This window comes from Lutjanus erythropterus, chromosome 3 (genome assembly GCF_056507025.1).
Source record: "Lutjanus erythropterus isolate fLutEry1 chromosome 3, fLutEry1.hap2, whole genome shotgun sequence".
Taxonomy (NCBI): Eukaryota; Metazoa; Chordata; class Actinopteri; order Lutjaniformes; family Lutjanidae; genus Lutjanus; species Lutjanus erythropterus.
In genome coordinates this window covers 2,646,269-2,707,558 of record NC_139319.1, presented here as the reverse complement: position 1 = coordinate 2,707,558, position 61,290 = coordinate 2,646,269, and the positions used below count along the sequence as shown (strand labels likewise).

The window sequence follows — 61,290 nt, the reverse complement described above, 5'->3', positions numbered from 1 at the left end:
AATTCAGCTCTGCCCTCGTTGAAGAAAAGGTTTAAACAGTTTGCAGCAGGGATTTCTGGATTATCCAATGGAGCAAAACAGAAAGAAAACTATTAAATAAAAACACTGCAGTGTAATGTGAATTTCAAGGCAAACCTCCTTCATCAGTCTGTAAGACGCAGGAACTTTATAACACCAGTCCCAATTAAATCGTAAAACTTAATGTGTAAAAGGAGCCTGGACCCCAGGATGGGACCAGTGATATTAAATATCTGCAGAAGCGGCTGTGAATGAATGTGTTCCAAGGACTTAATTTCACAGATAGTTTATGTTATCAAAATATATTTAATGTAAAAAATGACATGGACACTCAGCTGTTTTCATTTCTCCGTCGTCGTCGTCGCCGTAGGATGTGACCGTTGATCTTTGTGGTACTCGTCCCGCCCGTCCTCTGCTGGCGTCGGGTGGCCGGAGATAAAGTGAGAGTGATGAGCACAGCGTTTCACACAAAGCTTTTTTCAGTTCTCGACCAGAAGAAAATGAGCTCAGTGCAGAATAAACGCTCACCGGCCTTCGTTTAAATAATTTTTCAGTGGCTGTGTTCAGAGAGGCGGCCTGATCTGGTATCTGACAGGCAATAAAAGGCTCAAAGTGATGAATCGATGAAGTTTGAACCATGTAAACCTGCTTCAGATTCCAGTTCTGCTAAATAAAAAGCTCTTACTCACAGATTTTGTGCCAATTAAGATTAAAAGTAAAAAGAAAAGTTGTGATGAAAAGTTTGCCTTGATTTTTTTTTTTTTTATTCTGTTCTCTCTGTTGTCTTAAATACTGAAACAGATCAGCTGTGTTGTTTGACGGTTGTAAATGTAACAGTAATCTGAAGATCCACCCTGTAATATAAACAGGAGGTGTGGGTGTGAACAGGGTGTGGACTGATCATCTACGTTTCTACACGATAAGAACTCAAACTGTTCTCGTCTTTGTCATCGCTGTTTTGTAATAAACCTTCAGTGGAGACTTTGAATTGCATGTTGGAACATTTCATCACCTTCACTAATCAGATTGTATGAAGTCTGAGCGTCATGTCTGCTCACAGCTGATTGGTCCGATCAGGCCGGTGATGGTTCATGGGTGGAAGAAAAAACAATATCCCCATGACATTTTGACTTTTTATCTCGTAATTATGACATATCTCTTAATTCAAACTTTTTATCTCATACATATAACTTTTACCTCAGAAATTTTACAATTCAGCTCATAATTGTGGCTTTTTATCTCATATTTTAAACTTTTTATCTCAATTATGAATTTTTAGCTCATAATTGAAACTTTCCATCTCATAATTATGACTTTTTAACTTATTTTGACTTTTTATCTTATAGTTTTTAATTTTTTAATCTGATAATTATTACTTTTAATGCCATAATTCTGACTTTTTTTTTCTCCATAATTTCAATTTTTGTGGCTTTTTATTTTGTTTTTGACCTTTTAGTTAAAAATTATGGGTTTTATTGTGTAATTATGACTTTTATCTCACAATTTTGACAATTTATCTCATAATCATGGCTTTTTATCTTCTAATTTCAATTTATAACTCAAATTTTTTAGCTCATTATTACTTTTTATCTCAACTATAAGACATTTTATCTCAGAATTTCTTTAATCTCATAATTATGACTTTTTATCTAATATGAATTTTTGTCTCATAAATTTGAATCTTTAATCTCATAATTTCGATTTTTTTTATCCCATCTCAATTTTTAATCTCATAATTATGACCTTTTTATCTCATGTTTAGGGCCTGAGCACCTAATGATGCGAGGACCATTTGCTTGGATTATTATTATTTTTCTTCTTCTTCCGCTCTTGAGCCGCATTTCTGAGGGTTTTAAACGTGTTTGATGGCGCATGAAACTTGGCACAAAATTCAGTTGTGGTGAAAATTTCTGTGTGATACGGTTTTCAGGGATGAGTGTAGCAAAATGAATTGGCCACGCCCCTGAAAAGCAGCAGTTTGTTTCACAGACATGTACAAAACTTGGTATGCACATGCATCATGGCCAGATGCAAAAAGGTCTCCTGTAGCCATCGCCTAAACCCAACAGGAAGTCGGCCATTTTGAATTTAATGGTCATTTTTTGGTGAGTTCCAGGCGTTGTACTTGAGCAAATTCCTCCTAGAGGATAATCCAGTCAACTTCAAAATCGGTGTGTGACATCTAGACTTCTCGTTGAAGGGCGTGGCCATGGTGTGGCAGCGAGTTTTGATGTCTCGCCATGAAACAGGAAATCACTCTAACTTTATTGTAAATGGTCCAATCTGCACCAAACATCACGTTTGAGAAGAGTCCCGCCCTGAAAACATCCACATCACAATACCCTGTGACAGTTATAGAGCCACCTACTGGCAACAGGAAGTAAGCCACCTGTGACAATCATTCGATTTACATTAAAGGAGAAATCTAAAAAGTTGTCACACTCATCCATAAATATTATAATTTAAATATAATAATACATTTTTCAACACATTTTTCCTGACATGGCTGTAAATATCATACAAGAAGAATAAATCTTCGGTAACAAAGTGGAGTGAAGATACAAAGTATACGATACAGATACAACAGAAAGTCAAACAGATGCACCAAACATTTGATTAAATGAGATAAAAACAGTTTGTTGACATCACACAGAGCTCAAACCCAGCCGAGCTGAAACAGCAGCGATAATCTGGCGTCACGCCGTCATCGCTGCCCACCATTGACCGGATTTCACCGAGTTATTTTTAGCATGAATCAGAGAGTTTGAGATCAGGGGAAGTCTGCGGGGTCAGAGATGGAAACATCCACCAGGTGAATCGATGTTGTGTTCCTGATGTCACTGCTCACTGACAGGTGGCGGCTTCAGTGTGGACACACTGTCACGCTGTCATGCCAGTTTTTAAACATATGATTATCATGACCAAAAGACATCACCGGTATCATCTTAATATCTATAAAAACTGAAAAATGCCATCAGTCAAATTCATCATTTACATGTTTATTGTATATTTTATTTCAAAATACAAGTGAAGTGAGGTGGAGAGCATCTGAAACCAGAACTACAATATCTACAAAAAATACTATTACATTTACACCAGGTTGCACCAACAAAGATTCATTTATAGATAAAGATAAATTCTTATCAGAGTCTGGAAAAAAATAGGTTTAAAGTAAGTAAATCCAAGCTAAAACTTATCTTAGTAAAACCAAAATTAGCAATGTAGTTAAACTGAAATTAAATAATAATCATTATGGTGCTTGCTGCTTGTTCGCTCACTCAAGTTAAAATAAATAAATAAATGACTGATTCATGTGCTGTTGGGACCCAGTAAGAAGGAGGGAAAAATGTTCCCTAGTCTGTAACAAAACAGTGCATTGTTTGTACTCTAGCTAAAATGTTTTTAATCCCAAAGTTTGCTAGCTAGCCAATAAGTCTTTTTTAAAAGTTATTTTGTGAGCTAGTTAAAAAAAACATTGTATTGTTTGTTAGCTAGGTATAAAGTAAAATAAAAAAATGTCATGCTTTTTGCTAACTAGCTAAAAACAACAAAAATGTTGTATTGTTTGCAGGCTAGGTAAAAAGTTGGTTAGAAAAGAAATGAAAATGAAAACAACAAGATGAAAAAATCTAACTAGACGAAAAACTTAACAAGATGACTACTGTGTAACACGATGAAAACAACATCACGACAAAAAAAGATTAAGCTAGTCCAAAAACAGCCTAACAATATGAATACAACATAAGACAAAAATGACGCAACAAAACAAAAAACGACGTAACAAGATGAAAAACATTTAAAAAAAAAAACTACACAAAATGAAAACAGTGCAACAAGACAAAAGTGACGTAACAAGATAAAATGATGTATCAAGACGGAAAATGTAATTAGAGGAAAAACAAACTAACAAGCTGAAACAGACAGAGACTAGACTCAAGAGAAAAGGTGAGCTTCAGTTGTCTTTGCACAGAAACAGTAGAAATGTCCTTCAGAGGGCGACTTTTTATTTTTATACTTTGAGGACATTTCAGAGCCTGAACTTTTTCACTTTTACTGCAGTAAAGAAGTTGAATCAGTTAGTTTTACACATCATTTCTTCTTGAGTACAGAATGTGTGTACTTTTGCCACCTCTGCTGATTAATACTCAGTTCGGTGGCTGATGTGTGCAGACTGTTTCTGTTCCAACTCAAGCTGAGACTGAACTTTGCCTCATTGACTTCCTCTCATCTCTGCAGCAGTTCAACACTGCAGCTCAGACATAAAGATCTTTCATGACAGACCAAGGAAAGGCGGCTGCGCTGCCCAGGACCCCAAAATCTGGAAACTCCCCTGTGAAAATCCCAACATGAGTTCAGTGTGAGAGCTGCGGTCAACCTGAGGGAGGAGGAGGAGGAGGAGGAGGAGGGGGAGGAGTCAGTGCGCGCGCAGCACACAGGAGAGACGCACACCTTTCTACCTTTCTCCTCTCAGTGAACACGCAGCGGGACTTTTCTGCTCATGTCTGGAATCTGAGGATCGACGAGGAGTCCCGGCTTTGACAGAGTTCACATTTTAAAGAAGATCAGACCTCAAACACACACACACACACACACACTCACACACACACTGAGGGATCGATCAGGTGCGCGAGCTGCAGCCTGTTGATCAGCGCTGGACTTCCCTTTTTATTTCACAACGAGGACGATCAGACTGGAGCCGAGCTGACAGGTCAGTTTGTCTCAGAATAAAGCGACTCTTTCAGCTTTAAACGGCTGGTTTTATGTGAAGATGAAGGAAATAACAGAAAAACCCAAAGAGTTTAATTCCTGATAGATCTGACAAGACTAAACAGAAAGTGCGCTTTGACTTTGTGCGTCTCCACCCGGGGACACTGGGACCTGGAGGACATGCGCACGTTGGTGAGTTGAATGGATCAAACGTTTATTCCCATTTATTCTATTAAATAGATAAATAAATAGATAGACATCAGAGGAATGTATCATGAAGAAGGATTAACCTGCATCATTCATAAAAAATATTAACATCATGTGATGATGATGTCAGTATAAATAAAGCTTTAATGGAAGTTAAAAAGAGACTGAATTAAATATCTCCTTACTTAATTTACCACATAATTAAATCACACTTGTGCAAATATAGATAATATAAATCTTGCATTTGTTAAAAAGTGAATTGACAAGTTCAACTGAGCTGAAATACTTTAACTTCGTCCAATTAAACAACTTAAAGGGGCAGTTCACCCCAAGATCAAAAATATATATTTTTTCGTCTGGCCTGTAGTACTTTTTATTCATCTAGATTTTCTTGGTGTGAGTTGCAGAGTTTTGGAGATATCAGCTGGAGAGACATCTGACTTCTCTCCAGTATAACGGAGCTAGATGGCACTCAGGTTGTGGTGCTTAAAGATCCAACAAATACATCTGAAAAATTCAAAATCGGCGTCTTTTGGTGACTCGGTATAATCCACAGTCCTTGTTGTGAACAGTTTCATGCGGGAACTACTTTGTTTCTGCAGTAGAATCTACCAGAACTACTTTGTTTCTACGAGGAAGAAAGTAGTTCCTGCTTGAAACTGCTCACAACAAGCTCTGTGGATTATTTGGACCAACAAAAGAGACTCCATCTATTTCTGTTATACTGGAGAGACGGCGCCTCGACACCTCTTTGGTCGAAATCTCCAAAAGTCAATACAGGGAAGAGGAAAATTCTGTATTTTTGAGACAGATAGCGTGAACTGTCCCTTTAATTTTCTGCTCACACATGTTTCATAATGACTTTAGTCTGACAGGATCAGACTTGATTTCATGTTGGAGCAGAGTGCGCTCCACCTGCCCCGAGGCCCCAAAATTCAGGTCGCACTCAGAGGTTTGTGGTTTGCGTTAATTTAAATGAAAATTTATTATGTATATTTCAGGAAAAAGCTCGACTAATCACCAGATATGATGGTGCCTTCAGTGGAATGTAATTAAAGTCCACCTGCAGTCATGTTTTAAACAATGTAAAATGCTCTGCAAGAAGGAAGAAATTGTTTGAAATATTTTTATAAAACTTCAAAAAACTTGTTAAAATGTCTTACATTTACAATTAAGAAAACCACTTATCAGTGAGGATAATTGGGGGAAAAAAAGTCTTCAGTTTGTTAGGGAGCATAAAGGGAGTCCAGATTTACCCTGTTCCACAGTGATGGGGGCATCAGGGTAAGATGAGAGGTGGATGAAGTGATGCTCCCATCATGCCTAGCGCCTCCAGTACCAGCCTGTGGTGGCAGTGTTATGATCTGGGGTTGCTTCGGTTGCTCAGGTCGAGGTTCAGCAACGTTATGAGTCCAAAAAATTAATCTGAATATACTGAATGAGCAGGTTTTTTCCATCAGTGGATTTCCTCCCTGATGACACGGACATATTCCAAGATGACGATGTCAGGATTCATCAGGCTTAAATAGTGAAAGAGAGGTTCAGGGAGCATGAGACATCATTTTCACACATGGACTGTCCACCACAGAGTCCAGACTTTAACCCCACTGAGAGTCTTTGGGATGTGCTGGAGAAGACTTTACGCAACGGTCCGACTCTCCCATCATCAATACAAGATCTGGATGAAAAATTAATGCAACTCTGGACAGAAATAAATGTTGTGACACTGTACAAGCTTATTAAAACGATGCCGTGGTGAATGCGTGCCGTAATCAAAGTTAAAGGCGGTCCAACGAAATATTCTAGTGTGACTTTTTCTTGGCCAGGAGGTGTAGTTTAAAATGAGCTCCACCTCGACCAACTACAACAGTAAAATCCCGCTTTTGCATGAGTCATAATCATAAAATGTAATGAGATTAAAAACATTTTCCCGACTATACACAAGTTTACTGAAGTAATATCCACAGGTATTAGTACTCTTGTGGAGAAGGACTGATTAACTTTCAGCGTGTAACTGAGTACTGCACATGGTGCTGTACAGAGAGCGGGGAGGTGGGAGGGGTTAATAGCAGCACAGCAGCCAACACAAAAGCAATTAAAAGGGAATCAGTGAACAGGAAAGGATTTGTCCATTTTCTCTGGTGTATATCTGACTAATTACTGCAGAGAGCAGGTTCAGTGTTGGTTTCAGACTCTTACAAAACTCCGACTATCTGACACCTGAAAGAAGCTTTTGACTGTTATCAGACCAACAGCGTGTAAAGTTTACGTTACTGAGTATCGAACTGGCATCATCTGACAGTGTGATTCGGTTGAAGTGCTCCTGATTAAATGTTACCATGGTAACAGTAGCACATGCGGATGCAGCATCCCTTAAATTGCGCCACATTTTAGTTTTAATTTGTTGTTTTTTGACTTTTATATTGAAGCACGTTCTGTCGTGTGTGTGTGTGTGTGTGTGTGTGTGTGTGTGTGTGTGTGTGTGTGTGTGTGTGTGTCAAAAATGGACTACAAATGTAAATTTTGCTGCACAGCCTTGTGTTGTAAAATGACCATTAAATAAAAGTAAACCAATGCAGGTGTGACAACCGGGTCAACAATGTACAGTGTTCTCTGCAACAATTAGTCAATTATAAATTGATTATTAAATTAATCAGCAGCTATTTACTGGTTTCCTTACTCCTTTATGACAGTAAACTGAATATCTTTGGGTTGTGGACAAAACAAGACATTTGAGGACGTCATCTTGGGCTTGATCAACACTGATAAATCATTTTTTCACCATTTAATAGACCCAACAACTAATTGATTAATTGAGAAAATAATCTGCAGATTAAATGACAATGAAAATAATCATTAGTTGCAGCCCTAACGTGCTCTAACTAAATATGTACTGCATTTTTCAAGTATTTGGACATAGAGAAGACATGAAGATCTGCTTCCAAGCCGTGTTTTGCCTCTAAAAGTTTGTCAGAATAATGCCACACCTCTCCTATATGTAAATATTTCAAGAAAACATCAGACACAAAGATCAGACAGGGACATCAAGGCAATGTATTGTGTTGCAGAGGTATCTACTGAAGTTAGCATGCTAACAGCTCAGTCTCTCAGATAACAGTCTGATATAGTCTGTCCTGAACCCTGCGTGTCTTCACTGTCGCTGGGGTCGGGCTGCTGAGCCCGGTTCTTCTGGATCTTTATCTGGTACCATTTCTGGCACCACTCCCCACTGCCCCCCCACCCCCGGCTTGAAAACATCCTCATCCCCAGTCCCAGCAGACAAGGCTAATAGGGTCCCTAATAGCTGCTCGGCTAACTGAGCTAACTTGCTAATGGTTGGTACAATTAGCAGCAGTTAGTGTTGTAAATATGCACATATGGTTTGTTCTTTTGAGTTTTTACTTAAATAGAGAGAGAAGCAGTAATCTACCAATGTACACAGATTAAAGATAAGCAGTTAATGGACTGGTTGCACAACAGACATTTTATGTGTCATACTGGAAAACTCTCAGGTGTATTTATGACGGCTGCATTCCAGCTCCTTATATTGTGCATGCTGTGTTTGTCCTGGTCTAACAAGTCAAAATGTCAGCGGTGCAACCAGTCCATTGGTATTTCCTCCCACGTTTCACTTCAAGGAGAAATCTATAATATATGTAGGGTAATAAATCTTAAAGTGAGCGAGATAAGTCATCAGAGCCACGACACGGCGTCCTCCTTTTGTCTGGTGAATGAGTCCTAAGAAATCATTAATGATCCCGTAGAAGGAGATTATAACGGTTAAATTGAGCAAAATGTTAAAGGGGTTTGGCAGCAGTGAGACAGACAGCCACTGACCTCCAACTCCAGAGTGTGCATTTTCAGAGCAGTCGGCTTTTATTTTCTTGACAGAGTTATAAACAGCTGACCGTCATACAGTAGAGGACTCCTCTTCACGGGGCGGGGGGGGGGGGGGGGGGGGGGACCCCTTCGCCTCCACCATGGATTGTTTATTAAATAGGATTTTCTGATCCATCAAGAGGACGGTGATCACTACAAACAACAGGAGCCACTGTGTCTCTCAGCAGGAAACCTTTGGTAGTGTTGGGACAGACAGTCTGAGTAAGAAAGGCATCATTCAGTAAAACTGTGAACATGAAACCGTGACTTCCCCTTTACATACTGAACGAGCAGCTTAGTTTGAATAACAGTCCTGCAGATCACAGCCTGACCTGACAGAAGTTGTTATAGAAGCCATAAATTCACTATCAGTCTGTACACAGGGTCAGGTTTTATGACAGGCGGTAAATTAGATTAACCAGTAAATGATCTTTTATTACCCTCTGACATGTTGCAGGTGTTAATCAGTTCACGTTAGTGGATCAGCTGACATTTTTGTAGCCTCGCAAAAACAAATAATCAGAACGTGTTGCCCAAAACGACTAATCCCAGCTCGTGTTTGAGATCATGTGTGTTCTGTTACAGTTACAGATAAAAAAGATTACAGATACATTTAGTAAAAATAGGCGTTATTGGTGAAGGATGGAACAGGACAAACCAACAATGAACATAAAATACTTAGAGTTGCAATGTTATCAGTTGACTATTAAATTAATATGCATATATTTTGATAATTAATTAATTGTTTTGAGTCATTTTTTTAATAAAAAAAATCTCTGATTTCAGCTTCATAGTAGGGCTGAATGTTTTTGAAAAAATATCTAATTGTGATTATTTTTTACTGCAATTGCGATATGATCTGCGATATGATCTGCGATATTAGAGGCAACAATAATTTTTACATCATTATTCTCTTTTTCATTGAAAAACATATTAAAGGTCTAATTTTTTTGCGGTTGTCTGTACCAAACGGTGCAGAACGACAATGATTTGCTGATTAATCAATTAGTTGTCAACTATTAAATTACGTGGCAATTATTATGTTGATAATCAATTAATCTGCTTTTTTCCAACAGAAAATTCTCCAAATTCTCTGATTTCAGCTCCTCAAATGTGAATATTTTCTGTTTTCTCTACTTCTCTCTGACATTAAACTGAATATTTTTGAGTTGTGGACAAAAAAAATCTGAGGCATCATCCTGAACTTTGAGAACCACTGATCAATATTTTTCACCTTTTTTTTTTTTACCATTTTATGGGTCAAGCAACTAATTGATAAATGGAGAAAATGATCGACAGATAAATCGATAATGAAAATAATCGATACAAGACGGAGAACCAAACATGTGGAGCTCACGTATGTCTGTGTGCTTTTAATTGTTTTAAGTTTTTTTTTAAAATAAAAAAGTAAACATTTTCTTATTTCAGCTTCTTAAATGTGAATATTTTCTGGTTTCTTTACTCCTCTCTGACAGTGAACTGAATATTTTTGAATTGTGGACAAATCTTGAGCTTTGATCAACATCTTTCACCATTTTCTGACATTTCATGGACAAACAACTAATCGATTGATTGAGAAAATTATTGGCCGATTATTCCATGATGAAAACAATCATTAGTTGCAGCCCTAGAAACACTACATTAGGCTAAACAATTTCACCATATTTTATACTGAGGAAATCCAAAAGTAATGCAAAGTAATCAAGTTACTCTTTATCACTGTAATATTGTGATGCTTGGATTACATTACTGACTACATTTTTAACAGGTAATCAGTAACTGTATCAGACTACATTTTTAAAGTAACCCTCCCAACCCTGCATGTCTTTGTGTTAAACTCCAGATGGCTCCACAAACATCAGCCTGGTTCTCCTTGGAGGCGTCACTCTCCACCCTGCAGGTCGCCCAGGAAGGAGGAGAGGTCTGGGTCTCCACCAGACTCAACTGACCAATCATCTCCGCGCCAGTCACAGGCGGAGGCGGCCGGAAATCAAGGAAATGTACTGAGGTATGACACCAGTTAGCGTCGCGCGTTAAAGAGAACTTGCTCATGTTTTTGGTGAACTGAACAAATCAGGTTGCAGTTAATGAACGTGAGCGTGAGCGTCGTTCACTCCTGAGAAATTATTTAGTATTTCAGAATATTGGCAGTATGTCTCAGAATAATGAGAAACGTTCGTAAAATGACTGACATACTTTGTCATTACTTGTTGTATTTTTAGATAGGGGAGACCGGGGGCAGTTGTAACATTTTTAAACAATTTTCCTTTATCACTCACAGACTACTTGAAATATACTAGTTGTCTTCTGATATGAGAAGTATTTATATGTGAACTTATTCTTCCTGATACTGACTGAACTTTGCTGGCTCTGTTTTATTTGGCTTTTCACGTCTTTTTCTTGATTTTTTTTTGTCTGACATTCAATAGTGGAACGGGCTTCCTGCTCACAGTGGTTGTGACTGGTGTTGCTTCCTTCTTCTGTGAGGCAGTTGGCGTTTTTTGGCAGTTAAAGGAGAAATCTGTAATATAGTTGCATCAATGACCATGATATGTTATCAGAGATTAGTTAAACATTATAAGTTGATAGAAATACTTTGTATTCTGGGCCAGAAAAAAAGTTTACGTTTGTCCATTTCATGTTAATTAGAGTTCAAATTAATGCTGAATATTTGCTGAATGAGTAAGAGTCTGTTTATGAGTTGTAACAAATCATAAATAATCGTTTTGAATAAAGTAAATGTTTATAAAGGGTAAATTGAGCAAAATATTAATGGAGTTTGGCAAACAGTAATTAAACTCCAACTCCTGAGTGTGTATTTTCAGAGCAGTGAGCTTTTGCGTGCGTAATGTTCTGTGTTCAGTTTGGTTTAACGGGTTTGACTTTACACTGACAGACAGTTACAAACAGCTGATCAACTTACACTCGTTATTGATAGTTTACAGTGTTGCACTCGTCCTGTACTCCTACTGTTCCTGCCTGAGCTTCCTTGAGTCTGGGGAGGAGGGGGCACTTTAACCATACAGTGTATATTAAATAGTCAACCTATTTATTACACGATCTATGGCTCCAACTCGTTATTTGGACTGTTGACTGCAGACGTTTTGACTTGTCACCATAGGAAAAAAATTACGGCTCAGTTCCATTAAGTGTAACAGTGACAGTGAATCAGCATGTGCAATAGAAGGACCTCCCCTAAGTGGAATGCAGCCATCTTTAATACACCTGTAGTTTTTCTGGTACAGATTGTAAAATGTGGGCTGTGCAAACAGTTCATTGAACTGAATAATATACTGACTAATTATTTTAAACTGATTTTTTTTTATTAGCGTGTTAAAAACCTCTCACATACTCTGCAGTTCTCCAAAGTACCCCGAGGGCCACCAGTACCCCCATTTCAGTAACAGAATCATAAATGGAGGATTAACTGTTGAATCATTGTTACTCCAGGACTGTTGGATTAGACTGTATTACTTTGAGCTCATAACCATTGTAATGTTTACCTTCAGTTTATCAGCTTATCGGCCTGCAGTACCTTCATTGTTGTGGGAGTTTTGTTACATAACTACTATATCAACATAACTTATAAAAGAATATTCAACCTGGGTTTATATGTCTCATAGTTTCTTATGTACTGTCAGAACTGGCCTGTTCTAAATGCTGATCAGTTGTACAGGACCAATCCTTTTTTATTTTTTTATAAAGAAAGTTGCAGGGAGACATAAAGCCAGTGTGTGTGAGAGTTAGCAGTGTTCTCTCAAAACCAGTTCTACTGTAAACTGATGCAATGGTTCCCAAACTGGGGGGCGGGTACTCCTGGAAGGGGGGCACAGAGCCGCTCCAGGGGAGGTGCGAAAGACCAGGTGAGAAATAAAGAGTGAAAAAAAAGTTGAATGAATATGATCTATGTAGGGGAAATAAACAAGCAACCTTTATTTCAGTAAAATTCAACTTTGAATTCTTTTTCAATCCCCAGTTATTGTTTATGATTGCTTAAAAAATTGTGGGGTGGTGGGGGTGCAAACTTTTTCCGGCTTCTGAAAAGGGGAGGAACAGGATCAACGGCCGGTCGTGGATGATTTTGTGTCTTTGTGCGATGAGTCTTTCATCCGTCTAAATGTGTCTATAGAGAAAAACACGATCATTGACTTCAAGAAATCATCAACAAGACTTTTTAATGCCATGCTAGCTTTACATCCAACAAGGAAAAAGAACTCCTTTAATGTTTCCACTGAGATGATGATGTTGTTTCATTGAGTCTGTTTTAACTTTCTGTATTTTTGCTTTTTTTGGAAACCTTAATCTGGCCTGTTAAAACTCCCAGGGAGGCGTAAGATCGAGCTGTTGGTCATTTATAACAGATTTAAGAGGGCTCATACTGGTCACCCAGGACCACCCACTGCAGAGGGAGTTCGAGCTCCTGCCCTGTTCGGAGGACTAAAAGACTCCATGTTTCTTTCATTTAAAGTGTTATAGATATGCTCAATAGCAACTAGCACCCTGACTGCAGTCCTTGCACTTTGCTGGTGCATTTTGCACACCTGCACTTTCATATTTGTATTTGATAGGAAGTCATTGTAGTCTTCTGTGCTTTTCTAAACTTGAGGGCGTTGACCGCCATCTACCATTTGTAATACACAGACTATCGATAAGTACCTCATATAACCACTACATCAAATAATCCAAACTATCCCTTTAATTAAAGCTAAGTGAAAAACTGTTTTGCATTGCTGTATCATTAAACTCATGTTGAACAAGGTTATCTGTGTGTGTGTGTGTGTGTGTGTGTGTGTGTGTGTGTGTGTGTGTGTGTGTGTGTGTGTGTGTGTGTGAGTGCAGTCAGCACACAATGACAGAGACTGCTGCCAGTAAACTGGGGTCATGTGCACGGTTGAATTGGAAACGTGTGATTCCTGTCTGTCGCTGCTGAAGGAAGAGGAGGAGGGAGTGAGGAGGAAAAATGTTCCTGGGCCTGTTCTTGCAGGATTAGAGATGAAAAATGCGGCCTTGTGTGCAGCCGGTTTGAGCTCTGAAACCAAACGGAGGGAAATCCAGCTTCCCATTAAACTGCTGCTCCAGATTCTTCCAGTCTTTTTCTGTCTAAAGGCTTCAGGGTGGACCTAGCTGTCTCCATGTTTCCAAATGTCCCTTTATATCCTGGTTTTGTTGTAAGTTTCCCTGTTGAGGCTGTGATGCTGCAGATTTTAGCATGTTTGTTGTTGATTTTTATTGATTTTCTTTGTCTGTTGTCCTTTGTGTAGATGCAGAGGGGAGGCAACATGCCTGTGGCACGCAGAAAGGTGAGCGTGCTCTGTGTGGTGATGATGCTCAATGTCTTCATCTGCGTTCTGATGGTCATGTCGTGGAACCTCAGGCACAACAAAAGCAGCCGCCCGAAGGTTCTGATCCCATCCGAGAGGTTTTGGCACCCACAGGTAACCAGCAAATCCTTCTGGAACAAGGAGCAGCAGCGCCTGGACTTCATTTACAACCCCGTCGTCAACGCCATGCTCTCCAGTGGCTCTCTGATTGAGCTTCCTGATTGGCTTAACGACACCGGGCCAGCCAAACCCTGTGAGCCAGACTACAGAGTACGCACGCAAATAATGGACTACAACTCCCTGCCACAGCGCTTCCGGGATTTTCTTTTGTACATGCGCTGCAGGACATACCCCATGCTGATAAACCAGCCTCATATCTGTGATGAGAAACCCTTCCTGCTGCTGGTCATCAAGTCAATCATCCCACATTTCGACCGCCGGCAGGCCATTCGTGAAACATGGGGACGGGCGGGCGTCTTCAGCAATCGGACCGTGGCGACCGTGTTCCTCTTAGGCAGCACCTCGCCAGTTGACCACTTCCCAGACCTGCTGGGGATGGTGAGCCACGAGGCGGAGCTTCACAAAGACCTCCTCATATGGGACTACAGGGACACCTTCTTCAACCTCACCCTGAAGGAGGTCCTCTTCCTGGAGTGGTTCAGCCAAAACTGCCCCCACGCCAATTACATCCTCAAGGGTGACGATGATGTCTTCGTCAACACCTTAAGAATCATTGAATTCCTGGAAGGCCTGTCGGAGAACGAGGGCAAAGACTTGTTTGTAGGTGATGTGATCAGCAACGCTGGTCCACACCGAGACAAGAAACTCAAGTACTTTATCCCAGAGAGCGTGTTTGAGGGGCAGTACCCGTCTTACGCAGGAGGCGGAGGGTATCTGTACTCGGGGGAGGTGGCGCTTGGACTTCACAACATATCTCGACAGGTGGTCTTGTATCCCATCGACGATGTCTACACAGGGATGTGTCTGAAAAAGCTGGGCCTGGCTCCTGAGAAGCACAGCGGCTTCAAGACTTTTGACATTGAGGTGAAGGACAGGTCCAACCCCTGCATCTACAGGAGCCTGATGCTGGTTCACAGCCGGACGCCACAGGACATGTTGTCCATCTGGCCGTGGATTATCCACCCTCAGCTGGACTGCCAGTGAACACCTGCAGTCACCTTTGTTCGACGTTTGTTTGCACTGTTGACTTTTTCAGAACCTTTTCATTATGTTTAAAAGTCAAGTCCAAGCAAAACCACTGTGTTAGTACTTTAAATGTCCAGTATGTAAGACTTCAAGGAGATTTATTGGCAGAATTGAAATATTCATAAATATGTTGAAAATGACAATCGATGTGTTTTTGTTACCTTAGAATGAGCCGTTTATATCTACAGAGGCAGCAGCTTCTCTTCCATTGATGCCGCCATGTTGCACCGCCATGTTTCCACAGTAGCTGAGAACGAACAAACCAACCATTGGCTCTTGTTTTTGCAGACATAGGTCCTCTAACCACGATCGCATTATTGGGGGAAAGTTAGGAGGATTCTAAGGTCTGTTGATTAGAATATTAGGGTTTTTTTTTCAATTCTAAGCTTTCAAACATCAAAAGAGAACATAAAATGCCTCCATACTGCTTGTCTGGTGTGATCCAGGTCTCCTAAAGCCCCTTTGAATGTTTGCAAACTGGTCACCACTCACTTAAATTGTTTGGGAGATTCTGCAACACTGTTTTCCCGTGAAACTCCAGCAGAGTTTTGTGGACTAAAAAAAACTAAACCCGGCCTTGAATAGACATGAGGGTGAGTGGATAACGACCAAATTTTCATTTTTGGGTGAAGTGTCCCTTTAAACACTCACTCAGAAACTAAAGATATTCAGTTTACTGTCACAGAGGAATGAAGAAACCAAAAAAGAAATATCCACATTTAAGCAGCTGAAATCAGAGTTTGTTTTTTTTATTTTTTATTTTTTGGCCTCGTTCTCAGATTAATCAATTATCAAAACTGTCAATCTAATAATAATAATAATTTTAATTAATAATAATAGCTGCAGCTCTAAAAATGAGCTCAACCCCATTGGTCATAACTCTGATTTCACAGTTAATGTGAACTGTATTTACATGTTGTAAACTGGCAATTATATATACACACACAGTCTTAGGTATACCAGCGTGTTACCATGCCAACAATACTGTTTGTATGTGTCCAATCAAAATGTATGAAGAAGTATGATGTAGAAGCTCGAGTGTGAAAATTTTGACCTGCTGACGTCATGAAATCAAAACTTACAGAATCTCTGAAGTCACTGGGATTCATCCTCCAGGTTTGTTATGAGAATCCATGTGACACACACACGCACAAACAACCACACAGAGCACACACACACACGCACACACACACGCACAGACCAACGCCAGTGTGTGTGGAAAAACGTACAATTTACTGGTGCATAGTTTTTTTTTAATGTTTACAGCTCTAAGAATGGAAATGAAAAATAGGAACTATGCAAGAGCAATTAAACTTAAATGTACAAGGCATGCAGTATAAATACACAAAGTACCCACAACCAGCATCGTATCAATACTAATACTGCATTACTTAGTCCAGTAATACTTGTGAGATTACTATGACACCGTCTACTGTAACAGTGAACACCAGAATGATTTATAGATGTTCTGATACTAGTTCAGGTATGTAAACTTTGTGTATCGGCTGATATCAAGTACCGATCTGATACCAATATATTACAAAATATATACAGTATGTATCAGGGCCTCATTTAGGGATAATAAAGTCTGTGATATTGGATCGATGTATGGACTCACCGATACCCAATCCAGCATTTCAGCCTGTTTTAGAGTCTTTCCTGATACTGGTATCAGTATCAGTATTAAGAATATAACATATAATAAACTATAGTATAATACAGTCATTCTCAAAGGGGAGAGTTTATTTGGGTCACCAAAGAAATTAAAGATAATAGAAGAAATTCCTCAAATTTAAAGCAGCAGTACACCTTTTATAAAGCACTTACACAAAATGTGTGTGTTGTTTTAGGGAAAAAAAACAAGAGCCTGTGAATTTGGCCTAAATGCACGTATTTTGTCTCGTTTATGAAGCTGGCAAAAAATATCCTGTGTTGTTTTCCTTATCAGAGGAAACATAAACAATAAGATGACATGTTAACTCAGCCTAAATTCTTTTATTTCACATTTATTAAGTATTCAATGTTTAAATGTTTTCAATAACATGGTCAAGATAAAATAAGGTGCTGTATGGCAGTAAAAATAGTCATCAACATAAATATAAACATAAATTGTGTGGCGACAGTTTGTCATTTTTAAAAAGTGGGTGAAACACTGGTATATGTATGTAATATAGTCAGAATTGGTCAATCTAGCCAGATAATTGTTTTTGTGGAAATCAGAAAAGACAATTAGCATTTATTTAAAAAAAATGCATAGAAATATATAAATTTCCACTCTAAGTGAACTAACTGAGTTTTTCAACTGACACGTCAGTACCAACATCAGCTGCAGTTCCTAAACCTGCAGCGTTTCTGTTGCATCCAGCAGAAAAACCTGCAGGAAACCTTTGACCCCTGAAGTTTCAGATTTAACTGTTAATCTGTTCTCAGATCCTCATGAGGCTCACAGGCTCTTTTTACTGTCAGTCTTCTGATTCTGCAGATTTTATTAGTTAACGTTGTACATTTCTACAGTGATTCTGAAAAGATCTGTGTTCATTTTCCGTTTTTAACATCTCAGCTGTGATGTTGCTGCTGTTTGTGAGCATTCATCCTGAGTAACTATTTGTATAATTTATTAGAAGCAATAAATTAAATTTAGCTGACATGATTTTTAAAGGTCGGCTGCAGAGTAAAGGCTGAGTCGTGTCGTCTTTTCTTTTGTTTGTCTGTAATGTTTTGGTCAGGTCAGGTCTTTTTTCCCCCGCGTTAGTAAAAATTAAAATTCTGTCTTTTGTTTGTGTCTTGAACATGTTTTTGTCTGAATATGAATAAAGTTTTGAGAAAGATGAAACAGACTTGGTTCAATGATTGTAAACAAGTTTTCTAGATTATCAGTCATGTTGTTGATTGTTAATGATATTCTTTGTCATATTTATGGTCTTCTGTATTACACTTCTTTCTTTCTGTAAGATAAGATAATCATTTATTGATCTCCTCCTCTGTCAGGTGTTACAGTCAGACAAGCACAGACATAAAGTAGACACGACAGGCCCCATTACAGGCTGTTATTTATTTATTTTATTTTTGTTTTGTAATAAACTGATTACAGAATAAGTTCAGGGAGACATAAAGAACCAAAGGAGAATATATGAAGTGAGAAAAATGACAGAAACAGGAACAAATCAGACAAAATGTGTGTTTGGCTCTTCTTCAGATTCCCCACTGTGGGATTAATAAAGGTTTATTTTATTATGTTGGACCCTACAGCTCATATCTGATAATATATACAATATACAACATAATACCCCGCAGTCATTGTTGTATATCCATTACATATATGACAAAAATACTAAGGAAAATAAATTAGTATTATTAATTTAATAGTGTTCTACAGTAAGTTTCTATATATATTTTTTGTAGTTGATGTAGAATAAGAACAGGTTTGTATGTAATTTGTTAAAGATTGTTCCTGATTATTTTACAGGAAGAAAGTTGAGTTTTGAACAATCATTTATTCTGATAAAATTATTCCACATTCAAAACACTATTAAAAAATTAAAACAAAATAAATACATAAATAAATTAAATTAAATTAAATGCCCAAAGTAGACTCGACTAGATTTGCACATAAACTAAAATCACAATTTCAGTGTTCCTACACCTTTTCTAAAGTCAAACTGAAATTCTTTTCAATCTTTTAATTTTTTCCAGCACCGTCTGCAGCTGTGGTAAATATCATGTTTATGTACAAAATAAAAATTTCACATTTTCATCACATTAAATCAGATGTTATTCTGCTTTTATCAACAAAAAAGTAACTTAACCAATGGTTGATGCTAGCAATTGATTACTGATGAATGATTGATAATTCATCAGATATAGAGCACATTTTTTTCTCATTTTTTCCTCATTTTAATTTTTTCTTGTTTTTATCTCTCGTTTTTGAACTGCAATTACTGCAGACTACATTTCTAGACTTTTGATTAATTATCAGCAAATATCTCATATTTAATTTCTATATCTTAAAAGTTAGAAAAAAGGCAGCCATTTATTATGAAAGTAATCTGATTACAAATCCAAGCAGTTTCAAGCACTTCATCCAAAATCCAAGCACTTTTCAAACCTTGAAAGCATTAAAATTCAAGTGTTTTCAAGGATTTCCAGCACCTGTGTGAACGCTGCAAATTATACTAAAGTCGGTGTTCAGGCTGAGGGGCTCAGCTTTCCTTAGATACATTTTAGTTTCCTACTCAAATAATAAAAAGAAAGAAAGAAAGAAAGAAAATAACAATGAGAAGAGGGGTTTTACCTTTTCAAGTGCATGTAAAGCAAATATCACCATTCTAAATGTAATATAAGTTCTTGTTTGAACTCAGGTGTGTTTGCAAGGTGGCGATCTGAATAAGAGATTAGATGAACCTTTAATTGATCCTTTGAAGGAGAAATTCACTTTGACACAGCAGCACAAGAGAAAAAAGAAGCAGCATCATGGAAAAATGTGATTCAACAATAAAATAAAAACAGAACAAAGATAAATAAGTTAAGATAAAAAGAATACTATGTACAGTCACATGCAGGGGCCCATTTTCCATTTGTCTGGGACAGACTAAGTACAGACAAATATAGAAACTTAAAAAGAAGAAATAATTAAATGTGTACAAAATATACATAGAATAAGATGGAAAGTAGACAAGATCAATTAGACAAAATGCAACTGACACAATAACAGTTAGTACATCTTTGCAATTTGTGTAAACCATATATTTTCCACCATAAATGTGTTGGAGATTTGGAGCTTTTACCTGAAGAGTGAAAAGAAAAGATCTAAAATACAGCGGAGCCCTCTGGTGGACAAATGTGACACAGACACGCAGCAGAAGGAAACTCAATCAGCTAATTGATGAAGTTCAGCTGCTCAGACAGGAAAGGAAAATAGCAGTTTAACTGAAGCTGTGAGGGTCGACTTATCTTTGGTTTTTCACACATTTAAGTCATTTAACAGACAAAGTTTTGGTGGTAAAATGCCACAAAGGAGCAGCTTTAACTTTAAAAGCGTGCTGCTCATATTTCTGCTGATATTTGGTATATTCTGGAAACTGTGTGACTCACAGGTGAGCTGCCTGATGTCCTCCCTCAGCTCGGTTTGTGTCCATGCTTTAAAATTCATGTCACACAAATTTGTGTGTGTTGTTTTCTTGTGTTTGTAGGTGAGCAGAGAAGAAGCCAACAAACCTCCAGGTGAGACTTCTTCAGATTTTAAATGTGAATATGTTGCTTTACTCTTCCTCTCTGTGCATTTTGAAAATAAGCTTCAGGATTATGAACAGACCTCTAAATAAACAGACTCTCTAAACACAGATCTGTAGTGACGCTGTTAATAAAAAAAAAAGGATTATATTTTTAGAAAAGCATCAATTAAAGTGAAAGTGTCCACCTTTATCTAAGTAAACCATGGATCTCAGTAATAAAATGGATCTCTACCTCTTTGCCTCTACTCTTAGTAAATAAAACTGTTATTTAAATTTTAACTTGTCATCAAGCTCACTAAAACAAAATATTATTTAAAAATAAATGACAGGTGAACCGACTGAACGGATTAGTTTATTTGATTTTACATTCTTATTCTGATGCAAATCAAACAAATCAGTCAGACTCTTGAAAGTTAATTCATCATTTTTACTGTCTGATGTATTTAATTATCTTGTATGAATTCTATTGACTTTATCTATAATCTGTTGTTTCATGTCTTTTTAATTAAAATGCATGAAACAACAGATTTTTAGAGGTCATTTGTTTTAATATAATATTAACACTCCTGAATGTATCTTGATTTTCACATTGATATCAGCTGATATCACACTCATTAAGATCCAAATCAAAATTCCTTTGATAACTTTAGATCATCAAAGTCTGTAGGTAGTGCTGACTTATTTTCGTGCTGATTGGCCGAAAAGGTCTGGGAGGAGTTTGCAAAAATAAGATTCTGATAAAACTGAGAAAAAGTCATAGAAGTTGACATTTTTTTTTAAAGCAGAAGACTAATTGAGAAAAGATGCAGATGAATTGAACGATTAAAATGGTGAGATCCATTTTCAAAATACTTGCAAAACGTAAACTTCATTGCTACAGCGCCACCTTGAGGTTAATCAGTGCCATTTTTCTTGGCTGAGTACTTTTAGCTGAGAAAAATAAGAAGGCAGAAAAAAGAGAACAAAACAAACAGGCATCTGCTTGGATCCCTAACTAATGTTACACAAACAAAAACTACAAGGTGGTCAACAAAAAACAAACTGCATTATGGGAAAAAAAATTATAGACGGAGATGCAACAAAAGTCCATCTCTGTTCACCATTTAAAGCTGCACATGGATTTGGTTAAATCAAGGTTCTGTTGAGGTGAGAAGCACATTATGACTTGTTTAGGACGTGAAACTCGAAGTTTAGGACTTGGGAGGACTTGAGTGCAAAAACTAACAAAATAACAAGGACTTGGTCCCACCTCTTCTTTAGACTCTATAAAGACTCGTCAAGTCGATATTCATTCTGCACTGAAATGAAGTGAAACCAGTGACTGCCTGGAGGGTTTGACATGAACCTAAACATCACAGATATTTTGGGAAATAATTTACACCAAAAATATAAATACAATACTTTTGTTTTGGATGGATAGTCTTGGCAAAAAAGTGCTAATTAACTCAGATTTTAACTGACTTGTAAACAAGATTTGAGAGAAATAACCCTTTTGTTTGTCCAGAAGTCTTTTTCTTTTAGATTTAGACACCACTTGTGTTTGTAATGAGCTGCTGTGTGTCTCTGAAGTTGCTCTGTTTCTTCCTCAGATGGACACGGAGGTGACGACGGCGCTTTCTTCGCCTTGCGGAGTTGCCACCAGCTGCTGCACGGCGACACCGGCGAGTTTTTCTCCCCGGACTACCTCTGCTCCAACCCTCCTCTGTGGTGCAACTGGACCATCCAGGTGGACCCTGGAAAGAGGGTCCAGCTCCACCTGGAGGACCTGACCCCCGACGACATCTGCCACCTCAAACAGGACCAGGTCCACGTGGACGAGCCTGCGGGACATTTCCAGGGTCACAAGGTCCTGCAGAAGTGCTGGCATGAGGCCAAGTACACGTCCTCCTCCAACACCCTGTACGTGATGCTGCTGATCGGCGGCTGGCCCAGCCCGCCGTACAGGGGCTTCTACGGACGCTACCAGGCATTTGGACCTCCGGTGGTTTATATCCCACAGGAAGGACTCACTGAGAGACACAGGAAGTCACAGCCTTCACCTGGACTCGTGGACTCCAGTGAGTCTGGACCAGTTGGTGAGCAGATGGGGTCAGATTTATCGCAGCATCCAGCGCCAGAAAATTCTGATCTCATGTACGATTATTATGATCAACCGTCAGCCACGAGAGCTGAGCTGTCCTGGGAGCCCGAGGAGGACGCGGACACAGAGGTGAGTGGACATGGACACTGAGGTGTAATACCTAATTTTTTTTAAAGCATCTTTCAGCTCGTTGTTTTGGTTTTATGGCCACAAACTTGTGTTCATTTTCTTTCCGTTCTCCTCTTCAAACTTGTTTCCAGCAGCAGGCAGATGTTTATCCAGAGTTTTCTCAAAACATCTGCCTGCTGCTGATGCAAACAAGGTTGATGAGAACTGTGAGATTAAATCAGACAGTGACTGTGGAGTCGAATCAAAATAATCACTGATAAGAGATGATAACAGGCTCAGTAGAGGAGGAGAGCTGGTGATGATTCTGGAGAAATCACTACAAGAGACACATCATCATTTGAGCCATTTGTTAATATAAAAATATTGATTCTGACCTTATATAACACCCATTCTTAGGAACTGGGACAAATCATGTCCTACCAAAAATCTTTAAAAACGCCCTCCAGTGAAAATCACTGGTGAAATAAGCAGTAAACACCATGTCTGAGTATTTCTTGCTTTGAAACTGCAGTAGGCAAGGACAGGATTCAGTCAGGCTGGGTTTATGATGTCATAAACCTAAGGAACCAATCCTGTTAATCTAGAGGTGCAGCTCCTGAGGGGTAGAGATGGGGTTGGTGGAGAGGGCAGGATTATTTGCATATTGATGAATCCTTGAATACTAAATGAAGGCAAGGTGTAGAGCTCTATGGAAGCCATTTTAATGAGGTGTTTGAACTTATTTTGAAAAAAACAAAAAAACAAAAAAAAAGCCCATCATAAACAGTTTATTACTTCTGACTGGAGGGGGACTTTAAAGTTTTATTCACGCTACGTTTACTCTCGCTATCCAATGTTATAGCAACTAGCTAGTAAAAGTTAGCAGAAAACACACCGCTACCTTGAATCAAATACAGATTTCTCTGTATTTTAATGTTAAAAACATTGGGGATAATGTAAGTACACAACTTAACAAGTAGATCTATAACACGTCTAGTGTTTTTAGACATTTTAATGCAGAAATGTTACACATTAGCTTTTGTTGTTCCATTGTTCTTAAGGAGTTGGCTGTTCTTTTTATGCAGTAAGTACATTTTGTTTTAAACCTGTTTTTTTTTTGCCAGCCAGAATTAATTAATTTCCTCTGATAGTGTTTTGAAATTCTTTCTTCTTATTTTCTCTGAGGTGGATGAAAACCACCGTCCTGTCTCAGAGAACTACACCCATGTCCACGCGGTCACAGCCGAGCCCACAGTGCCAACACCCACACAGGGGACCTCTCGATCGGGCAGAGGTGCCTCTCAAACCCCCTCAGGCTCGTCTGACTCAGCCGTCCATCCTGCGTCTCCACAGCAGCAACATGACGGTCAGAACGACGAGCTCGAACCCCCCACGAGCTCCCCAATGGCAGTACGGAGGAATGTGGAGGAAGAAGCTTCACCCCACCCAGAGGAAGCCGCTGTTACAGAGGAGGAGGTCCTGACAGAGGAGGAGAAGCCTGAGGATGGTGAGAGCATGACGGAGGTCAGCGAGGCCTCAGACCAGCTTCCTCCCCCTTCTGATGGACCAGAACCAGAGGAGCCTGAGCAGACTCACCCTCACCCCAACATGGTGGAGCCGCTGTCGGACCACAGAGGGAACAGTGGGTACACTTGTGTTTGACTCCATGTTCATTAAATGTTTATTAGAATAATGAAACTTAAAGGACCAGTGTGAAGCGGCCTTGTATGAGAGTGTAGTCTGTGTTTTACCTCCACTAGATGGCGGTTAACACGCCCCAGTAATTTTACCTCACAGAGCACAGGAGTCCACGGCTGCCTTGATTGATTAGTTTGACTTTGGTGAATCTGAACTAACCTTTTTAAAGGGGACACAACTTTGGGACACAGGGGAAAGAAATCTTTTAATTTTAGGTTGACCTCTGTACCAAATCACCTACATCCAAGTTCATTTTAGTCTTTAATCTCTTTGACTTTGTGTCTTTTTCTTGTAGTCAATATTAGAAATCACTCTAATCAAAGTCCACATCTTCCTGGTGGTGAGTACAGAAATGTCTAATTTATGTTTAAATGTGATAAAATGTAAGATGCATCTATTTACATATGCAAAATGTTGTTATTTACTATCTGATTTTGGTCCCTGACAGATCACCTGTTTGAAGTTGCTGTTGAAGTGCATTTCAGTCAGGAGTTGGAGGAGTCCTGGGACGACCTGGTCGGGTCGCTGCTGCTGTCAGTAAAGGCTCTGGTGTGTTCAAAGGCATTAGAAAGGCTATATGTAACATGTAGAGTTTCTGTATGATTATTAAAGAGAAACAAAAGCATCACTGATACCTGAAGACGATGACATTGTCGTGTTTCTGTAGATCAGCAAGCAGCTGGAGGCTCAGCGCACGTCGCTGTCCATGTCTCCTAAAAGGATAAAAAGGTTGGTCCACAACAGTCTTCTCTCATGTTTACTTTCACTGAAAGTTTTCACTTGCACCGGGTCCATCTCAAGTCTCCTGACTCCATCCTTGTTTCCTTCACTTGCATCTTACTTCCTCTCATTAAAAACATGATGACAAATTCCCCCCCAAAAAAGAGGAATCAAGGAAATATGTTTGTGTGAACTGAGGCTCCCTTTCCTCTCGAGCATTACCTGAATGCCAGATGTCAGTTTCTATCATAAGTATTTATTACAGTTTAGATCAAAGTAGTTTGACTAAACTGGTTGTGTGTGTGCAGGCTGACTGTTGGCGTGCTGTACATCCTCTGGCTGCAGACTGGACGGGGGCCTGGAGGTCCGCAGGTCCACAGGGCCGTCCACGCTGCCATGCAGAGCCTCATCACCAGGGATGTCGCTGTCGGGGGAAACCACAGGAGAGCTGTCATCACCTCTGTGTCAACCGCAGGTACAGCAGGCATCAAGCACTCCAGTATGAAAGAGTGGAAGTGTTTGATTTTCCCCACCCCTTCTTCTCCCAGTTAAAACTGCAGTGCAAATGCATCATGGATGTGTGATGGAAGAGAGATCAGGAATATTCATACATATTGAAGGAAAACTGCGTATCGCACAGAAACTGTGGCTGCTTGTTTGTTGCAGGACACTTGTGTGCAGACAGTATGGAGCATATATAGACAGACGCTTCCATGTGGTATAAACATTGTCGTCATGCAAGCATTATGTTGACATGACGTTTGCAGTCTAGACAAAGGCTCAGACAGCAGAGAGAACTGCTCATTTTTTCATGATTTGGAAACCTAATTTTACATCAATCAGATTTATTGTTGATTTAAGCAGACTTTAAGAACTGACCTGTAGGAAACTGAGCTACCAGGAGTCCTGATCTCCCTCTCTGTCTCCCTGTGTGTGTGTTTCAGATGTAAACGAGTGTGGGACTCAGCTGGTGCTGTGTGACGTTCATGCAGACTGTGTGAACCACTTTGGTTCGTATTCGTGCAGCTGCAGGCCGGGCTTCCAGGACGAGTCCCGGCTGGGTTCAGGAGGAACGGTCTGTGTCGATTTGAAGGCTGCAGGTACAGATGCTCTGACTGGACATACTTCATTGTATTGTATTTACTGTATTTAAAACAAACCAAAGAGGCCAACAGCTGCTGACTTGTGCTGTTTGCCCGCAGGTTGCAGCTCCGGCCTGTCTGCTGAGACCAAAGGAGTCTATGTGCTTTTCTTCCTGCTCAGCTCGCTCATCCTGATGCTGCTGGTGGCCGCCGGCATGCTGTACCGCCGTCACCGCCGGGGGGCATTCCTGGTTCGCTGCCACAGCCGTGGCAGCATCTGTCCTCCTGACCTCAACAACAACCACCACCACCACCACCACCATCATGACAACAGTTTCTCCGGCCCCGCTGACTCTGAGCTGCCTCCTCCACCCCCACCTGTCCGGGCCTTCAGGGAGGGCTGGCCGCAGGTGAAGGAGCGCTGCCCGGCTGTGGACCTGCCGCTGCTGCGCTTCAGCCCGCTGCTGCCACCGGACAGCTACATGGAGCCGCAGGAGGGCGGGAAGATGTGAAGAGATGGTGGACCTGGAGCTGTGATGCTCCTAAATATCTGAACTCTACTCATTAAAATCTGTTTTCATTTGGTTTTCTTTGCATTTTGTCTGATACTGTTCACTGTTCATAGTGTGTTGAATTAAAGTCACTACAGAACAGTATTTCCTGCTGTCTTCCTTGAAGTTTATGACACAAAAAAGACTAAGAGAGACATTACTGTCAAAACTTGAAAGGAACAGTTTACTCCTAAACCAAAAATACATACTTTCCCACTTATTCTGTGATGTCATTTATCCATCTAGATTGTTTTGGTGTGAGTTGCTGAGTTTTGGTGCCAACCCCCCAAACATTTGAACTATGCTAGCCAACTCAGTTACTGTACAGAAGAAAGTGTGCATCTACTCACAGCAAGAGGCTAGCTGAGCTAACAGCAGTTAGGGGTTAGCTACTTTAGCAACAAGTTAAACCATCTTTCCTTCATGATTCTCAATCAGGAAACTCAAATTAGATCAGAGAGTTGAAGCTGAGCAGCCAGAGAACATCAGAGGAGAAACCAGAATATATTTTGTCCATAAGATAAGATCTAGTTTCACCAAAATCAATGAATAACATCATAAAGTTGAGCTAGAGACAGAGCAGTTTGTTCTGGTTAATGGATGTAATCATCCTTCTATGCCCCGGAGCATCATAAGCCAGAAAGCATTTGATTGGACACAACTTTAGTCACACCCCTGAGAAAAAGAAACTCTGAAATATGAGAATATATATTAGAATATCAACAATTTTTTTTTGTCATTCTGTCAGGCCAGATACTGGCATTTAGGTGCAATACAAATGTAATAAAACACCTAAACATTGATTTTTGACTTCACAGGAACTTTTTATATTATCACTGGACCAAATGACTGCATATCAATCACTGGAAGTGATCAATCCACAGACAGTTTCCACCTAGTCTGCACAAAGTCAGGATAACGTGCTCCTTTATTAGTCCCACAATGGGGAAATTTACAGTGTTAGAGCAGCAAAGTGGATAGCAAGAATATAAAGAGGCATCAATAAAAAGATATGAAAATATCAGGAAGAGGAAAACATGAACAATTTAAACAAAGGAAAAAAATGGGAACACTAAACTTATGAGCAACATAAACATGAGAAATATAAGAATACAAACAGTATATACAATAAAAGGAGACAATATAAGACAAAACATAAACTTGGACCATTTTAGTCTCATGTACTCACCGAGTTAAATAAACTAACTACTGTGTTCTAGTTTAAATATGAACAATCTGATCCTGCAGGAGTCTCATACTGGGGACACTAGTGTGCATGTAAACCTACTCAGTGTAACTCTTGAGAAATGTGCTGAAATAAGTTTTTCATCTTTGTGTTGATGTAGGTTTCTGCTGTTTGACTGTGTGGTCCCATAAAGACACATTAAAATTCAGTCATTTGCCTGATTATACAGAGTGACTCTGTGGCTCAAGGACACTCCAGCGGGACACGCCGTGGCCCGTTGTGGACCTGTGACCTCCCAGTTTCAAACTGGCCACCCTGCATGGCTGTGTGCAGGGAGTGGAGTGTAGTCCGTGCCGGCCCACCTAGTCCAAACCACTTTAATAGGCTTACAGCAGCTAATCCAGGGCGCTGTGCTGTCACATGGGGAGTCTGCTGACCTTACTCTGCTTTATTACAGGGTGCTTGTCCCCTCAGCCTTTCTCTGCTAAAACAACAAGGCTTTTCTTCACCATTTATTTTTTCTTCATGCCTCTGTCCGTTGGTGTTTTATAGCTCAGAGAATCAACCACACATGATCAGATAGTTATATTCGTTCTACCTGTATCTTATGTAAAAGTTTGTTTCACTTTTTAGCCCATTTTACCTGCTAGTTTTGGTTTAACTGCATATTTTATACTGTAATGTCGCCTTCTCCAGCATTTCCCATTTATCTGAGACAAATAAAGTAACCTTAACTCTAACTGAAACCAGGGGTTTGCAACCTTCATGATCAAAAGAGCCATTTTTAGGAACATTTAGAAGAAAAGGCACCAAGCCAGAGACATAGGCTTTGACAAAATATTTAAAGTTTTAAAAATCCTGTATAGGCTACATATGTTTACATTTGGAGAATGTAAGAATCACTTTAGACTGTAAAAAAAAAGTTGAAATACCTCAAAATTACAAGGCAACATACTGTGATGTTTTTTGAGTCCAACTAAAACTTTCCACATCAGAGTACTTCCGCCATCACTGTAGTTTTCTGGCTCACTGGGCTTCTTCTGTTTGCCACCTTTCAGCCGAAACTGCTGTAACTTTTCTCTGTTTTATGACAGAAAGTGAAAAACTAAAATGTCCTTCCAACAGGCCGAGATAATCACATGAATACATTAAAATCAATAATCTAAAAATAATATCACCGGGCAGCTGTCCACAGCTTGAGGAGGGGGTGGCGGTCCACCCTCCACGCTCAGCTTCCTTCCTCTGAGGTCGAGGAGGGCGCTCCTCCTTCGTTGCTCCCCATGCTGAGCTTCACCTGCCAGGCAGCATCCTCCACCCATAATCCCCTGCTTCAACCCCCACCTCTTTCTTACTGTATTCTCTTCTCTATGAAGGTGTAGGTGTGTGTGTGGTGGGCTTCACTTGCAGACTTATGTCTTTTATAACATTAATATATTTTAAGTCCTACGATTAATGAGCACTGTTAGTCACAGGATAAAAATAAGAAAATAGGAACAATGTTCATCTGTTCTGCTGGATTTCATCTCCTTGTGTCATAACTAAGCAGCAGAATTTAAAAGAAAAAATGCTGTTATAACTGGAATGGTGTCCAATACTTATATAACATTCATGGTTACATCTGGTTTTACAAATCAGTGGCAAAAGTTGTGCAAAAAGATGAAAAAGGAGGTTGAGAGAAGTCGGCTTGTGTCATTGTGTGTCTAATAAAGTTACAGAATTTTTGGATGCTTCCTGCACACGGTGAAAATACTCCACAACAAGTCAAAGTCCTGCATTCAAAACTTTACTCATGTATTATCAGCTAAACAGTAATAAAAGTATTGTTGTGCAGTAAAATTGTTTACTCAAGATAATCCACAGACCTTGTTGTGAGCAGTTTCATGTAGGAACTACTTTCTGTCTAGTAGAAAGAAAATAGTTCTGGTAGATTCAACTGCAGAAAAAAAGTAGTTTCTGCATAAAACTGCTCGCAACAAGGTCTTCTTTATTATTTTATTTTTTATTTTTTTTATTTAACTGGAAAGTATTTCTTCATTGGAAAAAAGAGTAAAGAATGACACTTAACTTTTTTTTTTTACCAATGGCTTTGGCAAGAATTGGATCTGATCGGTTGAAGTTAGCCCAGGTTAGACGTGACAGACAAATGGTTCATCCAATCAGCTGCCAAGAGCTTTTTTTTTTTTGTAAAGTGCCTGCCCTTTTCCAAACTGTTTCTAAGGACAACTTCCCAGATGGTTCTGTGTAAGAAACTATCTGGCACATCAGGTCACAATTGTCCCTTTTACTCCTTTATATCCTGTTGGTTAGTTTCTGTAAGTTTTGAGGGCCTTTTAGGGACACTGTTAGCGGTTACACTCAGTGTTATTATTCTGGATAACAGTGGCTGTTAAGGGGCTAACATGTAAACCTGAGCCTGACCTGTCGGCCACCCACACTGCTGCTGCAGGTTGAGCCGAGGCTCATTAGGCTCCGTCTGTCTGTGTGGCGTCCATGTGGCTCCATCGGAGCAGATCGCTGCTTTTCTGCCACTGTGGTCCACAACACGCCGCCTGCCTGGTGGCCTCAGACTGCACACGGAGAGCGACACGCTGCCGCTGCCTCTGATGGAGACAGCAGGACAAAGAAGAATCTGAAACACAGACTGAAAGTGACTCACAACAACCGTCACTTCACTGGGTTGTTGGTTTAAAATATCAGATCACCATTACGCGTCTGAATCCTCACTAACTGGTCAGATTTGCAGCTCTACAAAAAACTGAAAATTAGGACAGAAAATTCAGTTAAAATATAGACAGAAATTTGCCCTTATTTTGCCGCATCGTACCAAATCTCAAACTATTGTGTTTGCATGCAAAGTTGCCGATATCATGTGCCATGATGAGTCAAAACATGCTAGCTTTAGGGCGTCTGGGTAGCTCGTGCTCCTCTGCAGCAGTTGTGGGTTTGACTCCCACCTGCATCCCTTTGCTGCGCCCCACTTTCTCTCCCCATTTCCTGTCATATCTTCACCCGTCCTGGTGGCATCAAAGCGGAAAAAATATATTTAAAAAAAACATGCACACTTCAGTGCACTGTTCTTACCTGGTGGCACCGCAAGAAAATGTTATTTTTCTATTTTAAGCTGATCAGTATCATTATTATTAATGTTTTTTAGTAACTGGTCCCTGTCCGCTTGTCAATTTTGCCAGAGTGGACCCAGGAAAAGCAAGCTGAGTCACAGTGCTTTAGCGGCTGTATCTGAAATGGCCAAAAAAATATCTATAGTTTGGTTAGCTTTATGATGTGGATATCTTTGGGGTTACCATAACTATGTTACGTACATCATCACTGATGTCACTGAAGCGACTTGCAAAACTAAAGTCACTTTGAGGACTGGTGCGCCGCTTTCAGCCATAAACGGGTACCGCAGGCATCTGTATGAGTCGCTGAGGGGCAGTGACAAATTGTCGGCATCTGACATGTCGGGAATAAATCATAATTCATTGCACAGCATCAGATTTGTTTTATGTAATTATAGTGTAACCTGTCACTGTCATTTTTCCCCAGTAGAGTGAAGGGGGGTCAGAGGTCATTTATGTCGTCTTTGAAACTTGTTTTTTGATGAATCAAGACTATTTAAAAATACTTTTAGTAGTTTAAAACTGTTTAATAATTTTTTATACAGTTCTATTTCATTTTAATCTATAAAAGTAAAAGAAAATGATACATTCAGAGGCAGGTGACAGTTTTATTTTCCATTGTGTGTGTGTGTGTATGTGTGTGTGTGTGTGTGTGTGTGCGCCTACATTTGACCTGTTGTGACAGAACAGCTGAGGAACGCTGACCTTGCATCTCCGATCAGGATGAGCTGCTCAGTAATCCCGTCAGTGTTTAATAACCTGATCCCAGTGTTATGGGCTTCATTATATCAGAGGAATCAGACTCCGGGTTTCTTCTCATGGCACGCTGTGCTGGAATTGGCTCCCCGGCAATTTATTTTTCTATTAGCCGAGCCGTGTGAAGTGTGATTGGGCGTTGAGCCGCAGGTCGGCGGAGGGGCTGCTCGGCCTGATAAGAGGACAGTCAGAGATCCTGCTCGGCACAGAGACTCTCTGCACTGATTGGGCGAAGATATGAAGCAGAAGACTGACCGGCTGCTTACAGTCCCTCAGAAAACCTGAGGCCAAGCATGAAAATGTGAACTCATCCTTTTATTTTTGGTTATAGTTGAAGTTTGACTGATTGTGTTATAGTACCAGTGGTAATACTGATGCTTAAATTAAAAAAACAAACAAACAAACAAAAAAACAGGTACATTTAGGTTAGTGATTTAAAGGGATAGTTCAGTCATTATCTGGTGTAACCCAAGTCTCCTTCACTACACACACACACACACACACACATGAACGTGGCTCAAAGTTAAGGACCTACAGTGAAGACTCAGACTAAAAACATGGTGTAAGTGACGTCTTTCAACTCAACTCGGTATGTCAAGACTTCAGGAGACTTGGATCACACAAGACGAGCAGTGTGGAATCGTTTTATGTTTTTTTACATTTGAAAACTGGTCACCATTCACTTCCATTGTTTGGGAGATTCTGCAACACTGTTTTCCTGTGAAACTCCAGCAGAGTTTCATGGAATGAAAATCTAAACCTGACCTTCAATCAGCATGAGGGCGAGAAGATAATGACTGAATTTTCATTTTTGGTGAACTACCACTTTAATAAATGTAGGAATAATGTGACAAACTTTGGGACGACATCAAATAACCTAATTTCACTTGTTAATATAGTTTATTAATGCACATTACATTCACAATATATAAAAGACAACAGCTCCAGTTCATAGTTGTATTTTGATTTTTCTGTCTGAAGAACCTTTAAATAACTCCGGTGAATGAACTGAGTTTTGTTTTTGTGTGTTTTAACTGGTGTAGCTAAGTACATTTACTCCGACTACTGTACTTCAGTATAATACTGAGTAACTTTACTTAAGCTTTTCAAATTCATGCAACTCCATACTTCTTTAGAGTCACACACTTTATTTATCAGGTTATTAAATTAATTGTAAATATGAAATTAAAGGGGTAGCGCAAACAAAATGATTTTTGACCTGTAAACTAAATAACTTGACTGTGCTGTGATGAAACACATCAGTGCTGGTGTTAATTTTGACCCTGAAACATGTGAGACCAATGCTGAGATAGACCTCAGACCTGGGGGTGCAGGATAAATTCGCAATTTGTCCGGCAACAAAACTGATTTGTTGGTAAAAAAAAAAAAAAGAGAATGTATTTTGCTGGTAATACTTATCAAAGCAGAGTTTTGCATGCTTTTTACGTAAGTAAAAATGTCATATACCACTTTAAAATGGTATATTTAGTTATACTGTACATGTAAAATTACTCTAGAACTTACTCGAGAACTCTAATTCTCTGTTTCATGCTCTGTATTCAAAATATGTTTTAATTATATTGTCCCTATCAAATAACATTTAAATAAGAAAAAGATCTGAGTCCCTCATTCACCTGTGATGGAGTTCACAGGTGTGAAGCATAATTTGTTGAAGGAGTTTTAACATTTACACGTAATCAGATCCACTCTTGCATCAGTTGTAGATTGTGACCAGATAGAAACAGTGAAAACCAGTGTAAAGATCAGACTCTGCACCTGTAAAGTCACAGCAGCTTCAGCTGAAGTAAATCATTTAGTCCTTGTTACATTTTTTAAAGCATAGGTTCACATATTTTCAAGTCTGTCAGTGTTATTCTTTACCTGTCCACCAGATGGCCCCAGATGTTTCTCGGTCCACTCCAGGTCCTGCTCCTCTCACCTGAGCTTCCTCACTCGTCTGTCCACCTGCAGCTCATTCCCTCATCAGCTGCTCTCTGCACAGACCAGCCCAGATCGTTTGGTCTTCTTTTCCAGTCGTCCCATTTACAATCTTGATTTCTCACCTTGTGTTTTCGGTTTTGAGCTTCTTTAACTTGTACCTGCCTGCAAGCAGCAAACTCCCCTCTGTCTCCACTGTCTCACCTTTGGTCTGGACAAAGTCTGTCTTACCTCTGGTTCCAACTGGCCATTTAAAGATGCAGTGTGCTGTCAGAGCTGTGATTATAACAAAGTCAAGATTTAACAAACCTAAAGACCTCACAGAGGCTGAACTGCACACAGCTGCCTCTGATGAGGACAAACATCTCCCTCCATCAAACAAAGATATCCTCCACAACACTGAGAGGTAAAAAGCCACCCAAAAAGGATGAACCAAAGCAGGCAAGATGTCTGGAAGAACCACAGAATCTGTGCAATTCCAGAATAAATAACCTGAACAAATAGTGAGCATTCGTCGAGGGATTTTAGGCTGTTTCAGTGAGTTAATCCATGACCACTACAGACATAAAATCACCAAAACTTGCATGAGAGAGCTGAAAGAGGACAGTTTCATCCAAGTATTTCCTCAACAACCAGAGCTGAAAGAGATGAGCAGAAAATGGAGATATTCCCCTGCTGTGTTAACCAAAGGTAGAGTGTTAAGAGACGTTGGAAAAGAGCATTTTTTCCCAACCCTCTCCAGTGATTTCAGAATTGCAATGCTTAATTTTTTGCTGTTGTTAATGACAGAGTAAACAAATGATGCTTTGATTATCTCAGCTGAAGCCTCAGCCCCACATAATGACAAAGATTAGATGAAAATCTTTTTTCTACAATTGCTTGAGTGTGATTTTGAAAACAGGGCTCATTTTGTCAAAGCACTACACACAATTAATAAAACCAAGCAGCAGAACGCTTCAGATCTTTTGCAAAATGAAACACTTAATTCAAAAATATACAATAATCTGTAAAAAAAACAACTTTGTTACTGGATGGTGCAGAAACGGTTCATCTGATCGGAGTCTGTTTGTAAAATCAGTCAATACTCAACTCAGACTTTATTCATATAGCACATTTCATACACAGGGCAACACAATGTGCTTTATATTAAGCAACAATACACATAACAGTCAAAACAAATGCACAATAAATATGCTTATCAAAAAGTGTGCAATTACACAAAAGTCATTGCAAAATGTAAAAAGATATACAAATATCAAGAACACACAAGTACACATGTCAAAGATTTACACACACACACACACACACACACACACACACACACACACACACACACACACACACACACACACACACACACACACACTAAAGAGCAAAACACAGACACACACAAGGAACTAAGTCACAGGCTGTTTTGAAAAGTAAGGTTTTTCACCTGGATTTAAAAGTGTTCAGTGTAGAGCCTCTCTTAGCTCCTGAGGGACGGTGTTCCATTTATTTGGGGCACAGAAACAAAAGGCCGCCTCCCCCACTTTAGTATTCATACGAGGAATAATTAAAAGACCACTGTCAGTAGACCTGAGACTTCTTGCTGGTTTGTTTGTAACCAGCTTGTCTTTAATGTACTGAGGTATAAGGACACTCCAGGCTTTATATACCAGGAAGAACCTAGAAGTCAGTTCTGGTTTTGCCTGGAAGCCAGTGCAGAGATTAAAGAACAATGATGCAATGTGTTTGTATTCTTTTTATTCTGGAGAGCAAACATGCAGCAGCATTTTGGATCAGATGTAGCTGCTGCACAGACGATTTTGGGAGGCTGATGAAAAGATCATTAGAATAATCGAATCTACCTGTTATGAATGCATGAATCAGTTTTTCAGAATCTGATTTTGAGAGAAAGTTTTGAAATGATTTTTTTAGGTGAGCTGTGATTTTCTGTCCATGAGCCTTTGCACCAAAGATAAGTATTTCTCGTTTATCGCTGTTTAGTTGTAAAAAGGTCTTGAACATCCATAGATTGATATCAGCGATGCAGTGAATTAGGGAGTGGATGGGATCAAGGTTATCAGGAGATTAGAATAAATACAGCTGTGAGTCATCTGTGTTCATTTTGTGTTTCTGTATGATCTGTGCATGTGGGAGCATATAGATATTGAACAGTAGTGGTCCAAGAATTGAACCTTGGGGTACTCCACGCATAACTCCCACTTTTTTGGACACAAAGTCTCAAATTAGTGCAAAAAAAAACATACATCCATTAGTACATCCATGCATTTTCATGCACTGCATTTGAAATCACAACATATTTGAAATAGAAAAATGGCAAATAAACAGAAAAAACACTGGTGGAGGAAAAAAACACTTTTACAAAAAAAAAAAAAAGCATCATCTTCTCTTCACTTCATAGCACTTCATCAACATCACAGGCTGCAGACCAAAGAAAATATGTAAAATGTCACATGACAGCGTGTAAGGCATTGTTTCAAACATGCTGGTAGAAATATGGCACATATAGTGCAGATTTTAGAGAAAAGTTGTTTTTCACTTGTGTTATGGACTGTTTGATCAGTTGGATACAGGTGAGGTATTTAGAAAGGAGGTGCTTTGAAAAGGGCAAAGAAGTGACATTGTGTTAGATTTCTGTGTATAATGCAGAGGAATGTGTTAAGTGATTTGCAAAACAGTGTGTGCATTTTGCAAAAAGTGTGAGGCTGGAAGCTGTGCAGATCTGCGCTGAAGTTTTACTCTGGAATGTCAGGTTTTACTCACACATTTAGAGAGATTAGATTCAAAGAAGAAGAAAGGTTACTTCATTATCAGTTACAGAAGCGATCAGTAAACAAAAAACTGATCTGAAACCATTAGAGGACAGAGCACACGCCGCTGTGTCCTCTGTCCTCTTCTCCACGGCGTCTTCAAGCTTGAAGATGTTTCAAGAGGATGTGAGAGGGATCTTCGTCACCTGGTCACCACCTCGACATCCCATCAGTCACCTCCCCTTAACCTCCTGTGTGTCTGAGCAGCTGTGGATCAATAATGTGACATCTGTTCACTACAGAACCACCACCTGCCTGCAGCCTGCAGAGGCAGCTTCCCTGGACGCTCACTCACCCTTTAGTGTGTTTTTCCTCTTTACAAGCATGAAAAAAGGACCAGTTCATATAAATTACTTAGTGGTGTCTAACCATGTGGATGGTTTTGGTTTAATTTGTCCAGGTTTTGAGATACTCTGACTCCACCCGGATGTGGCCCACTGAAAGGTTCCATGTGGCGACCACGGAAAAACCAAAAATTAAAAATCTAGGCAAAGACAGTATGGAGCATTTTGCTTAACATTAAACCTTTATCAGACCTTTATTTTGAAAGAGGTCAGTGCTGTCTTCATTGGTAATGATAATGAACTGTATCTTTCATATTAAACTGCAACTTTATTCACTCAATGCTGCACATCCATGTTGTTTATGTTGTTCTACTTCTACTTTTCCTGTTACTGTAGTTGCACCCTGTTTGCAGCCTGCATGGTTCACTGTAAAACATCAAGTTTTGGACATTGCTAACAAAATATTAGCCCACAATTCATCAAATGGCTTTTCAGAAAGGATGACCAACAGTAGAAGTGCTCTATACTGAACACTTCTGACCTTTCCATTATGAGTGATTTGGCCATTATTAGGACTTTATATCGTTAGTGTCGGAACCACAGCAGCCTGGTCAATTTCTCATGTGGCCCCCGTGAAAAATAACTGCCCACCCCTGGTCAGTCCAGCAGCAGCCAGAAATGTGGCATGAAAAGGCTCAAATCTGTCTGCAGCCTCTCTCAGCATCGGTCTAAAACACCACAAACAATAACAATATGAATCAGTGACATGAGTGATGAGCCTGTAAGCTTGTTTTTTTTTGTTTCATCACAGTTGCAGTGACAACAGACTGAGCTCAAACGTAGCCGTGGTGCAGGAAACACTGAGCCCATTCAGCTCTGCAGAAGTCGTACACTTCATCACATAAAGCGTGTCACCGGGAGCATACCACTCATACATGGTGCCAAGGAAAAAAATAAATAAAAAGAGATACCCAGAGCTGCAGTGAGCAGGATTATCCTACAGGGGGCAGTGCGTAGCCTCTGCCTCTCTCCCTGTTTCCCTCCTCTGGCTTTAATCATTCGTCAGGCATAATAAGAGAAGCATTTATAGTCATATCCCTGTAATAAAGGAGGTGTCTCTTTGTCCTTTTTCATTCAACACATTGTCACAACCCAGAGCCTTAATCCTGCAAACTGACGGACAGTTGCATCCTGGGAAAAGAGCCGCATGCCATTGTTTGAGTGAGTCAAATCTGTTAAGCCCTAATTCTTTTGTGGGCATTTGCATACTCGGAAGTATTCTTTTACTGAAGGGCCAAATCCTCCTTGTGTGTGATGCGAGGCATTTTTAGTATCATTTGTGAAGTATCTACATGCACTATTAGCGCTGCATAATACCCACATATAATACGCTGGCATAATCTTGCAGATAAGAAGGGTTTTTCTAAGTGTAGCATTACGTCGGGATGAAACGCTGCAATTTCAAGCAGATTCAAACAGGCTCAAATGTCATCAGAAATGTCAAGTGCCTCTGCAGTGGCAGGATACCGAAATGCCTTTTTTTTTTTTTTTTTTTTATCGTTTTCATCACCCGCCTGATTCCTCAAATTTACCTCCCAGTTGAAAGGCCCGGCTCGGCTCAGACCGCTGCGATGTAATGGGTCCGGTGCTGTAATAGAGACGGTTACCTCTGACTCACCTGGCCTCTTATTTTTTCTTTCTTCCTGCCTCTTTTTTCGTCTTTTCCATTTCCTCTCCTTCTTCCCCCTCTTCACCTCCACCTCTCTCAACCCTCCCGCTCGTCCTCCTCTGATTGTAGCAGGATGGCTTTCCCTCTTCCAACAGAGTTTCTCTGGCTCGCCGATAAACTGTTATCTGTCGGTGGCGTTCGGCACAGCGTGGTTCACACATTCACATCCTCTGCAGGCCTTTTCTCTGCCGCTCTCTGGAGTCCCTTCTGCAGAAGCTCTGATAAGATTGTTGAGTTGAGATGGCTGATGGAGAGTCGAGGAGCGATGGTGTTTCTGTTAAAGCAAAACTGTGACAAACCTTTAACGTCTACCTAACACATTACATTACACCAACATCAAAAAAGTGAAAAAATCTACATGAAGGTTAAAGTTTCATCCTCCTTTATTTTCCAGGGTTTGATTTTCTGACAAAGTCCCATGTGAATGAGACATTGTTAAGTCTCTAAATTGGCAGACCTCCAATCACCACAAAAAAAGACCTCAGGGTGGAAATCAAGGATCCTGATCATCATAAAACTATGATGAATTTATCTTAGGACTAAGGCTGATGTTTAAACCAAATCTGAGCCAAATATATAACTTTTTCTGACCGCTGCTACTTGCAGAGGTAGCATGTAAATTCCAGATGCTTTTCTCACTAGAAAAATGACAGAATCGATCGATTGTTTAAATGATTAACACCACATATGTTGTTTGCTTGACATGTAGTCTGTTGTGGTCAATCAAATGACGGTTTTTGTCTCCCACAAGCAAAAGCAGAACTGTGAAATTGTTATACGGCCACAAAGAAGATCAGCACTGCTTTCTTCTGATCATACTGACGACCTTAAGTAGTTGTGGTTGTTTTAGAGGACTTGGTTCAAGAGGATTCCTAAAGTGATTCTGGTCCCCACAGGTTGAATCCTAATGTGTCTGATTACTGCTCTTTATTGTAGAAGAAACTGTCAGTGCTTTTCTGGCTTTCGAAGTCAGGCTTAAGATGACGATTAAGTGTTTATCAGGTCATGTAACTGTGTCTGAAACACATTTTGTGATGAAGGACTGGTGATCAGACATGTCAGATTGTTGAATCTTTGATGTCGTCTTTGGAAACTGTTTGGAAAAGGGCAGGCACTTTCCAAAACAAATACAGGTAGGCACAGGCAGGGCTAACCTCAAACATTCAGCAGAGGTGGCAAAAGTACACACATTATGGACTCAAGCAGATGCACAGTTACTTGTGTAAAACAGATTCTAGTGAAAGCAGAAGTACTGATTCAATGTCTTTATTCAAGTAAAAGTGAAAAAGTACAGCTCTGAAATGTACTAGTATAAGTATAAAAGTAAAAATGCATCCTCTGAAGAACATTTCTACCAACTATTTCTGTGCAAAGCTAACTGAACTTCACCTTTTCTCTATAGTCAAGTCTCCCTCTCTGCACATTTCGCCATCTACATAATTTCTGTCTTGTTAAATCTTGTTTTCATCTCGTAATAAAACTGAAGTAATGAGCCTCTTTTGAAAATGTAAAGGAGTAGAAAGTGCAGTTATTTGTGTTTTGTAGGGAGTAAGAGTAAAAAGTTGACAGAAAAATAAATACTCAAGTAAATCTAGAGTAATAAAGAATTTGTACTTGGTTACTTTGCATTTCTGCCAAGTCGGCTCAACAAACCATGTGATCTATTCAGCAGAGCCAATTGATAAATCAGAAGAGTGAAAACATCTTTTACATACAGTGCTGCTCTTTGCTCTTCTTTCAATGAAGAAAACTCTGAAGTTCTGATAAAACTGATGCTGTAGCAGCATCTATGCTAACCTCTTTAGGAGCCACCATTGTTTTTCTGACGGAACTGCTGCGGCTCGCTGCGTTACAGCATTAAGCCACGCTCAATTCATCACATCAGCACTAAAAACACACTATTTCCGAATAAGTCCTAGTGTAGTAAACATTTAAGTCACATGACTGATCAGCTGTTTCCGCTCCAACAGTCTCCTCGTGGCTCTATAATACATCCTTGATCGCGCCACACAGATCTGATGGAACCTTCCTCACATTAATACTTTTCAGCGTTTGAGGTTCAATGAACAAACTCCTAATCATCACATAAACATTTTTCAGTATTTTCTTTTGCTGATTTACTTGATATTCTGTTCAAATTTGTGGTACATTTTGTCTATGACTGCAGGCTTTTCACCCCAAGAGAAAACAAGAAAAATTATCTCCCAAACTGCTGTAAATGTAGCTAACACTACAATATGTCCTAAGATGTAATAAGCTGGAATTATCCTTTAAGATTTAAAGACAGAACATGAGAGAGCTTTTATCTGTCTTTACATGTCTGTCTCTATATGTACATATATATATGTATGCAGCCTTGGCTCCATTCAGAGTGTCTTTGTTGTGAAGGATGTTTCACCGTGTTGCACCATCACTTTTCTCTCCCGCTCTTTCCAATGTCACACAGTTAAGAGAGAGACGGAGGAATTTGCAGCCGCTCTGCATCTGTTCTCTGGCTGCTGTTTGTCTGTTTGTTTTGTTCTTTCCTCCTGTGTATTTAAGCGTCAATTTCTGCCGGCGAGGGACACATGAAAAGAGCCATGGCACGAACAGAAAACAAGCCCTCAGAGACGAGGAGGAGGAGGAGGATGAAATGACAACACGAGGAAGGAAACAAGGCCCAGGAATAAGCTGCGATTAAACCGAAAAACAATCAAACTGCAGAGATGAGAAGAAGAAAAGAAAAAAAAAAACGCACACACAGACGCACACAACAATGAAAGCAAATAAAACAGGCAAACAGGGACGGCAGTGTGTTCGTGAAAAGACCCTGGCGAGGGCAAATTACACTGAGTGCCAGATCTGGCTGCTTGGCATCAAAGAGAAGCAGAAGAGTTGTGTTGGAAATAGGAACTGTCTAAAATGACGCCACTGGATATCACTGCATGAGACTGAAACTGGGATCAGAGAAAGCAGCAGTGTTGTTAACGCACAATATCAAACAACACATTCATTACATCTTCACATTAGAGGTGACAAAGAAGACCATGTCCATACAAATGCAGACGGATGTGAAAAACAGCAGTTACGTGTCCAGCGTTCTCAGAATCTCTTGTCATTGGTTTATTTTGAGACAGATGTCATTAAAAGAAGGCTGCACATGAACAAACCTGAACCTTCAAATACACAACCTGCTGGGCTGTCAGCGGTCTTTGATTCTTTTATTTCAACCTGCAAAAACAGATCTTTTTGTTAGCAACTTTAGAGCATCTATTAAAGCTGTGGCAGGCAACATTTTCTGGCATCAATGAGCAATAATTCCATAATAACCTTTCAGCATACTGTAAAGAGAGAACTAGACTTCTGCACCTCCGCTTGACTCTGTTTTCAGGCTTTATGAAATCTGGCCCATGACGATAGACTTTAACTAATCACAGGTCATCTCAGAGGCCGGGTGTTCCTATGGGCTGTTCTACTAGTACAGCTGTGTGTGCACGTTCCTTCGGTGAGACCCTGAATTAATGGCTGAAACTCCTGCAGGAAAAGTCGCCTTAAAACAGAATTAGCAAAAAGAGTCCAGCTAATGAGCAACATGCTCAGCCCAGGAGTTTGTCACCTTCAGCTGTATTCATTCACGTCCATCACGGGGCAGACACACGGTCAGGGAGCTCTGGATGAGAGGGTCGGTGGCAGAATGGAGCTTCTGGAGGAAGAAACATCCAAGTTGCTCTGATGCCAACTCCTATATTGGCAGGAGGGAAGCTCAGAGTGTATGCTTCAAACTTTTGAGATTAAAAAGCGATTTATTTTCGCTCCTGTGTCTCAACTCCTCTGCAGTAGCAATCCACGAAGAAATCACAGACTGGCCAGACAAGTGCTCAGTGTTTGTGTTTTAAACTTTTGGGATTAAAAAGTGGATTTACCTTTAAATTTGCTTGTAAACTTGTGTGCAGCAGCGGCCACAGAGGAGCTGACCACTCTGTTTACAAAAGGATAATTAGTCTCTCTAGACTGGAGGAGAAATGTATTTGAAAGACACATGATGAGAATAAAGACAGGAGGGATGTAAAGAAAGAATCAACACACAAACACAGCTGGTTTCTGTCCATCAGTGCTCGTTCATGATTGACTCAGTAAACTGTTGCATGCACACATGAAGCGCTTGGTGTTCGTCTGGTAGGAGGGGCCCAGGACGGAGAAAACGAAATGTTATAACAATAACAAAAGAGGTAGCTTGATGATGTTGTGAAGTAGCGTGGGATCATGCGCGTTGTTTTCTTCATCGTTAAACATCGTTCTCAGACGATGTTTCATTCACGTAATGTTTATTCACTCTTCTACCTTCTTCACTCTTTGACAAATCTGACATATCACATGCTTTTAAGTTAAATAACAACACATATCCAATTTTTTGTCACAACAACAAGAAAACTTTAAAATGATTTTTTTTTTCTCAGTTCTGCACTCTGGGAAGTTACTGACTTTTTCCTTTGTAGTGCAGTATGTTCAGCAGTTAGTTGCTAAGCTTGTCTCTTTGCTGGATAGTTAATGTACAGTGGATTTGTTGCTTTATCTCTGAAAAAAGAAGCAGTGAGAGCAGTGAGGGTGAACCAAAGATGAAAACTGAGCTGAAAATGACATGAGGAGGAGAGCTGCAGACCACTATGAGACACCTATCATGTTATCATTTAAAACATTGTTATTATAAAAACTGTCTGCACTTTAAACAATCAACCAAAATCATTTTCTGAATAAATCTGATGTAAGAAAGCCTTGAAGAATAAGAAAACGAGCACTAGTTCTGCCTGGAAAAGAAAGAAGTATGTCAGGTTTCCTACAACTTCTACTGTCTAAAAGACAAAAAAAAAAAAATCTCTGATTGGCTGAAGCTCTGCAGTTTCAGTTTTTTGCCCTCGTTCTGTAAGACTGTTACCTGGAATGCTCGTTACATGAGTTTAAAATGAGTTAATATTATTACAGGCCATACTAGAGCAGTGAAAAGAGCACGATTTATCTAAACGTGTAGCTTATGAATAAATTTGACTCGTCTTCCTGAGCAGTGTGTCGTCTCTCTCGTACCTCGTCTGTCCCTCCAGCGGTGCAGCTCTCTGATTTTTGTGTTGTTCCAGTTCAGCGGCTCTCTGACGTCCCGACACCGAGGCTTTTATGACAGATGAAGACTTTTTAACTGCCTCTGTGTGGAGGCAGTGGACTGGCTCCTCTTAATTAGTACTTTGTCTCTGCTCAGAAGTGACCTTTTCTCTTTTGCACTTTGGCTAAATTGACTCCCACTTCTCTGCTGTGTGTTTCCCCTGTTTTACATGACTGCTGGTGCGTGGCTCTTCCCTCTCATGTAAGTTAGGGTTCAACTGATGTGTCGGTGTGCCAGTAGAGCAAGCTGATTTGAGTATTTATTTTGCATTTTATTCAATATTAAATGATGACCAGTCAGTGGTGTTCACCTCAAACCTCCATCCTGTCTTCCTTCTGGACCACAGCAACAGAAAACCGAGTGAAAAACATCTTTAAATATTTTTTTCCCCAATACCACTGAATGGGGCAGGTTGTCAAGACTGTACATCATTTCATTCAAGTCACTGAAGTGCAAAAAACTCTCTAGTTACGGGAGGTTGGTTGCTAACAGGCGGGTACAGCTCAGACGAGGCTGACTGACATCCTGTGCGTGAGCCTCTCGTCCATGAGTAGATGCATGTATGGTGATACTGTTGGTGAGTGTAGTTTGGTAGCAAAAAATAGTTCCTACAAGAAACTGCTCACAAGGTTCAGTGATTTGTGCAGCAGAAGTTGGATGCCATGTAGTTCCATTGTATTTGAGAGAAGACAGACATCTCTATGGCTGCAACTCACGCCAAAACAACCTCAATGGATAAATAGCACTACAGAGGGCTGTACCAGGAAGGAAACTCAACACAGCCAGGCTTTCTTTGCATGAGGTGGCTCGACAAAACCTAATACCCTGGTCAGAGATAATGGGTATCACGCTGATGGTATCAACTTGCTTTGTTAACTCTGGCGTTTGGTGTGTAATTTGGCTCTTCTTCTGCACAAAATGAAATGATGCAGACAGTTTGTGCTGCTGTTACATTACATTATGTTATATTTCTACATTTTACAGCTTTGTTCGGTGATACAGCTCGAACAGCTCAGGAACTTTCATTTTTGATGTCCTCCCTCAGTTTATAATCTGTATCACTCATAAAGAACTTCATTAGGAATTCAATTAGTTAAAGAGCGGCACTTTTTACAGCTGAACATAACCTGCTTCTGACCAGGTTATGAGTTCAGCATCAGTTACCATGGTGATCTAGTCAGGTTAAGATAGAGACACCTCCATGACACTGAAAACTCTGACTTAAGACTCAATGCAGCACAGTCCTCAGGTGAGAGGAAGAATATGCGTTTTGCTTTGTTTTATTTTTGTTTTTTCTGGGGTGAACTGTCTCTTTAAATAAAAACAGATGGTGCAGCTGATATAATAGCTGTGTCTGCTCTGGACTCACCAGCTGACCATTTCCTTAAAGATCAACACAGTCATTACAGTTCGCAGGTGAATCTCATTAAAGTTGAGTTGCCGTTAGTACAAACAGAACAAACATGTCGGATGGTCAACCTTCTGTTGCCTCTGACTCTACCTGTAATTATTATTATTTTAATGAAAATTACAGTTAGCTTCAACACATTCTCATCCCTGTTTGTTGACTACCAACACTGCTTTGTCGCTGCCCCTCGGCGTCTTGTACTGATACACAGAGTACACTTCAGTGCCTTAATGAGACGCTGTCAGAAAGCCTTAAGAATAGAAGATTAACACTGTGACAAAGTGGCAGTTTGGTTAGGTTTAGGAACCAAAGCAACTTGGGTAGGTTTAGGAAAAGAGGAAAAGACAAATCCATCCACCGCACTTCCTCCAGACGTGGACTTTGTCACTCTTTATGACTTTCAATCAATGGTCCTTTATTCTGACTTCAGTAGTGTGAAAAACATCCCATTGGACCCTCTTATCCCTAAAAGAAATGCCCATGGCTCTGAAAATACACACTCTGTCTACTGTAACACACTAACCCTAACAACTGCAGGCCTCTGGGGTGTTTTGGGGATAACAGGTTGTTGGTCAAATGGTCTTTCAGTCCAATGGGACATTTTCCTGATTACTGGAGTTTCTGCTTGACATCTTTCTGAGAACTTTCCAGGAACAGGCAGGAATCTCTGATGCCACATAATTTCAGACGTGCTTCAATGTTGAGTAATGATCCTGCACCAGTGATCCATCCATAATGACAACCCACACACACACACACACACACACACACCGTTTTCCAGGCTCCACCATGGTTTCCAGCTCAGAGACCCTCCTCAACCATCGTCTCCTCCATTTGGAGAATCAGAGATGACCTTTGCATGAATAAAGTCAAAGAGGATTAAGGCAGAAGAGACCTTCGCAATGTCGGCCGAGGGGAGAAGCGGGTGCATCCTCCTTTGAACGTGGCTTGAGTGTCGATGTCTCCACCCGCCTGAGGGCCACGCTGTGTGCGTTTGAGCATGTGATGCGTTTGCATGCCGGCTGCAGAAAAAAAACAAGAGAAAGCACACCTTTAGGAAACGGGAGGAAACATGTTATGAGGAATGTTTGTCATCACATTCTGAAGATAAATGTTGAGATACTGTCGCAATCATTCATTTTCCTGAAGGCGATAATATCTCTTATCTGATTTATATCACACAGAACCTAATCCATACATTACAAGACGCACAAACACAGAATCTATTTGCTTAAGTAAAAGATGTGTCCATCATACTACCAGGATTACAGCCATTTAGATTAGCTGCCGTTCTTCACAACATGATGTCAGCTGTGCTCCGCTCCCATCAGGATTAATACAATCCCATTTTGTCACTGTTAGCTGCATAAAAGCTCAGAATCATCTGGAGAATTTAAGAAGAATCAAGTGTTAAATGTTAGGATTAAATTACAAAGACAACACTTAAATTAGAAAATAATTTCAGAAGATATTAATTAGGAAAAACATGTTGTTGATGCAAGTTTTGTGATGCTCAGAACATAGAGGCAGGCGTCCAGCATTAACGTGCATAACGTTACTTTTGATATGTTAAGATAAGATAGCACTTAATGTTTATAACATTCACATGGAAACTGGTACCCAACTCAACCGATGTAACTAATGTACTTATTTTAATCAAAAATACAATATAGACAGATTTTCTGGAGGGATGGCAAATTATTGAAAGTCAGTTAAATGTCCGAAGCAGCTGCTGGTGCAGACATGGCTGTCGGGGAGGAGGGTAAAGAGAGACAACAGCTAAAACCTTGTAAATATGTCATTAAAGAGAGTGTTAGTAGATTTTCAGAATAATGAAGAAACCAAAACCTGCAGTCATGCATGAAAACACTGCTGCACTGGTAAAAATACACAGAAGCTTTTACATGAACCAAACTTTAAATTGTTTGTTCAAATTGCTGTAGAAGATATTAATTTGTTGTAGAATATGGACAGAAATTCCATTAAAATGTTTTTTTCCTCAGAAAGACAGATGGAAGAAATGTTCAACATTTTCAAAATAATGACTTATTATCTAAAAATAATGCCTGGGAATAATATTGGGCCCTCTGTTTAGCAGATTATGGTAGATAATTTGTGGCAGAATTTTTACTTTATTAAAAATCACAGACATCACAGATTCACTCTGGATTACAATCACAGACGAACTCCGTAATTATTATAAATGTATGTGTGTAAAGGCAGTGTTGTGCATGAACATACTCGTGTTTTTGGTAAATGGTGAACTGAGCAGATTAGTTTGCAACTAATCAATGTGAGCGTCATTCACTCCTGAGAGAGATAACAGCATCGTCAACTGACTTAAATAAAGTGTGACTGCAGCAGAGAGAGAGAATATGTGAATATGGACAGAAGTGTCGACATGATATAAAAACTTTGGTTGATCATTTAGCATGAAGTGTATGAACTACACTGCAGACTGGAGTCTGTGTTACAGACACATTATATTCTTTCTCCTCCTCTCTCTCGTCTTCATCTTCATCAGTTCTCATGCAGTGTGGTGCGTTCAATTTGAACAGGAAAGTCAGAAGTTAGCTCAAGTTTGCAGTCTGCTGTAGTGTAAAATGTTCTCAAATTGTTGTTAAGAACTATAAATATAAGTAATCTTGGCCATTCAAATTAATACTGAATGAATATGGTGCATCATTTAATGTGACATCATAGGCTCTAGTGTTTCTTGTAGAGTGAAGTTCTATTTCAAATAAAAAAAAAAAGAAATTAACGTGAACTAGTTAATTTTTTGAGACTGAATGAACTTTGAGCTAGTTCTTAGGAAGCGTGGAAGTGTGAACTTGCACAACACTGGCAAAAACAAAGTCTCCTTAAAGTTAATGAAAAACTGCTAAAAAAAAAACAACAACAACAACAACAACAACATGCAACAGTAGAGCTACAGGAAGTTATCTTTTATTGACTGTACTGTATGACATACAGTACTGCAGTACAGTAATCTAGTTTGAAGAATACTAAATAAATATATGTACAATAAATTTCAGTAGCCTAAATGCTGAAGCTGCCTGTTTCATTACAACATATTCATGTAATAAATGACTAAATGTTGATTACACTGTAAAACATAAAAGGTTTCTACTGAATTATGTCATAATTTGGGGGAAACTTCTGATTATTTTAAGATAAGTAAGTCAGTTTGGTTAAAAAAGAAAAGTAGGAAAAGTAGGATCGACTCACTTCTCCTTCCTTTCCTTCCTTCATGTGAGATCTTTGCGGTTCCTTGTTGTTGCACCGGTGCTGCCTGAGGAGGAACAACACGACACACAAATTAGTAAGAAACACAATTGTGTTCGGGACCCCGCTCCTCTCTCTGCAGACTGGGGGCCATCGCTGAAAAATTTTCCAAGATCACTTACCAGAAAAACAAAAGAAGGAAAAGAAAAACGGTGGAGCGGGCAGGCCACAGCCCTGAGGATTATTCTCCTAGTGTTACATGGATTAGCAGCAGCCCAACCTTTGACTCCTGTTAGGGACGACTTGACTTCTGGCTCTGTTCAGGTGGGGAGGGGCCTCACTCATCATCATCGCATGTTCACATGATTCTGTTAAGACCTGAGCCGCTTCAGTCAGAGCAGGAAAATAAACCTCATGACGTCTGTATGGGCCCTATAGCAGCCACACCGGACGCCATATTGGACGGTATATAATTAGAGAAGCACCTTGTTGGGAAAATCTGTTTGTGAATTTACATTTTTTATTTCACTGTCCTGTGAAAACTACACATATTCTCCAAAATGTAAGTCCTGAAATTTGGAAATGAGTTAGCATATTAGCTCTTCCAGTTCTCTCTTCTCAAAGACAAGGGCTTTTTGAATTGTTTTTTGGTTAAATGCCTTAAATAAGATCTGTGGTTACACAAGTTTAAGAGATCTTGAGAATTTTGAAGGTTTTATGTGCCTTTAAAAAGGCAGTTGCAAACAAGGAGGTAAATAAAACTTCATTAAATGTTATGTAGAAGTCTGGTCACTTAGTGGAGGTGTTGTTTTTGTTTATAGCCGTTAACGTTAAGATTTGTTCGCAACAATCTTATTTTCTGCACTAATCCAAAATCCAGTGGAAACATCCCATTGGCTCTTTGTGGTTGAAACCAGAGCGATGCTAATATCTGGGTTGGCCTTCAAAACTACGTCATCCCTGCAGTACTCTGTAATCTGGCACATAATCCCAGTAAAAGAGCAAACTATCATCTGTCACTCCTCACTTTGTCTACAGATTAAATAAACTCGGGCCGTACCCAACTCAGAACTTTGTCAGACGAATCAGATTTAGCTGTCCAGATACAAATATTTTATCTAACTATCAACAATGTTTTATTGACAATGACTGTAAATAAAGATGGCCGCTGCAGCTTCACTTCCTCCAACTGCACAGAAATGAAGTTTTGTCAAAGCCACAGGGAGCTACTGGAGAGGAGCAGAGGAGCTGTGATGTCAGTAAAGACTCATTTCACTGGTTATCATGTTGGAAAACTAGCATCTACTAGCTACGTGTTTGCTAACTGAATATACAGTCTGTATTACTGTGAACACAGTTAACGTGTGTGTTATTGTGATGGTTACTGAAACCAACCATTAGAGGTATTGGTAGTCAGATTTCATTAGAGGCTAGCTGCTTCCCTTTGCTCCAAAAATTAGCGATGCACCAATCGACCAACCAGAGACCAGAACCAGACAGTTTTTAGCGTGACCGGCCCTGACCGGTGAGCATCATATGAATCTGTGCTGGTCATATTCACACACGCACGATGGTCACGTCATGTGTGCAGCAGACACACTGACCGTAACGTCACAGCCACAACTGCGCTGAGTTTTGGGGATATTTGGGAGATACTGGCCATAGAGATGTTTACCTTCTCTACTTAAGATAATCTACAGCCCTTTTGCGAGCAGTTTCATATAGGAACTACATTCTTTCTGCAGTAGAAAGAAAGTATTTCCAGCAGATTCTCTAAAACTCTGCCTCACAATAAAAAATCTGGATAGATAAAAGAGAATAAACATATTTCTCCAAGTGCTGAGCTCTGTCTTTACAGTCCTGAGCTGCTTCATATTTTCATTTAAATGTCATATGTTTATGTCTTAATAAATACCATTTTTCGACCAAATACATGTGATTTAAAAAACCAACGAAATGAATGCTGACTGGATCCCCTCAACACAGTCGTGGTTTCTCTGCTCAGATCCAGAAAAGCAGCAAACATCACTCGTCCCTTCATTTCTCTCTGTATCTACTCCTTGACTTCACTTTCTGTGAGACTAAACCCCTCCATGGTTTCAGTCAACAGAAGAGGAATAAGAATAGCATGCAGAAATGATGCTCATCTCTTTTGTGTGTGTGTGTGTGTGTGTGTGTGTGTGGTGTGTGTGTGTGTGTGTGTGTGTGTGTGTGTGTGTGTGTGTGTGTGTTCAGCTCTTGTGTTAAGTCCCTACAGATCTCTCAAATACCCATGCACATGTGTATAGAAACAATTTACAAAGCCCTGTGTAATCTTCCTTTTTACGGCGCTCTTAGTTTCATCTGCAGGGGATTACTGTACCACTTTTTTTGTGTGGAATCTGCAAAAGGAGGAGGGACATACAAAATGGCGGAAAAAGGAAAACAAATTGTAGCGTAATCTCTGCAGAGAAAGGACGGCTGAGCGAGGGAGTCCCCCGGACCCTCCATCTTTTTTCGGGCCAGAAAATCCCATAATCCTCCATGTTTGATGTCTCAAAGCTAATGGCGTTTATTAGGACAGCCCAAAAGGCGCTTTGTCCGCGGCGTGGTTGCCGTTGAGGTTTTGAATGACATTGCAGCGAGAGAGCTGGTAACTTTAGCTTAATCTGGGCTTATCCGGCCCCGATGCATGCACAGGTGTGTGGCCCTTAAGCCCAGAGGAGGCCGGGCTCTCCTGTGCAAGCCAAAGATCAATCCTGCTCCAGGGGCCGAAGACGTCCACAGGAACACACACTGCACCTTTAACCCAGGAGGCTTTGGCCCCCTCGTGAACTGAACTGCCTATTATCACATTTTAATTAAACGACTGCTCCCCTTCCCTCTGTCTGCTCAGGAAGATATGGAACGACCTTTTCCTGCTGAATCAGTTTACGTTTCATGAAGAGAGTCATGCAGGTTGAGTTGCATATATTCAACTGGAGGATTTTTGTTTCGGCCCCTTCGTTCACCCTAAAGCCCTCTGCTTTGTGCTTTGGCCCAGAATCCAGTCAGTTCTTACAGTATATGTATATAACATTCCAGTGGAATATACATCATTGATGTCACATAAATAGACTGGTAACACTTTACAATACTGGTAAACTAATATGCATTAATAATGCTTAACTAATGCACAAATCATCGTGAGTTAATATATGACTCATGAGATCATGCATTAATGCTTATCACATCAGCAGCTAATACTAAGAGTTTCACAGACTGGGTCATATATGAATTACTATTAATTCACATTCAACATCTAGTATTAAATAACACTGTTAATTCATGTGTTAATTAACACAATGGGTCGAAGCCATGAATTTAAACTGCTAGCTGTCTGCAAGAAAATTCTTCCTCATGGTGATCTGTGCGTTAGTTAATTATTATTTAATGCATATTAGTGGACCAGTATTAAAGTAAAGTGTTACAGACGTACTACTGCATACGTCCATGTGACATTAGTGATGTATGGCCCACTGTGATATTGTGTATGTGCGGGAGAATTATGTTTGAATAACCATGAAGATGTGTTCTCTAAAACAAGCGAACACAAACAAATTATCAAAGGGTACCTTGTGAAGCTGGTCAGACTAGTTGTGGTTCTCGACACCGCTTTTCTCAGGGTCTCAGAGTCCATTGCATTTTTACTCGTCTCAGTCTCAGAAAAAGAAGACTCAGGAATTTACTTCAAGACTGGACAAGACTGCCAGGATATCACTACACAGCAAATCAGTATACTCAAATTAACACTCTTCAGTACTAAATTGTATCTAAACATAACATTAATGGACAGCATCTCACTTTATTTATTTATTTATTGAACAGTGTTCAAAACCAAGATCAAAAGCACAGCCAGCAGGTTTGATGACAGGAACTCTGATGTCACATCCAGGTTATTTAGGTTATTTAGGGCTTCTGTAGGATACAGATGTTTGGAGACAAGCGTAAAGCACGTTTCTATCTGTCTGTTTCATACGCTTTTCACTGACACATCACAGACTTACATCGGGATGAAAGAAAGTTTTTATATCACGTCGACACTTCTGTCAGCATTCGGATGCAGCGATCGCGCTGCTGCAAAATAATGTTGAGGGGGAACCTGTATGGTGGAACATTTGCACATCGGGAGGCAATTTCTGGCATTAAAGTAACTAAATCGTTGCAAAAGAAAAGCTAACAGCTCTTAGCTTGTTTACGTTTGTACCATTAGTGTCCCAGGCGCTGATTTGCCGTTCTCAGTGTGCAGGTTGCAACAAGGAAGTTGTTCTTGTTTCTTGGGGACTTTGAAAACGTAGATAGCGGATGCCGCGATGCTGTTTGAAGCAAGTGACCAATGACACAACACACAAACTCCACAGTTCAGATGCTAAGCTGTCTGTCTGTTTAATCACTGATTAGTTTCACCTGCCCTCACCTGTGTCTTGTTATCCTCCCTCTCCCTGGTGCATTTAATCCTGTGTCTTTACCTCCTTAGTTGCCAGTCCACCCCTATTCTTGTTCTTGAGACTGTTGTATGATAAATGATGATAGACATGAGCACTTCTTCCTATGTATAACAATTATCATTACTAATAATCATGAAAGTATGACTCAGAGAAGTAAAGGTGGAAGTAACATGATGCCATAGAACCTAATAAACCTGTCAAGGAGAAGGATGGTTGGTTGGGCAACAAAGTGTGTGACCTGGACGCCACTGTTCACATCTTGTTTATCCCAGCATCTTTAAATTTCCCCTCCACCATGTTTTTCTTTTCATTACAACAGTCGAGTGTTTGAGCTTCACTGTGCAGAATGATGTATGTACAGAGCGAAACTAGAGGCCTGTTTTAACTTTCATTTGCTGAAAGTGGGAAGTTTCTCCGTGCTCATTAAAAAGCACATTTTCAGGGGCGGGACTACAAGCATGATTTGTGACATCACAAACAGTTTGGAAGTGATCTTGGTCCAATAACCAGTTTGCAAAAGTGTTTCGATGAAACTCAAAGCCTCCATACACTGAGAATGGACTCCGAAGTAGAACTGGTGTCCAGCAGTTCAACTTAAATTCATAAGTTCAAAGCCACTGAAGCTATGATGCAGGTGTGTTTTTGTATCGGGATGTAGTCACACAACGGCAGGTCTTACTTGTTCTTTCTCTTCTCTCCTGACAAAACGACCAGGAGTCACTGGTAAAACACTTCAGGTAAGATGATGTCACAAGACAGTATTATATTTAAAGGTATAGTTCACCCAAAAACAAACCATGATTCCCTTCAACGGTTTGGGAGAATCTGCAACAGTGTTTTCCTGTGAGACTCCAGCAGCAGACTCTAACTGAACCTGACCTTCAGTCAGCATGAGGGTGAGTGGGTAATGACTGAATTTTAATTTTTGTGTAAACTATCCTTTTAATATACTTCAATGTGAACATGAGCTATGAGACACAGATACAGTAGATTTACCTCAGAGCTGCTGGAAACTCAAAAATTCATAAAAATAATTTTCTAATCTCTGATAATTTAAATTTTAGTGTTTTCTTGTCAAATTTCAGAGACAAAAATCACCTCCTTCATATGTATTTCATGTTTCTGACCGACATGTCGGAGCAGAAGGACATTGCTGCTGCTGCTTCTGAATGGTGAGGGCTCTCTGACCAAGGACTGCTGACTGTCTTATTGGATTTTGAAAGCCACTCCTTCAATAAAAAGGATGAATTTCCCATAATTCAATAACAGAAATCAAGGCCAGCGGCCCAGTGATCCATAAACACTACGATGATGAGGTCATCTCCCTCCGCACGCCAGCACATGATGCAATATCATCATTAGCCTCAGTGGGGCTGCTGAATTTTTTTTAACATTCATATTTAAATACAGGATGTTGGAGATATTTTTGGAAACCTACAGCAAAGACCCACAGTGGACTTGCAGTTTTTTTGTTTTTTTTATCTCCAAGGCCACTGAGATGTTTACCCATTTTCACACCTTTGGGCGTCCCCGGCATTTTCACCAAAACCCCCTCATGATGTGTCCAAACCCTGCATTTCTTCAATTGCTACCATCATCCTTCAAATAACATGCTTCATGGTTTTATTTTCCTGCAGGGGGGATTGTGGCCCCTCGGCCCTGCGGTCACCACCCCTGTGGATTCATACAACCCTCATTTTCTTTGTCTTTTCCCACAGAAGGAGCCGTTTGCACAGAGTGAAGCACCGCACATCGCCTCCTGTCAGGTAGGGAAATGTTATCGGCATCATACGTGTTTCACTGTTGATGTCTAAACTGTGTCTCCGTCTCACCTTTCGCCTCTTGGACGCCGGCGTCTGTGATTCATGACTCAAAGCTTCTTTGCACCATTTTTGGGCAAAGCAGGATGAGTCCCCCGCCCCCCAGTTCAAAGCATGTGTGTGAGGACGACCAACAGGGGGCGTCAGCCGGCAGCTTAAGGTGCATCTGCTGTCCCTGAAGCGTGCAGAGCTGCTGCTTTAACCCCTCTCACATTTAACACAGAAACTGTGCTGCTCAGTGCAGCCACAGACTCTCACAGTGATCTGAGTCAGAAGATGGTGGTGGTGATTTTCTGTGGCGTTTGGCAGATTCAAACCAGCCTCCTCCCTCATAGCAAGTAGAGCTGAACAATTAATCAAAGTCACAATAAGGTCTGCTGCAATTTTCAAATCGCAGGAGGTACAGTATTTGATAGAACCCAGATATTGTGGTGCTGCAGTGATGCTGGCCTGCAAATCAGATTCTACAGACTTAAGAAAACATTTTTGTAGAGCTGCAACTAACGATTATTTTACTATCAATTAATCTGTCAATCATTTTTATGATTAATCGATTAGTTGTTTGGTCCATAAAATGTCAGAAAATGGTGAAAAATTGATCCTGTCACAATCAAAAAAATAGGTCCAAACATATTAAAACCTGTTTTCACACGTTTGGACAATGAATTGATTAGTTATCAACTACTAAATTAATCGACAATTACGATAAGAATTGATCAGTCATTTTGAGTTATTTCTTAAGAAAAAAAAGTCAAAATTTTCCGATTTCAGTTTCTCAAATGTGAACATTTTCTGAGTTATGGACAAAACAAGACATTTGAGGACGTGACTTTGGAAAACACTGATCAACATCTTTCACCATTTTCTGATGTGTTATGGACTGAACAACTAATCAATTAATCGAGAAAACAATCAGCAGATTAATTGGCGATGAAAATGATCGTTAGTTGCAGCCCTACAGCACAGATCATCTTTGCAAACATTAACCAAGTGTTTTAGCTTTAGGTTGTCAGATATTCAAGAAGCCCTGGCACTGGATGATAATAAAAAAGTTTGTTCTTTTATTTCATACTTCATCCCTGAAGACAGCACCTCCTCGAGCGTGTGTTTCCTTTGAGAAGAACAAAATGAGTGGGAGCATCGTAAGTCTCTCTCCGAGCAGCTGATACGTTCTCTAATCCAGCACTCGATAAGGCTTCAAAGCAGCACAACATTAATAATGATGTATTTGACATGAATCTTGGCAACGAGGAAATGACCCTTTATTATGAGAGTCATTACTCTAATCAGCATTTTGCTCTTTAGACTAAGTACGCCTGCAGGGCTAGGACTGAGGTGAGAGCGTCTGATCTGAGGTAACACACTGCAATGAAGTTATATTAATGTTCAGCTACAGGAATAACACCTGAGAGAAGTTTTTGTTTTACAGCTGTTTAGGTCCAGAGGTAGTCTGACTCACTGGATGCTCACTGTGGGTATAAGTCCTGCCATCGGTCGCTCGCCTCAAGTGGCATCAAAGCCAACCTACATGCTGAAAATGTCAAATTAGCACCTGGAACGCTAACTTACACAAGCTAACAGCTGTTAGCATTTCTACTGGAGTGATGCAGTCATTTTCACGCCAGAGCTCGCATCCCAACATGCAGATGTTCCACCAGAACAAGTTCCCCATTGTCAGTATTTTACAGCGGCGCCCTCGCTGCATCCTGGGCTTCAAGAAATGCTAACAAGGCAGGGCGTTTTTTGCCTGTTGCAGAGAAAACTCCAGCGCTGAGTGTTGTGGAGAGAGGTCCGGCTATGCAAGACTAATGCCGAGGTGATGCAACGAGGTATGAGAGCTTCTGACACCATCAAACTCAGGAAACAGTGTCCAGCTACTGTCTGTTTTCTGGCTTTTATACAGAGGTGACTCTTTTTCTAATAATAGGTTTGTTCTAGCGGCGCACAGAGACAAGGATTTAAAAGACCACACCAGTGTTTTTGCAACTTTTAGCCCTCTTGATTGTGTGTAAAGAATTTTGAATGCAGGCGGCCATGTTGTCTGTCCAGTTTTGTAGGCCAGTGGTCACCAAACTGAGGAGCCTCCACAGGGAACCAGAACAAGATGTTACAGCAGCTACTGACCAGAGCTCTCAACCTGATCTGAACCTGGTATCCACCCGTGTTTTCAGGACCTGACCTGACAAAACCCGACTCGTAATTCCAAATCTGACACCCGACTCCAACCTGAGACCTGAAGCTATAAATTTTTTAGCTGTGATAGCTACATGACTCTATGGATGACAGTAATCTCTGGTTCTTCAACTGGTTCTGTTCAAGATTCTTTGAACCTTAGTGCTACCCAGTGAACCAGCCAGAACAGTCCACAGTGACCTGTAGAATAGGACAAGCCCACTTTAGTTTGAAAAATTAGTTATTGGTGGAAAAGGGCCACTTTTGTCCTTGCTTTTGTCCAGATTGAAATATCTCTATTTTAAATATAATACTCATTGAATTAATTGGCATTAAATTTGTTAAAACTGTATTTTTTTGCCAATACTTCGGTTTGTGACCAAATACATGAAAAATTTATCACATTCCCATCAGCCTCAGTTGCAGTTTTTGTTCATCGTTAATGTTCTTTATCATGTGCAGTATTCAGTATCATGGGCCATATGTGCAATGACATTTTTTTCTGTAACGTTTAATGTCATGTTTTAATAAACTGTGCAGTATTACTTTCAATGTAACTGCCATTACTACTTTTTATACTTTGCTACTTTTGTACTTAACTTATCTACTTCTATTGTTACTCTATTAGACAGTTTCTCCGCATTTTCTCTGCATTTACTCACTTTATATTTATATTTCACTTTTTTTTGTTCTTATTATTTGTGTTTTTGTGTTTTATACATTTCATCTTGTTGAGCATCACTTCTTGGTTCTGATGATTTTTCTTGTAATTTAACAACTTTGCCTCTTTCACATGAACGAGCTCCAGAGTTATCAAAGTTAGTTGGTCCTCACCTTCGTCATGTATCCAGGACGACCGGTCGGCCCACAGAGAGACAGACTGAGCTTTGTGATTCAGACTCCAGCTGACGCCTGATGTGTTGTGTTTTTGTAAATAAACCCCCCGTATGTGGAGCGTCAGGATCTGAGGCAGGCAGAGTCGAGGTTTGTGTGTCCCAAACAGGCGCGGTGAGGGAGTTGCCCTGCCATGTGCTCCTAATGTGCCGTGCTAATTGCAGCCTTTTGTACTAAATCAGACTCCTGCTCCGCTGCTTTTTGATGTGACTACACTCATTTCTCTCTCCGTCGAGCCCTCGCTCCAGCCATGCGTGGCTCACTGTTTTCTCTGCAAGCCTTTGATAGCGGCGCAGTAGCGTTAATTGTTTTGTACTGTTTGGCGGCCACTCCCCGTAGGTGGGCTCCATAATCTATACCGACACCAGAGATAGACTCCTGTGTGATGTCAAGGACCCCCGCTCCGAGAAAATTGGTAATTAGGAGACTGACGTTTGGAGCAAAAGATGACTCTGATTGTGTTTCTGTTTGATGGAATGAAGGAACTTCAGAGACGTTTGATTCAATTTGTCATCATCTACAGTCTGAGTTCTGCTCCTCATAATGTTGGTGACAGACAGTAGATACTAGAAACTGAAAGTTATTTCTAAAATACGTTTTAACATAATTTTGTCTGCTCTTTCGTCCTCTTTTGGACTTTCTCGTGATGCAGTTTGAGTTTTTGTCTGTGACTTTCTTTTCTTTGAGTCAAACCAGTTTCATCAGATCTGTGTGGAGAGATCATAGATGTATTATAGAACCATGGGAGCCATAAGGAGACGGAAACAGCTGATCAGTGATGTGAGTGTCCCTGTCTCCCATGAAGAGAAGCAACACTTCAAAAAAGGCAAAAAACACCTCAACTGGCATAAAAACTTTTTTTTTTTTGCAAAACTGAAGATGTTTCTTCTATCAACCTTCACTAATACAATATTTCAAATTGCACATAAAAATATATGACTGAAAACAGCTTGTGATGAAGTGCTGATGTTTTGTCAAACGCCCCACAGGGACTCACTCAGATTTGCACGGCTGTGCTCTTCCTGGTGCAAAAAATAAAATAAAATAAAAAATAGAGACAAATAAAACGAATAATTTGCTGGGTATTAGGGAAGAAATGAAAGAGTTTTTGTGAACTGATTAGAAGTGTGTCTAAAGGTAACGTGAAGTTTTCTAAGGCTGCAACTAAACTGATTATTTCTCGATTTTTTGTTTGATTTATAAAATGAAATTAAAATAAAATTTTCATCACAATAAAGTCAATTGTTGTGCATGTGCAACGTTTAATGAGGAGGGATAACTATGACTAAAGGTATAATATCTGCAAAATAACATCGACAAAGTCTCACAGTCTGTAGTGGTTCCCCGGTTGAACGGTAAATATTAAAATGAGTTTTGAATTGTTTTGTGAGCAGCAGGTCCTCAACAGGCTGTTAGCACATCGAAGCGGCAGATTCCCAAGACTCTCTGGTCGGGGCAATTAGCGTCCCAGGAGTCATGGAGGCAGAGGCATGTCCTCGGAGTGAGGAGAGCCCAGGTGAGCCTCCTCCTCGTGATCACTGGCATGTTAGAATCAGTTTAATTGGGCTCTGTTTGATTTTCACCGACGACAGCCACGGCGCCCCTCCACCACCTCCGAGCACTCGCACACACCAGCAGACAGAAAAATACTCTCCTCCTCCTCCTCCTCCTCCTCCTCCTCCTCCTCCTCCTCCCCCCAAACTTAATGGCGGAGCGGTGACTCGTCAGAGTTGACAGTGACCTCGCTGTCGGAGGGAGGCGAACGGCTCAGAAACTCCTTTGAAGTGTCAGCGACTCCCCTTTGGTCTCCTTCTTTAAAGAGCCTCGTTTTTGTCTTTCTGGACAAGCAGCTTCAAAACAGATTGACACCTGCAGGCCTCTGAGCTGCTGCCGCGCTCGCCTTTAAACGCTACAAGGTGCTGATGCCTTCGCTGACATTATTACTTTCTCGTAACAGAAACAGTTTTACATACAGTAAATGTGTTTGTTGCACTACACAAACTACATATCAACTCAGGCTTTATTCTCTGATTGTTTTTTTCCTGCTTTCTCCAAGAAATGTTAAACCTGCAGACTCAAACTAATATTGTTAGCAGCTAAATAAATATAAAACATAAAGTCTAAACGAACTGAGACGGGGCATTGCTGCTCAGCCTTGCTTCCCCCAGAGGCCAAAAGTTTCCCTGCAGCTCAAAAAGGGGAAACCATTGCAAAAGAGACGTCTGTAAAACTGTTGACAGGACACTTCAAACCGCAAACTGCGACTTTCATGACTTGTAAAAATCTTTTAAATTGGCAAACAAATGTGTAATTTGTGGCACAGTTCAAATGTGATAAAGAAAAAAAATAATAATTTGTCTCTCGCCATAGGCTATCATTCATACTTTTTTCAAATTTAGGTCCCATGGTGCACGCCAGCGTTCTATAGGCATCATCTTTGTGGCCACTGTCTAGGTCATACAATATGTCTGTCATGTAACATAATGTTAGTGTGATAGCCATGTTAGCTCCTGCTAGTGATGTGAGTGCAGCTTTACACACCTGTCGTTCACCCACACAGGTGTTTTCACTTGTTTGACTAATCAAACGTTCTCTCAGGGCCGTGTGAAGACCGCTGTGTTTGAAATCACATGTTAACCTATTATGCTTACTAATATGTCAGACTGATGTATGTAGTTCGTTCCAACTGCATGATGTGGATTTTGTGTATGTAAGAAATGTCCAAACGTAGCAAGAACAAGCAAGAACTTCTGAGAATGGGAAGAGGCCTGCTCTGCAGAAAGCTTTTTTAACACGTGGTCATCGTTGTGAAACAGTTGCAGTTTGGTTTACGCACAAAAACAACTTGGTTAGATTTAGGATAAGTTTGACAATATTGTGTAAGGGGATGTACATCGCATGACATTACTGAAATGACTCTTAAGACAAAAGTCACATGACGCACTTAGAGTTATGTAACTTAAAACTTCTTAATGACGTTTTGGTTTTTAAGAGGGACACGACCCCCAGCATCCTGGGTTAAAGTCCTGTGTTTGTTTGAGCTGTCCAACCACCCCGTATCCTCCAGACTCAGACTACTCCCTCTTTATACCGCGTGACAAAATCATGGTATTTAATGATTTTTTTAAATAAGAAAACACTTAATATTTGATTGTTTTATAAGAATCTCTCTTTGATTTCTTCTCAGGTCTTGTATAAAGGCCTCACCTGGACGTTTTCGACACTTTGACTTGAATTTCTTGACTTTTCGGTCCTTAGAGGCGTCATCTGTCTTTGTAAAGTCTTGCTTTAATTATTTGTTCAGCATTGTGTATCTTTCCATCAGTGTTGTATAAACTCAAACTTTTTACATTTACATATTAAGATTTTCATATTATTATTATGTATTAAAAGCACCACAGCAACAAAGTGCAGAGCTCCAGAGATGTAAATTACTTTTTAAGTACATCACATACTTTGACTTGAACTTTTTAAATCCGTCCAATGACCATCCAATTTATGGTCATTATTATTTCCATGGCTGCCCTGCCGCTAATTG

At 40.1% G+C, this 61,290-nt stretch overlaps 2 protein-coding genes across 3 annotated transcripts; both read left to right on the top strand.

The window, feature by feature from the left end:
- Window positions 1-4,444: 4,444 nt before the first annotated feature.
- On the top strand, window positions 4,445-16,050 carry b3gnt2a (UDP-GlcNAc:betaGal beta-1,3-N-acetylglucosaminyltransferase 2a). 2 transcript variants are annotated; one of them, XM_084714662.1, is made up of 3 exons: window positions 4,445-4,726; window positions 10,655-10,819; window positions 14,073-16,050. In XM_084714662.1, exon 3 carries the CDS (start codon window positions 14,073-14,075, stop codon window positions 15,294-15,296), a length of 1,224 nt encoding a protein of 407 aa, XP_084570788.1. In that variant the 5' UTR covers window positions 4,445-4,726; window positions 10,655-10,819; the 3' UTR covers window positions 15,297-16,050. The 2 variants fall into 2 exon arrangements, with proteins under 2 accessions (XP_084570788.1, XP_084570787.1); XM_084714661.1 differs by lacking the exons at window positions 4,445-4,726; window positions 10,655-10,819 and adding an exon at window positions 12,677-13,979.
- A 4,251-nt stretch (window positions 16,051-20,301) lies between these two features.
- LOC146329396 (uncharacterized) lies at window positions 20,302-26,913 on the top strand. The gene is made up of 10 exons (XM_084712085.1): window positions 20,302-20,431; window positions 20,528-20,558; window positions 22,159-22,778; window positions 23,943-24,399; window positions 24,751-24,795; window positions 24,904-25,004; window positions 25,123-25,184; window positions 25,484-25,650; window positions 26,120-26,275; window positions 26,378-26,913. Exons 1-10 carry the CDS (start codon window positions 20,342-20,344, stop codon window positions 26,767-26,769), a joined length of 2,121 nt encoding a protein of 706 aa, XP_084568211.1. The 5' UTR covers window positions 20,302-20,341; the 3' UTR covers window positions 26,770-26,913.
- Window positions 26,914-61,290: the final 34,377 nt, after the last annotated feature.

What these genes read in the sequence shown, in the direction of transcription:
- b3gnt2a (XM_084714661.1), top strand. Translation starts at nt 13,944, where the DNA reads ATGTTTCCAAATGTCCCTTTATATCCTGGTTTTGTT. An exon ending in CTTTATATCCTGGTTTTGTT is followed by an intron (nt 13,980 to 14,072) that starts GTAAGTTTCCCT and finishes TCCTTTGTGTAG; the next exon opens with ATGCAGAGGGGAGGCAACAT.
- LOC146329396 (XM_084712085.1), top strand. Translation starts at nt 20,342, where the DNA reads ATGCCACAAAGGAGCAGCTTTAACTTTAAAAGCGTGCTGCTCATATTT. An exon ending in CACCTCTGTGTCAACCGCAG is followed by an intron (nt 25,651 to 26,119) that starts GTACAGCAGGCA and finishes TGTGTGTTTCAG; the next exon opens with ATGTAAACGAGTGTGGGACT. An exon ending in TGTCGATTTGAAGGCTGCAG is followed by an intron (nt 26,276 to 26,377) that starts GTACAGATGCTC and finishes GTTTGCCCGCAG; the next exon opens with GTTGCAGCTCCGGCCTGTCT.